This window comes from Henckelia pumila, chromosome 2 (genome assembly GCF_033568475.1).
Source record: "Henckelia pumila isolate YLH828 chromosome 2, ASM3356847v2, whole genome shotgun sequence".
Classification (NCBI taxonomy): Eukaryota; Viridiplantae; Streptophyta; class Magnoliopsida; order Lamiales; family Gesneriaceae; genus Henckelia; species Henckelia pumila.
In genome coordinates, this window is record NC_133121.1 from 94,765,302 (window position 1) to 94,837,390 (window position 72,089).

At 34.9% G+C, this 72,089-nt stretch overlaps 4 protein-coding genes across 6 annotated transcripts; all 4 read right to left on the reverse strand.

The window, feature by feature from the left end:
- Nucleotides 1–19,407: 19,407 nt before the first annotated feature.
- LOC140877954 (KH domain-containing protein At5g56140-like) lies at nucleotides 19,408–23,926 on the reverse strand. Its single transcript, XM_073281555.1, has 5 exons — nucleotides 23,704–23,926; nucleotides 23,269–23,354; nucleotides 20,465–20,589; nucleotides 20,179–20,322; nucleotides 19,408–19,902 (listed from the first exon to the last, which is right to left on the reverse strand). Exons 1-5 carry the CDS (start codon nucleotides 23,817–23,819, stop codon nucleotides 19,576–19,578), a joined length of 798 nt encoding a protein of 265 aa, XP_073137656.1. The 5' UTR covers nucleotides 23,820–23,926; the 3' UTR covers nucleotides 19,408–19,575.
- A 9,656-nt stretch (nucleotides 23,927–33,582) lies between these two features.
- LOC140883062 (phosphatidylinositol/phosphatidylcholine transfer protein SFH1-like) lies at nucleotides 33,583–37,985 on the reverse strand. Its single transcript, XM_073289368.1, has 11 exons — nucleotides 37,709–37,985; nucleotides 37,561–37,589; nucleotides 36,494–36,577; nucleotides 36,349–36,402; nucleotides 35,832–35,906; nucleotides 35,611–35,664; nucleotides 35,421–35,480; nucleotides 35,243–35,338; nucleotides 34,843–34,944; nucleotides 34,641–34,721; nucleotides 33,583–34,194 (listed from the first exon to the last, which is right to left on the reverse strand). Exons 1-11 carry the CDS (start codon nucleotides 37,761–37,763, stop codon nucleotides 33,874–33,876), a joined length of 1,011 nt encoding a protein of 336 aa, XP_073145469.1. The 5' UTR covers nucleotides 37,764–37,985; the 3' UTR covers nucleotides 33,583–33,873.
- A 5,645-nt stretch (nucleotides 37,986–43,630) lies between these two features.
- On the reverse strand, nucleotides 43,631–47,699 carry LOC140883669 (uncharacterized). Of its 3 annotated transcripts, XM_073290225.1 has the most exons (7): nucleotides 47,147–47,699; nucleotides 46,936–47,069; nucleotides 46,196–46,335; nucleotides 45,875–46,021; nucleotides 44,520–44,744; nucleotides 44,138–44,385; nucleotides 43,631–43,981 (listed from the first exon to the last, which is right to left on the reverse strand). In XM_073290225.1, the coding sequence occupies exons 2-6, from the start codon at nucleotides 46,981–46,983 to the stop codon at nucleotides 44,142–44,144; spliced, it is 804 nt and encodes a 267-aa protein (XP_073146326.1). In that variant the 5' UTR covers nucleotides 46,984–47,069; nucleotides 47,147–47,699; the 3' UTR covers nucleotides 43,631–43,981; nucleotides 44,138–44,141. The 3 variants fall into 3 exon arrangements, with proteins under 3 accessions (XP_073146326.1, XP_073146327.1, XP_073146328.1); XM_073290226.1 differs by lacking the exon at nucleotides 46,936–47,069 and having other exon boundaries at nucleotides 47,147–47,695; XM_073290227.1 differs by lacking the exons at nucleotides 46,936–47,069; nucleotides 47,147–47,699 and adding an exon at nucleotides 46,514–46,921.
- Nucleotides 47,700–48,136: 437 nt separating this feature from the next.
- On the reverse strand, nucleotides 48,137–49,033 carry LOC140877956 (uncharacterized). Its single transcript, XM_073281556.1, has one exon. The coding sequence runs from the start codon at nucleotides 49,031–49,033 to the stop codon at nucleotides 48,137–48,139; it is 897 nt and encodes a 298-aa protein (XP_073137657.1).
- Between the last annotated feature and the right edge of the window lie 23,056 nt (nucleotides 49,034–72,089).

Consider the following 72,089-nt stretch of genomic DNA (forward strand, 5'->3'; position numbering starts at 1 on the left):
ACTTTGCAAATCTAATGATGTTGTTGTTGTTTTCTCTTCTACTGCCTTTCAGGTGAAGGATCCTCAAACCGGGGCCATTCTCCATCACAGTCCACTTAAGGGCGGTTTTTACTCCTGGTCTGCATCCATGCCTTCTCCACCACTGGCATTATCGTCCTCTGTCGTGTCCTTGCCTGTCTGGCACAGTCGTCTTGATCACCCGTCTGATCGATTCTTACGTCAGTTAGTTGTGTCTAAGTCATTATCATCTTTTAGTTCTCTTTTGCGTCAATTTAATTGTAATTCCTGTCAGTGCAATAAAAGTCATAAATTACCCTTTCATGACTCATCTCTTTCTTCGCAATTTCCACTTGATTTAATTTTTTCTGATGTTTGGACTTCGCCAGTTCTTTCCTGCGATGGTTATAAATACTATGTTATATTTTTTGACCATTACAGTAAATATATATGGCTTTATCCCATAAAACAAAAATCGGATGTTCTTTCTGTATTTCGATGTTTTAAATCTCTCGTCGAAAAACGTTTTAATCATCCTATTATCACCTTATACACTGACAATGGTGGTGAATTCCTGGCCCTCAAAGAATTTCTTGGTTTGCACGGTATTTCTCACCTAACTACACCCCCTCACACTCCTGAGCATAATAGCTACTCCGAACGTCGTCACCGTCATATTGTCGAAAAAAGTCTTGCCCTCCTTCACCATGCGTCGGTACCTACTCGATTCTGGCCGTATGCCTTTGCCACTGCCGTTTATCTCATTAATAGGTTACCTAAACGCAACCTTTCTTACAAATCCTATTTTGAATGCTTTTCGCTGCTTCTCCTAATCTTTCCAAGCTCCGTATCTTTGGGTGTTTGTGCTATCCTTGGCTTCGCCCTTACGCCCCGCATAAGCTCTCCAACCGCTCTTCTCCCTGTGTCTTCCTTGGTTACTCTCTTACCCAGAGTGCCTATCTGTGTCTTGAACCTTTATCTGGCAGAATCTTTGTCTCGCGTCATGTTGTTTTTGTTGAGACTGAGTATCCTTTTGCTAGTGGTGGCGATGGTGCTGGTTCTGGTTCTCCTCCTGAAGTGCTGTCTGATAGTGTCCCTGTGGAGGATTCCCCGTCTAGAGATTCTTCACCTTCCTATCCTCCTGCGCCGTATCTAGTTCCACCCACCTGCTCCATCCAATCTCCACCCATCGCCAAACCCCGCCCCACTAACCCTCGGCCTCTTGAGCCACCTCTCGACCCAGCCACAGCCACCCCACCCATACCCTCAACCTCTCATCCTATGGTTACCCGCTCCCGAAATAATATATTCAAGCCCAACCCTTGCTTTGCCCTCACTGTTGTCACTGACACCACTCCATCTGAGCCATCCTCTAACACTACAGCTCTCAAGGATCCTCGTTGGCGTGTCGCCATGTCTGAGGAGTTTGATGCTCTTCTTCGCAATGACACCTGGAATCTTGTTCCATCTGTCTCTTCTCAGAATGTGGTCGGATGCAAATGGGTGTTTCGGATTAAGCGAAAACCTGATGGCTCTGTTGACCGTTATAAATCTCGCCTTGTTGCGAACGGATTTCATCAGCGTTCTGGACTTGACTACACTAATACTTTTAGTCTTGTGACCAAACCCACTACAGTTCGCATTCTCTTATCCCTTGTCGTTTCTTATGGGTGGCCTCTTCGTCAGATGGATGTCAATAATGCCTTTTTGCAGGGTCAACTCGATGATTGTGTGTATATGATGCATCCGCCTGGGTTTGTTGATTCTAATGTTACCTCCTATGTCTGCAAGTTGAACAAAGCCATTTATGGTCTTAAGCAGGCGCCCCGCGCCTGGTACACGGCACTTCGGCAATTTTTAGTCAGTCTTGGCTTTACTGCCTCCCGTGCTGACACATATCTTTTTATTTACTGTTCTCGGGGTGTTACTATGTATCTTCTTGTCTATGTTGATGACTTGATTCTAACAGGAAATAATTCTAGCGCCATCCAGGACTTCATTGATCAGTTAAGCCGTCGGTTCTCTGTCAAGGATCTTGGATCCTTGTCTTATTTCCTTGGTGTTGAAGTGAATTCCTACTCAGGGGGCCTCCGTCTATCTCAGAAAAAATATCTGCTTGATATTCTTACACGAGTTAACATGGCAGACTCAAAGCCGGCACAGTCTCCTATGGCTACGTCCCCTGCGCTTCACCAGTCTGATGGCTCGCCCCCTGCCGATGCCACTGTGTATCGTCAGACGGTTGGTAGTTTACAGTATCTCTCGTTTACTCGCCCGGATATTGCTTTTGTTGTGAAAAAGCTATCTCAATTTATGCACTCTCCATCCTCTGTGCTTTGGGGGGCGGTCAAGCGGCTCCTGCGCTACCTCAATGGTACACGTTCCTATGGTCTTCTTCTTCAGCGTCACAATTCTCTATCACTTCATGCTTATTGTGATGCAGACTGGGCTGGTGATGTGGATGATCGCACGTCCACTGGTGCTTATATTGTGTTTCTCGGTCCCAATCCTATTTCATGGAGTTCTAAAAAGCAGGGCTCTGTTGCTCGATCCTCTACGAAAGCTGAGTATCATGCCGTCGCCTCTGCTGCTGCGGAGGTGCAATGGGTTGACTCTCTTCTTGCTGAAATTCGTGTTGTTCATGCGTCCTCTCAGGTTCCTATCTATTGTGACAACATCGGTGCCACCTATTTATGTGCAAATCCTGTGTTTCATTCTCGCATGAAACATATTGCTTTGGATTATCATTTTGTACGTGAGCTGGTTCAGAGCCACAAAGTTCGTGTTTCTCATGTCTCGTCCTCTGACTAGCTGGCTGATGCTTTAACAAAGCCGCTCTCTGGTTTTCGTCTTCGTCTACTATGTTCCAAGATTGGTGTCTCTATGAGTCCACCATCTTGAGGGGGCCTATTGGAATATATTGTATATTTATTGTATATTTTGTTTCCTCTTATCTTGTAATCTTTTATTCTTTGTAATCTTTATCTTTCTTTAGTCTTTATTGTTGTATATAAAAATATCATATGTAATCATCTTTGAGATATATGAAAATATAATTCTCTCATTAGTTTCTACAAAATATACTTGAAGGCAATTTTTTGAAAACAATGTTTGATCAAGTCTATTTTTAGTTCAGTGTGGTTCATTTTTAATTTTCTATTATCTATCTATTACTACTATAAATATATGAGTTCAATTGTGAATTTACTCAAATTTTCTCTCATTAATATTTGTTATTTTCAATAATTTTTAATGTATTTTATGTCATTTTGTGAATTTAATCAAATGTCTTCTCATTTATATTTGTTATTTCCAATAATTTTTAATGTGTTTTATTTCATTTTATATAGCTCATTAATATTTGTCATTTTCAATAATTTTTAATGTGTTTTATGTCTTTTTATATACTCCCTCCGTCCCAATTATAATGTTCATGTTTTCTTTTTTATTTGTCCCAAATATATAGTCATATACCATAATTAGTAATATTTTTTTACACTCATTTCCTAACATACCCCTATTAACTACACCTTGAAAATTGTGCAATCATTTTTTAATACATTAAATAGAGATAAAATAAGAAGTTTATATAAAATTTGATTTCCCAATAAATTTTTCTTAATCTGTGTGAAAATCCAAAGAAGACATTATATATGGGACGGAGGGAGTATTAGTCAATAATTAATTAATTAATTCAGTCTATTCACGTGTTTTTACTATTATTATTTAGTTAATTAAGAAAATAATTCTTAATATAAATTATATAATTAATTTTATCCTTATTTATTTCATTTAATAATTAATATTGTTTTCATTTCCAATAATTTTTATTGTGTTTTATGTCATTTTATATATTAGTCAATGATAATTAATTAAGTTTATTAATTTATTTAAGATATATTAACAATTATATTATCTATGACTACTATAAATATATGAGTTGAATTGTGAATTCATTTATTTTTATTTAATTTAATCTATCTATTATTTATATTATAGTATACATATATATACATATATAATTATACAAGTTTGTTGAATCCGATATTTTGGTGATAACAAACAACAACTCATTGTATAGGAATGTGCTGCCAACCATTGTATTTCAGGAATCTACTACAACTTCTACCGGAAGCTTGTCAACCGCCTTTGCTCTCGACCGGCTGAAGTCACAAGCCTATCGACTGGCTATCAAAACCAGCAGAGGATAAATCTATCTACCGGAAGCTTGTCAACCGCCTTTGTCTCTCGACCGGTTGAAGTCACAAGCTTATCGACTGGTTATTCAAACCAGCAGAGGACAAATATCTCTACAGGTAGAATGCCAACTGCCTATCAGGATATCTCAAGACAAGTACCTGTGACAAGATGTTCTTTGCAAGATCTTTTATTAAAAGCAGAACCGGCGTGTCAGAAGATATGTTGACTCCTGCAATCGAGACAACAGGTTGCACCAAAATGGCAAAAACACAGAATGACTACAGATAAAGCATTCGACCGTTTATTCCAGTTTTGGACCCTGGAAGTTGTCTGCAGTGTACGATCTTCATGCAGAATCATCAATGCATTTATGAGCATTAAATGTGCATTCAATGCAGCATCAGAACGTTCAAAATAAAGACGTTGATGATTGACCTATATAAAGGGAAGATTGCTCAAGAAGTAAAACAACAAAAAAAAAGGGTAGACAACAAAGAGAGACAAGCAATTCAGAAAAATCTCAATCAACTCAATCACTTGAATAATATCAGAAGTCCTCATCTGATATACTTGAGCACACTTACAAGATCATTCATTTTCTGCTCAAATAAACCCTCGCCTACAGTTCACATATCTGATCGTCAAGGATCATCCTAGGGTTTTCAAGCCTCTCGACCGCTCTGCAGTTTGAGAAGCTCAACTCAACTATACTCATTGTTGAAGAGAATTGAAGCTACTCTGAAAGCTTCCACCAGTCTGATAAGAACTGAGAATCTTATCTGTGTAAATCTAGGAGTTTCGGATTAGGCATTGGATAAGTCCTAAGTCTGAAGTGGGTGTATTACAAGACGTTGTAATAACCAAAGTCTTCTAGTGAATTCCTTCCTAAGTGGAAGAAGGGGAGACGTAGAAGGATTAAGCCTTCGAACTTCCATAAATCGTGCCTTAGTCTTTACTGCTATTTATCTTACATTCTGCTCATACATTGCATTATAAACTTTGCATCACTAAAACCTCTGAACTATTTCCGCACTATTTAAGTTGTTCAAACCGTTTTAGAAGTTGAGAAAACAGATTAAGTGAACTAAACCTCACTTGATCATTTTGAAGAAGAAGAAGAAAAGTTTCAGAGTGTATTCACCCCCCCTCTACCCTCTGAACCGATCCCAACAAGTGGTATCAGAGCGGGTTCCTTTCTCAACTGCTGATCTGAAGTTTTAAAATCATGACTTCTTTCAACAGAATTCCTATGTTTTCTAAAGAAGAGTATGATGATTGGAAAATTCGCATGCAGGCACATCTTGCAGCACAGGATGATGACATGCTATATGTCATAACAGACGGTCCTATCAAAATTATGAAGGTCAACCCAGCTCTAGCCGATGGTGCAGGACAAATGATTGAGAAACCAAGAGCTGAGTGGACCACTGAGGACAAAAAGAAGGCCAATCTTGACAATGTGGCCCGGGACATCCTATACAAAACACTGGATAAGAATATGTTCAGCAAAATCAAGTCATGTTCCACAGCAAAGGAGATTTGGGAGAAGCTCACTCAGCTATGTGAAGGGAATGACCAGACAAAGGAAAACAAGCTCACTTTGGCCATTCAAAAATATGACAACGCCAAAATGAAGCCAGGGGAAACCATGGCTGAATTTGATGAACGGTTCAGTAGTATCATCTGTGATCTTATTGCTTTAGGTAAAACTTATACTAACCGTGAAATTGATGTGAAGGTTATGAGAGCTTTACCCAAAGAATGGGAGATCAAGACAGTGGCCATGAGAGAGTCAAAAGACTTAAGCAAGGTTGAACTGCATGATCTCTTTGCAGATCTCAAAGCCTACGAGTTCGAGCTCAACATGAGAACAGAAGATGAACCATCTACTTCTCAACCAACCAAGGCCTTAACCTCAACCGTGATATGTCCACCGGTCGAGGAAGCTCCAAAGAGATCAGCTGAGCAAATCAGCAATGAAGCCATGACACTCTTTGTCAAGAAATTTGGTAGATTTATGCGTAAAAACAATTCTAAATTTAAAAATTATCATAAATCGGACCATACAAAGGATGGTCCTACTTGTTTTAACTGTGGCAAGTCAGGCCACTTCATTGCAGACTGCACCAAGCCTAAGAACAATGATCAGAAGCAATTCTCCGAAAGAAGAAGGGGTAAGGAGGATAAAAGGACGTTTAGAAAAGGAAGAGACCAAAGGGTTCTAGTAGCAGACGAAAGCAAAAGCAAGTGGGCTGAGTCTGACTCTGACAACTCCAATACCGGAAGCTCTTCAGATGACAGCGATGATGAAAAAGTTGAATGCCTTATGGCCGACATCGAAGAAGAAGCTGAGGAGGTATTTGACTTTGGCTCACCTGAATTTACTCACAGTGATTTAGTTACTGCTTTACACGAAATAGCTAATGAATACAAAGCATTATCCAAGGAGTTCGAGGAAGTAAAGGCAGAAAGAGCTGACCTAAAAGATAAGTCAAGCAAATCAAGCTGCATGCAGCAAAAAGAGCTTGATGGTCTTAAGGTCAAGCTAAGTCTGCTGGCTACTGAGAACGACACCTTGAAAAGAGTATTCCAAGCTACCTTGATTGAGAATAAAAAACTACTTGAAACCATTAAGGCTTGGAATAAATCTTCTGTAACCATTGACAAGATTCAAGAAATCCAAAGACCGGTACATGATAAAACCGGTCTAGGGTTTGGAACAAATGAACAGTCTATGGAATCCTGTATTCAGTCAAGCCTGGACAAAGGCAATCTTAACAAAATAAGATTTGTCAGGTCCAGCACGATATATGAACACGATAAGTGCAGCTTTGACAAAAATCAGAAAGTATCTAACGAACGAAGCTCTAAGCATAGAGGGCTGGGATATGTGGATCCCCAGACCTCTAATCAAAGAGGAACTTGGATCAAACCAAAACCTAATGAAAGAAGAAAGGGAAACCAATCTAATTTCAAAAGGCCATGGAATGAGTCTAACTACTCTAAGAAAAGATGGTCAAAGGAGAAGCCTTACCAGTACTTTAATTGCAGGCCAGTTCAAAAGAGGTACAGGCTAACTGATGAAAATCAAAAAGGCAAGCAGCACACAGCAACCTCACAAGCACACACATTTACTGCCTATCGACCGCACAGATTTCTGGACACACACACGGGCAAACCTGTAAGGGTGTTCCAGGTGTGGGTCCCGAAAGGGCTAATCCGACCTGGACCCTACTAGATATGGGTACCAAAAGTTCTTCACTCTTTGCAGGTACTAAAAGTCCAAACGGGCGAGAAAACCACTTCTATCAAGGACACTACCTGGTATTTAGATAGCGGTTGCTCACGACACATGACAGGGAATCCAGAACTTCTAACAGAAGTGGTGTTGTGCAAAGGACCAAAGATCAGCTTTGGAGACAACTCCAAAGGTAAAACCGTGGGTAAGGGTAAGATTATCCATGGTAACATCATTATTAAAGATGTGTTACTTGTTGACAAACTATGCTATAATTTGATAAGTATTAGTCAACTATGTGACAATGATCATTCGGTCGAGTTTCACAAACACACTTGCCTCATAAAAAATGACAAAGGTGAGACTCTTATGACCGGTGTACGAGACCTAAACACCTACAAGGTAAACTGGTCTTGCTCACATATTTCTTCACCTACTTGTCTTACTGCTCATCATGATAAACATTGGTTGTGGCATAAGCGGTTAAATCATCTAAATTTTAAGTCCATTTTTAACTTGAGGAAGCATGATTTGGTTGCTGGTCTGCCCGAAGGAGATTTTATAAAAGACAAAGTTTGTCCTGCTTGTCAACTAGGAAAGCAGGTGAGAGCAACCTTTAAAAATAAAGGGTGTATGTCTTCTTCCAAATGTTTAGACTTACTTCACATGGACCTATTTGGTCCTATACCAGTAAGAAGCATAGGGGGAATGAGATATGCTCTTGTTGTTATTGATGACTTTTCTCGATTTACTTGGGTCATCTTTCTCTCTTCAAAAGATCAAACTGCACCTCACCTGATTAAGCTTTTTAAACGCTTGCAAAATGAACAATCTACTGTGATAGATAGAATCAGGAGTGATAGAGGGACTGAATTTTTAAACACCACTCTTATGACTTATCTAGATGATCAGGGAATCAAGCATGAGTTGTCAGCTGCTAGATCCCCACAGCAAAATGGGGTGGCTGAAAGAAGGAACCGTACTTTAAAAGAAGCAGCCAGAACTATGATTGCTGATTCAAATGTTTCTCAAAGGCTTTGGGCAGAAGCAGTTAACACAGCTTGCTATACTCAAAACAGATCTATGATTAATAAACGATTTAACAAAACTCCATATGAGATCTGGAATGGCACAAAACCTGATATTTCATACTTCAAAATTTTTGGGTGCAAATGCTTTATCCACAACAATGGCAAAAACCATTTGACAGCCTTCGATGCCAAAGCAGACGAAGGAACTTTTATTGGTTACTCAGCCGTTAGCAGAGCTTATCGAGTGTTCAATCAAAGATCACTAACGGTCGAGGAAACCATTCATGTTGTTTTTGATGAATCTACTCTTTGTACAGAACAAACTCAAGGGAGCATAAATGATCTGAGTCATAGACTGGAAAACACAAATCTACAGGAAGAGAGTGACAGTGATCTATATCCTCCAAAGAAGGATGATCCAGTTCCCTCTACCGGGTGTGATCAAACAAGGCCAGAAGTGGATCCACCGGTTGATAACAATCCTCCAGCCAATGATGATCCAGTAAACGAGGACGTTCATCAACCAATTGATGACAACCCTTTAGGGAATTATTTTAGGTGGAACAAAGATCATCCACCTGGGTTGGTCATAGGTGACCCTTCTGCTCCTCGAAAAACACGTGGTCAAATGATTAATGAATTCTTGCATGCAGCTTTCATATCTCAGGTAGAGCCCAAGAAAATAGATGAAGCTCTATCAGATGCCAGCTGGATTGAAGCTATGCAAGAAGAGTTGAATCAATTCACCCGCAACAATGTTTGGCATCTAGTTCCTCGACCAAAAAATCAAAATGTGATTGGAACTAGATGGGTGTTTCGTAACAAGCTCGATGAACATGGCATTGTTGTGCGTAACAAAGCTCGACTTGTTGCCCAAGGATTCAGACAAGAAGAAGGCATAGACTTTGAGGAATCCTTCGCGCCAGTTGCAAGACTAGAAGCAATCCGCATCTTTCTTGCCTATGCAGCTTTCAATGACTTTAAAGTTTATCAAATGGATGTCAAGTCTGCATTCCTCAATGGTCTACTTCAAGAAGAGGTGTACGTTGAACAACCACCAGGTTTTGTCAATCCTACTCATCCTCAATATATCTATAAACTTGACAAAGCCCTCTATGGATTAAAACAAGCACCGCGTGCTTGGTATGACACATTACTAAAATTTTTACTGGAACATGATTTCCAAATTGGAACGGTCGATAAGACCTTGTTTAAATTTGTAAAAGGTGATCATGTGTTACTAGTACAAATCTATGTTGATGACATTATATTTGGGTCAACTAACCCCAAGTTGTGCTCAAAGTTCTCTAAGATGATGCAGGAGAAATTTGAAATGAGCATGATGGGCGAGCTAAATTTCTTTCTTGGATTGCAAGTAAAGCAACTTGAAACTGGAATATTTATCAATCAATCCAAGTATGCCAAGGAATTGGTAAAGAAGTTTGGAATGGAACAGTGCTCAACTGTATCTACCCCCATGAGTACATCAATTAAGCTTGATAAAGATGAAGGGGGAATCCCGGTCGAGGTAACAATGTATCGAGGCCTTATTGGCTCATTGCTTTATTTGACTGCCAGTCGACCGGATATCATGTATTCAGTTTGTTTATGCGCTAGATTTCAAGCTGCACCTAAGCAATCTCATTTCATTGCTACCAAACGAATACTTAAATATATTAAAGGAACTACTAATGTGGGTCTTTGGTATCCCAAAGATTCAAATCTCAATCTTATTGGCTATTCAGATGCAGATTATGCAGGTTGTAGAATTGATCGCAAAAGTACAAGTGGCACATGTCAATTCCTTGGAGATAGACTAATTTCGTGGTCAAGTAAGAAGCAGACATCAATTGCTACCTCGACCGCCGAAGCAGAATACCTTGCTGCTGGCAGCTGTTGTGCTCAAATACTCTGGATTCAACAGCAGCTTAATGATTATGGGATTCGGTCGAGTGAAGCTCCAATCTACTGTGACAATACAAGTGCCATAGCCATCACTCACAATCCAGTGATGCACTCTAGGACAAAACACATTGATGTCAGGCATCACTTTATCCGAGATCATGTCTTAAAGAAGGAAATCAGGCTGGAATACATCTCTACCGATCAGCAAGCAGCAGACATATTCACCAAGCCTCTACCGGACGCTAAGTTTTCATATTTTCGAAATATTCTTGGCTTAGTAGATTTAAGTTAGTATGCATGTGTTTAGGGGGAATGATTGTCAATATGACATTAATAGATTAGCTGTTACGTTGCCATAAATATTGGCATATCATCCGCCTTTAACTAGTCTCTGACAGGCTTCGTACTAGCAGCTTGGTGCTTTGAACCAAATGACATTAATTGGGCGCCGTGATTATGCTCTTCAAAACTTTTTGAATTTCAAAAATACTTTTCATGACGTCACCCTATGGCCCATAGGTTCCTATATATACTTCTTTACACTCGTATATCAATCTTTCACCTTTGCTAAAAGCTTTCATATTGTATTAAACGCATCATCGAATTACTCTCTAGATTTTGCTTACTCTCTGCTCGAGTTCTTATCTACAGCTATCATGTCGATCCAGAAGACTTGCCTCGCAATCAACTTTGATTCCGTTGTTAAGGCAAACAACGCAGGAATATCTGAGGTCTTCACCATGCTTGAAGCCTCTGGATTGAAGAAATTTCTGGATTGCAGCGCCATCTGCGATTTGCCTGTTTTGAAGGAGTTCTTCGCAACCGCTCAAATCGAGCATGGGACTATCAAATGCTTGATCAAGACAGAGGTCTACTCCTTCAATCAGAAGTTCTTCGCCAGCACATTTGATCTGCCCTCCAGGGGTTTGACAAAATGCACGGATCTTCCAGATGGTAACTGCTCTTATTGGTTGAAGGAGTTCTCAACTACTGATGCTCCGATCAAACTGCCGGCCCAGAAGACATCTCTCAAAGCTCCATTCAGGCTACTGACTAATATCGTGGCCAAGAATCTTCTGGCCAAGGCTGGATCTTACGACAAGGTGACGCTGGAGAAATTTCAATACATGGCTTGTATTGCCTCCAAGATCAACATAAACTGGTCAGACATTCTGTTCAATATTCTATGTGAAATGATCAGGGGCAAAGGGCAATCCGAGGGATTTGCTTTGCAAATCTGCCACATCTTGGGCGTCCTTGGAGTGGACTTTTCCAAGACTGAGCCTCTGCATCCCACCAAATGGCTCAACAAGTCTACGATTCTCAAATTCCTGAACAAGAAAGAGACTGCGGTCGACACCTTGCCCTCAACCGCAAAGGTTATTGCTATCCCTCAACCGCTTTCAACGGTTCCGGTCGTGGCCAAACCAGTCCATACCAAAAAGTCTGCCAAGCGTCAACTGATCATCGAATCTGACTCTGAAGATGAATCACGTGAGAATGTTCCACTGATTCAAGCTTTCAGCAAGTCATCCCCTTCGGTCTCCAAAGCAGCTGTGTCATCCACGCCTGCAGGCGAGAAGAAGAGGCAGCACAAGAAGCTAAAGTCTCTTTCTGGACTTGCTCCTACCCTGCCAACGGTCGAGACTACTACCGTTGTTGCTTCTACTGCTCCTCGTCCTACAAAGGGTGTGATAATCCGGGAAGGTGCCTCATCAGCTCCTGAGGTCACTCTAGCTGATCCCAAAGACAAAGGGAAAGGTGTGATGATCTACACACCCAAGGCTCAACCAGCAGCTACGATAGAACTCAATGTGATCATCTCTCATGTGCTCCGTACTGTCAAGCGTCATCTACAACGTTTTGACAGATGGCATCACTCCCGCACTCACTTGACACTCGCTCAAATATTTCCTAAATGGAAATCTCTAAACGTCATTGAGCAGAAGATGCTTCTATTTGCTGATACTGAAGACATCGTGGAGGCTCTGGGAAGAAGACATCTCATAGACTTGAAGCTTCGAGGAAGCCTGCTATCTCTGCTAATTAATGAGCGTGTCAAGAATTTCAAATCCAAGAGTCCTACCGCTGCCGATGACTTTGTGATTTTTGACTGGACTACAGGATAGTCTACGTCAAATCACTCAACTACTTCAGCACTTCCAAGCTCTCAACAATGTCAAAACACCAGCTTCAGCAGCCTGTTTACAAGCTTATGTGCTGGAAGCACAAGTGATGATGAAAACCTTTCTCACTCAAGATCAGGGTGAAGAAGACGTCTATGCTCTCCCTTCTTCAGATGGGATTCTGACCGATCTCATCACTGCTGACCTCTTTCAATCATCTGCTCTAAGATCGAGTGTGGCAGCATCTTCATCGGTCGACCCCTCCTCAACCGCAGTCCAAGCAGTTACTCAACCGGAAGCAGTTGTGATTGCTCACTCCTCTCCAGTGACGACCGCTCACACTTCTCCCGGTCATTCACAAGATGTTTTAGAAGTGGTTGCACAAGAGATACCTGTCACCTCTGTGACAGAGGCTCCTTGCAGTAGTGAAGCAACAGTGCCCCCAACGGAGATATCAAGCACTATTGTATCACCTGCATCTCCAGAACAGCAAGTGACTGATGCTGATCCAGCACTTCAACCGTCTCCATCTACTGAAAAGTTTATGGAAGATCTCATTATGGATGAACCAAGTGCTGATCCTGGTACTCCACCAACCATATTGGCTGCAGTCGAAACTATTACATCTCCAACTGTACCATTATTGGAAGGTCCATCGGGTAGCTCTCCAGCCAGTTCACCCGCACCACATCATCGTGAGTCTAGCCCGGTTTCACCAAGAAATGACCCAGAAGGGCAAATGCTTCAGACTGATGATTCTTTAATTGAAGCCATGGCCGCAGCTCTAGATCATACCTTGATAAATCGGCTTCATGAGCTCATGCAAACGGTTAGGTCCTTCTCTCAAGACATAACAAACTCATCCTTATCGGTCGATAATTCACGCCAGACGATGATTCGGCATTTTGAGACCGTGTCTCGAGACCTTGCTCGTCTGTCCACAGAGATCACTAATCATCATCGCACTCAAATCAACACGCTCTCTACCGTCTCCGAACAAGTTATCCGATCCAAAAACCGCCTTCATAAGCAGTTGAATGATCGGATGGACACTATGCAAGCCACTCTACTTGCTCAAATCGATGCAAAAATAGACACTATGCAAGCCTGCCTTGGCACTCAACTCACTGAGGTCATCCTTCGACTCAACCAAGGTGATGCCAAAAAGGGGGAAGAAGAGCAACGTAGAGCAGCAGAGGCAAGAAGACGTGAAGAAGAGTCCAGAAGAAAAGAAGAAGCCGACAGAAGAAGAAGAGAAGGCGATAGGTCAGGAGGAGCCAGTTGGTTCAAAAGATGAACAACTTATCTCTTCTTTACTTATCGCAGCTGCATCTTATTTTTTTCTGTAGGTGTAATAAAAATGCTTATTGTACTTAATGAAATTCATTCTCTCAATGAAGTTCATTTTAATGCTTTCATATTGTTCTTGGAGCACTTAAGTTTTGTCATCACCAAAAAGGGGGAAATTGTTGAATCCGATATTTTGGTGATAACAAACAACAACTCATTGTATAGGAATGTGCTGTCAACCATTGTATTTCAGGAATCTACTACAACTTCTACCGGAAGCTTGTCAACCGCCTTTGCTCTCGACCGGCTGAAGTCACAAGCCTATCGACTGGCTATCAAAACCAGCAGAGGATAAATCTATCTACCGGAAGCTTGTCAACCGCCTTTGTCTCTCGACCGGTTGAAGTCACAAGCTTATTGACTGGTTATTCAAACCAGCAGAGGACAAATATCTCTACAGGTAGAATGCCAACTGCCTATCAGGATATCTCAAGACAAGTACCTGTGACAAGATGTTCTTTGCAAGATCTTTTATTAAAAGCAGAACCGGCGTGTCAGAAGATATGTTGACTCCTGCAATCGAGACAACAGGTTGCACCAAAATGGCAAAAACACAGAATGACTACAGATAAAGCATTCGACCGTTTATTCCAGTTTTGGACCCTGGAAGTTGTCTGCAGTGTACGATCTTCATGCAGAATCATCAATGCATTTATGAGCATTAAATGTGCATTCAATGCAGCATCAGAACGTTCAAAATAAAGACGTTGATGATTGACCTATATAAAGGGAAGATTGCTCAAGAAGTAAAACAACAAAAAAAAAGGGTAGACAACAAAGAGAGACAAGCAATTCAGAAAAATCTCAATCAACTCAATCACTTGAATAATATCAGAAGTCCTCATCTGATATACTTGAGCACACTTACAAGATCATTCATTTGCTGCTCAAATAAACCCTCGCCTACAGTTCACATATCTGATCGTCAAGGATCATCCTAGGGTTTTCAAGCCTCTCGACCGCTCTGCAGTTTGAGAAGCTCAACTCAACTATACTCATTGTTGAAGAGAATTGAAGCTACTCTGAAAGCTTCCACCAGTCTGATAAGAACTGAGAATCTTATCTGTGTAAATCTAGGAGTTTCGGATTAGGCATTGGATAAGTCCTAAGTCTGAAGTGGGTGTATTACAAGACGTTGTAATAACCAAAGTCTTCTAGTGAATTCCTTCCTAAGTGGAAGAAGGGGAGACGTAGAAGGATTAAGCCTTCGAACTTCCATAAATCGTGTCTTAGTCTTTACTGCTATTTATCTTACATTCTGCTCATACATTGCATTATAAACTTTGCATCACTAAAACCTCTGAACTATTTCCGCACTATTTAAGTTGTTCAAACCGTTTTAGAAGTTGAGAAAACAGATTAAGTGAACTAAACCTCACTTGATCATTTTGAAGAAGAAGAAGAAAAGTTTCAGAGTGTATTCACCCCCCCTCTACCCTCTGAACCGATCCCAACAAAGTTTGAATTGTAAATTTCATTCAATACCCTCATTATTTTCATTGATTGTTTGGTTTCAATTGTGAACTACATTAATTAATTTACCCCTCATTTACTCATTGTTGGATGACCCTCTTTAATTTTGCATGACTATTTTATTTATATATAATTTTTATCACTTTTTTGATAAATAATTTATATAAAAAAATTAAATTAAAAACACTTTAAAAAGTCCATAAGTGCCCTTTAAAATATGTATATACGTTGTTGTACTCCTTGTTTATTAATTCACTTACTAATTAGCTATTAACTAATTACATTAAATAATTATAAACATCAATTAACAATCACCGCTTAACTACTACTAATTATTATTAATTATCTTTATCTATGTCTATATCTATATATTATATACTTTTAAATTAATATACCAGTTTTATTATGTTTTCCTTAAAGCCCTCTTCATTTCCCATGTTGTGCACAGACTTGGCGACCTCGAATTTAGTTTATATTCGGTGCATTAATTGTTTCTTTGACTATTAATAACTACCTCAAAAAATTTTAGAGATAAATCTTCCAAAAAAACAAAATTTGTTCAAAGATAATGCCTTAGCTTTGTGTCGGTTGGCTCTCTTGGATTTTTATCGGTCATTGTTTAGATATAATGCAGTCGTTTCGGTTGAATTCCTTGCCTAATTAATTATGCATGTGATATTAATATGCCTTATTAAATGTCGATCTTCATACATACATTATTTTTTTTATCATTTCGTTTATTTTTTATCATTTATTTTATTCGACTTCTGCCATTTGTTTTTTTTAAAAAAAAATTATTGTTGTTTCCTTCCCTCGGCGCTTCCTCTCGGTTGTATTTTGTTTTGGATGCATGACTCATGGTCGAAGGATCACGGACCATAGCGCTTTTTGGATCCATCCAGTCGTCTTTTCCTATTGTTTTTTTTTTCATTTTTCCTTTTTGCCTTTCTGTTATCCATCTTTATATTTATTGGCATGTTTTTATGAGGTTTTATGTGTTTTTTTCTCGCATTTTGTTGATATTGTGTTGCTTTTCTTTGTTTGTTTTTTGCTTATTTATTTTCACCCGTATTTTAGCAGCAATTCGCCCGACGATCTGATAATACACTTTTCATTAATGGTTAGTTTATATAGTTTAAGTTTTACTTCTTTTCTTGATTGTTTCTCTTTTGTACTAAATGTGTGCTTCGTAGAGACTAACTTATTGGATTTTCTTTATTGTAACTTCATGTGATAAATAATATATATATATATATATATATATATATATATATATATATATATATATATTCTAGGATGACATGGTGACAAGAGGGTCCATTGTTAATTGAATGAGATTTTATAGGAAATATGATATTTTTTAAAAAGTACACCCAAAAAGTCATATAAAAAGTTCAAAATATTTTTTCACTAAAACCATATAATAATAATAATAATAATAATAATAATAATAATAATAATAATAATAATAATAATAATAATAATAATAATAATAATAATAATAATAATAATAACTACTTTATTGCACATGAAATTCATCTTTATTATAGTTTTTCCCTCCAATAAACCATCAGCAGCTTTTTAATCTTGGAATCACTTTGTTTAATTCAATGACAGATGATTAAAAATAATAATTAAGTTTTGAAATTAAGACTAATTTCTAAATTTAAAAAGTGCAAATTGCTCAAAAATCCTCAATGCAAACATGTTTTGCTCTGCACTCCCTAGCCACTTTTTTGTACCACAATTTTTGTTAATTTGTACCACATATTGTATAGTTTTGTACCACATCTTGTATTATTTTGTACCACATTTTATGACTAGGGACCCCAAAGCAAAATATGTTTGCATTTGGGGATTTTTGAGCAAATTGCCCATTTAAAAAACGCTACTTGTTCAACAATCTTAATATAATTCAAATGTTATTTTAATTTTTTTTGTCGCACAATGAACTCCAGTCCTTCGGTTGTGCATGTAGTTTTTACAAAAGTTATAAATTCAAGAGTAACCTAATTAATGAAATAAAGCAGCGCTAAAAATTACCTTTTTTAAAAGAAAAGCCGTCTGTTGTGGTAGGGTTAGGCAGACCTCTGCTCGTTTATTAAAAATCAAAATGAAATTAGAAAAAGAATGGGACTAAGCCAAAACCTCTCTTTAGAATTACAAGAGTCAGAAACCATAAACTTTTTATAGATTAGATCCAAAATTGCAATATTTTCGAACTACTCCTAAGAACTCGATTTTTTTAAAAAAAAAAATCTTTACTCACATATGGAGTGAAAACAAATTTATATAATATGCCATAAACCAATTAATTTATTATAACAAATATTTTAAGGGTGTAACTTCGGACTATAATGTTTAATTGTATTACAAGGATCATGAGTGCGAATAATCATTCTCGTGAATCTTAACATCATTATCATGTGATTATCAAATGAAATATTATACATACGTACATATTTCCAATTAAGTTTGAGTGGGCTACATGTTACCATATATGCATACACATATATACGAAATTAATTTGCAAAGAAAAAAATGTATACATGTTGAGATAAGTTCTAATTCCTCTACTCTAAACATGCATCTGGTTGTAAGTCTTTTCAGTTATCGTTTAATCCAATATATGATCTTTTTGGCTTTTGTATTTGTATATATAATATTCTAAAACTTAATATTACTTATACTTAGTTCATCATATATACAATTTTGAATTTATTATAGAGATTGTAATAATTATCGATCTCTTGCATTGGTTTTACTAAATTATAAATATTTAGCAAATCATGAAACTTAACGTTTGCTATCTCATTTGTCGTTGGATTCACATGATCACTTATAAATTATTATTATTTTTGCACAACTACAACTATAAGCTAGAAATAAAAGTTTTGAACCAGTGACAACTCAAACTTGACAACAAAGAAGTTGAGGTTTTTGTTTTTCGGCAAGGTTACAAAGTACGTATCCACCAATCAATGAACGAAGACAATTCTAGAAGTGAAACTTGTTTTTTCTTGATGTTTTATACTATTTTTTATAAATTTATTTTATACTCGTGATTTACGATGATTTTTCATCATCGTGGTATGATATTCTGAATATAAATTAATTACCTCGTTATACGCTAAATGTCATCATTGGTTGACTCTCCAATTATTGATCATTAATTTATTTTCCTGAAAATAATAAATCATATTTTCAAGAATTATTAGAAAAAATAAAAATTATATCGTATATAAATCCCTTGTCAAAGCCATCAACTCGAATTATGCAAATATTAACTCGAGTTTTGAGCTAACATTCCAACGAGGTAAGTCCGTTAAAGAACTACCATAGAAACTAACAATATCGTGACTAAATTTGGCTTCCAAAAGATGTAGTGAGATTACATTCACCTGAGTGAAAATAAAAATAAGTGTAATGTTATTATTAATTTAGACTACTTGAAAAAATATCAATTGGATAAAAAGAAATGAAGTGAATTAATACACAAATATTTTTTTTCAATAACCACAAACCAATCAATCGAATATTGATTAATTCGTAATAAATTGAATTGACACTATTAAAAACAGTTATTTTGCTCAGAAACTGAAATATTTCAAATCTTCTTGGAAATTCTTACCCCAATTGAACCATTTGTATCTATATGCATCAATTAAGATCCCTATTCATGGATCTCTTTGTTCGAGAAATCAAGATAAGATGACCAAACCACCTCTTAGCGTTTTCATTTATGTTTTCATTTATTTAAGATGTAATAAATGAGCTGAAAAAGATCGCGTCATTGTTTGTTTGACCAAGAAATAAAGTATAATTGGAAACAAAAAAATGTTTTATTGGATACAACGTGAGTGTAATTATATTATTTGTGTATTTAAGTAACTTATATGATCAAGATCCAATATTTGTCTATAAAATTTCTCGTTCATGATTTGTTATGGTTGTTAAGGATGTTATTATTTCATTACTCCCCACTACAATCCAAAGTCAAAAACAAGAACAAGAAAAAACATTGATAAACTGCAACGGCAAGAACAATATTACGACATCACAAGAGATAACATTGCAACATTTCAATTTGATTTTACGTTCCATTTCTGTTCAGTAACACATATATGAATCAGACTTCTTACAAACTCCACATGCACAAGCTTGCAATAAATGAAATAATCATATGAAAATGTAAGCAAAGACAATGCATTGACCAAAGCCCCAAAGCAAACATACAAACAAACACAAGCCGCCTTCAACCGAAGAACACATCATCATCGCATTGATGACAAAATTCAACAAAAGCACGCTTCATACGATATACACCTTCCAGTACCAGTGTCTTGATGGAAGCTAAAGAAATCGCTGGCACCGCGGAACATGGGGCTTGGAAACATCTGTTTTCTGGAATAATGAACTTTAAGGTTCGAGCTTTACCCCGAGTTTTTGCCCTTTTCATTCCAAGACTATTGTGGAAGGGGGATACAGAACCAGACATTTGAGAGCCTTCTTCTCGAAGTGTACCGTTGAGCATTGCAAGTTCGCGTAACTGCTGCTTTTTGAAGAAGTCTTCAGATTCTTCCTGTGTTATGTTTTTTTTTCTTTTTTTTTTTTTTTTTTGCAATTGCAATTGTACAGAGTTAGAAAAACAATCACATTAAACAACATAGGGCAATGTTTTTAGAAAACAATTTCATTTTCATGAAACAAAAACAATCACAATGCATTTTCACAAAATATACTATCAGTATCATTCTTATTTTTTCCAATGTTGTCTTTACTTAATTTCTCAGAAAATACTCTAATTTCTGCTGCTAGAGCAATGCAATTCAGTATTTGAATGGTGGACGAAAGTTACCATTGGCTTGAGCAAATCTTCAATTATCTCCCGCCCCTGCATTAGACGGGAATCTATTATCTCAACTGGCAACTCTGCCTCAAGTAGTATGTGGAGTGGTTCATTCAGATGCTCGTATCCTGGTTTCCCCCTCATCATCTCTTCCTACATACATATCACAGTGTCAAAACTCATTGTTTCAGCAGATTCTGATCAAGATAACGAATGGAGAAAAATGCAAGTGCCAGATAACAAGAATAATGAGCCAGAATCACGTCCACACACACACAAGCTAAACGAAGATTACCCTCACTGGATCCTTGATGCTGCCGCGCCTTCTAATCAGAACGCGACAATCAGTAGTTGCTTCAACTCGCTTCAAAGAGTTCCCTGGTGGCCATCGGTCGGTTTGGTTCGGTTTTACTATATTACGGTTCGATTTTTTCGGTTTCGGTTTTCAAAATCTTTGGTCCGAAATCGAACCATTTTATTACGGTTCGGTCCGGTTTTTTTCGTGATACGGTCCGGTTTTTTTGGTCGGTTTATACGGTTTATGTAATGAATTAAATTTATTTTGCACGACTGCAAATATTAGTTTAGGGACAAAGAAAATTATGAATTGTTTACAATAATTATGGATTTAAAACTAAAATGAAAACCAAAATATAAAAAGGTTAATACTAAAAAAATTTATGAATTAAAATGATATCTCACTTAATGCATGTAATACATAATAGATAACTAATAATAATAAAACATAAATTATTCCATTAGAATTTACAATATGAACTTCAATTAAAACAATAAAGCGACTATTAAGTTCCATAGAAACCATATTTAATTAAAATAGGCTTACATTTTGTAAGGAAAAAACATAGAAGTCATAAAAAAGGCCCATTTGTAAGGCTCAATGGTCAATATCCATAAAATTCATATTTTAATCAAAATTCGGCCGGTTCGATTTTTTCGGTTTTTTCAGGGCATAAAACCGAAAACCGAACCGAAAAACCGGTTTTCATACATTGTAAAACCAAAACCGGCCGAAAAACCGAAAAAACCGAACCAAAAAAACCGAAATTTTTCGGTTCGGTCGGTTTTTTCGGTTTTAACCAAATTATGCCCACCCCTACCCTCTAGGACCAAGAAGGCGACCAACAAAATTGAACTGCAATTCCCAATATAAGGGATCAAGAAACAAAAGAAGCCAACGACATGGTTTCTATATCGTGAGTTATGCAATGCAACGCGCATAGGAAAGTCTATAATATCCGGACCTTTATATATCCTGCAGGTATATATGATGTATTTTGATTATTTAATATATACATTGTGTGTTTTTTAACCTATTTATTAATATTGACAGATATGGGCATGGAGCAGGATTGCATGTGTTAACCCCGATCGACATGGTTTATCCCTTGTTGTGCCTCAAAGTCAACACGGTCAAATTGTTTCAGTTGCTCCCTATGGTACATGGTAATATTTAAAAATCGTGTCATAATATAAACTATAATAAATTTTTGAATATGAAACATTTTTTTCATTTTTAGGTGGAAAAATATGTTTAGTTACACTCATTCTCCAACACATGCAGTAAGAATTATAAGAGACTGTTTTGATCGTATGAACAATGATGAGGTACCTTTTGAATTATTAAAACTTTGTAACAATTCTATGGTTTTTAATTAATTTTTTAACTTTTCATTTTTGTATTTCTTTTGCAGTTTAACTGGATTGTTTACAACAAAAACGATATAGATGTAAAAACAATTATTGACTCATATGATAATAGTATCTGGCGGTGTGTTTGCCCCCTCATTTGCTTCGAAATTGTGGAGTTGCATCGTCCCAATCGGGTAATGCGACAATTCAGTATGCAACAATCTATTCCAATGCCTGCATTTGACAATGATGACCTTCACAATATCACGAGAATAGGTCATCGCAACATAGATTGGAAGACATATCATAAAAATGCAATTTTTATGTGGAATAGAAAGTTGAGGTGTCTTGTCCATGGTGAACCACATGGAAGATCTAGGCAAACCGACGATGATTATTTTCAATGGTATGAGCGCATTACTGTACACATTATATCGCCTACAGTGCATGGGGTTGGTTTTCGGACATATCCATACGATTTATTTGTTGTTGGACAAAATAATTTTCCACAAAATTTCAGTCTTCCTTCTCCTGATTCGCAACCGTCATCATCGTTAGGGTTTGTTTCTGGGTCAACAGGTTGGGCTGACATGGTTGGACCATCAGGTAGGTTTGGCACTACTAGTCCATCAAGTGTTTTTGATACTACAAGGTCACCTGGTGTGTTTGACAATGCAGAGTCATCTGATCCATCAGATGCTAATTTTGATATTGCACACACATCTGGTGGGGTTCATCCTACTTTTTTTCCATTTTCTTTAAATAAACCAACCACAATAAAGGGAGAGAAATGTTGTTTAATAGAATAGTTTTAATAATACACCAAATATATGGCACATTGATATGTACAACAATTATATCGTGAGATTTTACTGTTATATCATGAGATTGTATTGAACATATCATGAGATTTTGATAAATCAAATTTTTGTTTGAATTTCTTCGTGTTGTAAGAACTATTGCCCGTTGTACCATGACTCTGGTAGAAATTGTTTATTGACATAGAATTCAAATGTAATAGAGTATTGCCGATGACTTGTAGCTCATGTGGCATCAAAGTTCCAAATTTGAAATTTCAGGTTCAAAACTCAATTGTAACCATCCCAACCCCACCTAAAAAAAATGTAATAGACTACTAGCCCTTAAGCCCACCTAGCTAGCAGTCACCAAGACAAACAAATAAATACCAAAGTTATTTCAAGTTTCTGCCAATCATATTAATGTTTTGCACGAAGCACAACAATCCAAGAAAGTAGCCTTGCACGCTTAATATAACATTACTAGGCGCAAAGCCCTACTTCTGGATTATCTTATGTGTTTCCAAGGGAACATTGAAATTGCATGATTATTTGTTATCAGTTAACTTCACCAAACCAAAACACAGAAAAAAATTCAATACAAAAATTCAATTTATGAAATGATAGAGAACATGTAAAGCTATGTACATGCCTTGATTCAATAACCGGTAGCTGTGTGTAAGCACGGCCATAAATGGATACAGAGAGTTCCGTTCAGCTAGCAATTCTGACAAATACCTATCCAAGTGAAAACAGCATTTAGTTTTACCACAAAAAGTAGCAATGGACAAGAAATTAAGAACTGAAGAAAAAAAGGAGTTGTGGAACAGTCAAATCCAAGAAACTGAAGAATACAAAAGGGCATTAAAGAAATCAAATCCTTTATACAGACGGATTCTGATTATCAAACAATTGAAGAAAGCAAGCAATTCTCACCATACATATCACAAGATTTCTACTCATAAACAAATAAGAGAAAAACCAAAGATCCATGGGGAATCGAAATCAAGTCAAACCATGGATTCCTCTCATAAAACAAAATACTATAAACAAATTAAAGCTATACAAAAAAAACACAAGAAAGTACTTTTCTTGTTCTACAACAGCAGAAGCGGAGCGGATTGCGGCGGCGCCAGCGGTGAAGTGCGGAGAGTGAGGGGCGGATGGTGACGGTGAGTACGCCATGTACCTTCCCGACGACATCCTTGCGGCGGAGACGAGGACAAAATTTGACTACAGTGTGTATTATTCTGACAGCGCTGAATCCTAAAAAAAATCTACGGGAAAATTCTACGTTGGATCATGCGAGATTCCTATTATTTCGCCAGCGGTGTGTGTTAGGCCACATCAATGCATAATATCTCCTTTGGCTAACACAAAATTATATATACTAGTAATTAGGACGTGTCACGCACGTGAACGACGTATTAATTTATTAAATATAATATAAAATAAATTTAAATTTATTTATATTTATAATAAAAATTAAATTATCAATATTTAAATTTTAAAATAATCTATAATTGTTTGATTTTTTTAGATGTATTAAGTTTTTAATAGTTGTTAAATGTCTTATACTTGAGTCTTAAGTTTTTCTAATGTCAAATTAAAGTTTGAATTTAAGGTGATTAATGGCATAATTAATGGCACGATTACATCCAAATAATTTGACTTACAATATTGCTCTAATTTTTATCATCTAACTTCAAAAAATAATCAATTTCATTTTTCAATTGTTAATCAAATCAATGTAGTATATTAGCAAGTCATAAATGCATAAATTAAATCACATTTTTTTTCTTCCTTTTATGCCCCAAGTACCCAACTAATATCTCAATTTTACATTTATATCTCAAACTATTTTCAATCCAATAAAAAATAACAAAAATATAATCATGAAATTACTAATTTATTTAACTTCTAATTTTTATTATGTCAATTGTATTTTAACTCTCTTTCAATAATTTTTTCTATAATTAATTGTTAAAGTATAAAAATACATTTCTCAAAAAAATAATCCTAAAGAAATAACCAAATAAAATTCTAATTATAATTATTGAATTCAAAATAAAATCTTATAGCACTATTAAAATAAGTTTTTATCATTTATTTAATATTCCTTATAAGTAAATGAAATAATTTTTTTTATTTTTGAAAAAGTCTAAATTTTAAAATTGTGTCTCTTGGCTTCCCGTCACTATTTTAAATCCTAAAGAAATAACCAAATAAAATTCAAATTATAATTATTTAATACAAAATAAAATCATATAGCACTATTAAAATAAGTTTTTATAATTTATTTAATATGAAAATGTGCAAATATTTAGTTAATATGCAATTAACAGATCCATTAACTGCAATTCAATTAAAGCCATTAATTCATATATTATTATTATTATTATTATTATTATTATTATTATTATTATTATTATTATTATTATTATTATTATTATTATTATTATCGACATATATATTTACTTTTATAACCTAATTAAAATTTGACTTTTACTTTTATATCTCTACATATTTTTATATTCACAATTATAAAACTATACTCTTTTATTCACACTTTTAGATAAGTGATAGATAATAGATAATAGATAATGAGTAATAGATATTTATTTTTCAGGCTCTGAAATTCAGATTTGTTTTAAAGGATAAACCAAATTAAATGAATGTAAACAATATATATATTAGTTTTATTGATAATTGGTTTTAATATTAAAATATCATTTTTTTTATATTTATTGTTATTATCATTTAAAAATAGCATTTTTATTGTTTTTATAATTTAATAATTTTAAAACAACATTGTATATATAATTAATGATTGGCACGTCAGTTCTTGCCATGTAGGTGTTCAAGGTGGTTGCTCATTATATCAAAACTATATAATTCATATTTTAATTAATTACTCATATAATTGATCTAATATTTCATTCACACAATCAAAAAATATTTTTATATATAATTGATCTAATATTGCATGTACACGGTCAAAAATATTTTTAATAATTTCAATTTTATCCCAATTGCAACTTGTCAGTTATATATGTTGGCTTTCATTTAATTTTTAATTAATAAATAATCAATTTCATTTTTTAATTGTTAATAAAAAAGTATATGTACTTTTTGTAATCTAGAAATATTATATTAGCACTATAAATGAAATTGAAGTGCAAATACATATGTAACAATTTTTTTAATTTTATAAACTATTTAAAAGATGAAATTAGTGATATTTGTTTTTTAAGCTCTTAAAATTCAGATTTGTTTTAAGAGATAAACCAAATTAAATAAATGTAAACAATGTGCAAATATTTAGTTAATATGCAATTAACGAATCCATTAATTGCAATTCAATTAAAGCCATTAATTCATATTGATATATTATTTTTTTTTTTGAAATGTATATAATAATAATAATTATTATTATTATTATTATTATTATTATTATATTATTATTATATATATATAATCGAAATATATATTTACATTTATACCATAACAAAAATTTGATTTTTTTTTTTGGAACTAAAATTTGACTTTTATTTTTATATCTCTACATATTTTTATATGATCTTACATAAAGTGTAGAATAAAAATGCAAAATTGTTATTTCACAATTGTAAATCTTTACTCTTTTATTTACACTTTTAGATAGGTAATAGATAATAGATAATAGATATTTGTTTTATAGACTCTGAAATTCAGATTTGTTTTAAGGGATAAACCAAATTAAAAGAATGTAAACAATATAGATATTTGTTTTATTGATAATTGGTTTTAATATTAAAATATCATTTCTTCTTAATCAGTTTTATGTTTATTGTTATTATTATTATTATTATTATTATTATTATTATAAAATAACATTTTTTTATTGTTTTTAGAATTTAATAATCTAAAAATAACATTGTATATATAATTAATGATTGTCACGTCAGCTATTGTCATGTAGGTGTTCATGGTGGTTGCTCATTATATCAAAACTCTATAATTTATATTTTAATTAATTACTCATATAATTGATCTAATATTTCATTCACACAATCAAAAAATATTGTTATATATAATTGATCTAATTTGCATGCACACGATCAAAAATATTTTTACTAATTTCAATTTTATCCCAATTGCAACTTGTCAGTTACATATGTTGGCTTTCATTTAATTTTCAATTAATAAATATCAATTTTATTTTTTAATTGTTAATCAAATCAATGTAGTTTATAAGTAAGTTATAAAGGCATAAACCACATTTTTTTTTTCTTTTATGCCCCAACTAATATCTCACATTTACATTTATATCTCAAACTATCCTCAATCCAGTAAAAAATAACAAAAATATAATCATGAAATTACTAAATATTTAATTTCTAATTTTTATCATTTCATCCGTGTTTTAACTCTCTTTCAATAAATTCTTTTATAATGAATTGTTAAATAAAAATATGTTTCTCAAAAAATAAATCCTAAAGAAATAACCAAATAAAATTCTTATTCTAATTATTTAATTCAAAATAAAATCCTATTATAGTATTAAAATAAGTTTTATCATTTTCAAAAAAAAATAAGTTTTTATCATTTATTTAATAGTCCTCATAAGTAAATGAAATATTTTTTTTATTTTTTAAAAATTCTAAACTTTAAAATTGTGTCTGTTGGTATTAAAATAAGAATGATTCACTTAAAAAATTCAAAAATAATTTTTTTTTTCAAAAAATAAATCCTAAAGAAATAACCAAATAAAATTCTAATTATTTAATTCAAAATAAAATCCTATAGCAGTATTAAAATAAGTTTTTATCCTTGTAAAAAAATAAGTTTTTATCATTTATTTAATAGTCCTCATAAGTAAATGAAATATTTTTTTTTATTTTTGAAGAAATCTAAACTTTAAAATTGTGTCTCTTGATATTAAAATAAGAATGATTCACTTAGAAAATTTAAAAATAATTTTTTTCTCATGTTTTCTTTATAATAATTATCTTTAGGAATATGATGAAAATCAATTAAAATATAATGTTGTATTCAATGATTCAAAAAAATAAATGCACCACTTTAATGAATAAGCAAAACATTGATTTTCCACAATTTTAATATCTCAAATTTAACCCTAATTTTTACACCATTTTTCCACACAATGCCCATGCAATTAATACACATAATTCATATTTTAATTAATTACTCATATAATTGATCTAATATTTCATTCACACAATCAAAAAATATTGTTATATATAATTGATCTAATTTGCATGCACACGATCAAAAATATTTTTACTAATTTCAATTTTATCCCAATTGCAACTTGTCAGTTACATATGTTGGCTTTCATTTAATTTTCAATTAATAAATAATCAATTTTATTTTTTAATTGTTAATCAAATCAATGTAGTATATAAGTAAGTTATAAAGACATATTTCTTTTATGCCCCAACTAATATCTCACATTTACATTTATATCTCAAACTATCCTCAATCCAGTAAAAATAACAAAAATATAATCATGAAATTACTAAATATTTAATTTCTAATTTTTATCATTTCATCCGTGTTTTAACTCTCTTTCAATAAATTATTTTATAATGAATTGTTAAATAAAAATACGTTTCTCAAAAAATAAATCCTAAAGAAATAACCAAATAAAATTCTTATTCTAATTATTTAATTCAAAATAAAATCCTATTACAGTATTAAAATAAGTTTTATCCTTTTCAAAAAAAAAAGTTTTTATCATTTATTTAATAGTCCTCATAAATAAATGAAATATATTTTTATTTTTTAAAAATTCTAAACTTTAAAATTGTGTCTGTTGGTATTAAAATAAGAATGATTCACTTAGAAAATTCAAAAATAAATTTTTTTTTTCAAAAAATAAATCCTAAAGAAATAACCAAATAAAATTCTTATTCTAATTATTTAATTCAAAATAAAATCCTATAGCAGTATTAAAATAAGTTTTTATCCTTGTCAAAAAAAAATAAGTTTTTATCATTTATTTAATAGTCCTCATAAGTAAATGAAATATTTTTTTTATTTTTGAAGAAATCTAAACTTTAAAATTGCGTCTCTTGGTATTAAAATAAGAATGATTCACTTAGAAAATTTAAAAATAATTTTTTTCTCATGTTTTCTTTATAACAATTATCTTTAGGAATATGATGAAAATCAATTAAAATATAATGTTGTATTCAATGATTCAAAAAAATAAATGCACCACTTTAATGAATAAGCAAAACATTGATTTTCCACAATTTTAATATCTCAAATTTGACCCTAATTTTTACACCATTTTTTCACACAATGCCCATGCAATTAATACACATAATTCATAGTTTTTTTTTTGAAATATAGTAAATACACAATAAAAACTTTGCCCACCATTCATTTATTTTCAATTAATAAATAATAAATTTTATTTTTTAATTGTTAATCAAATCAATGTAGTATATAAGTAAGTTATAAAGGCATATTTCTTTTATGCCCCAACTAATATCTCACATTTATATTTATATCTCAAACTATCCTCAATCTAGTAAAAAATAACAAAAATATAATCATAAAATTACTAAATATTTAATTTCTAATTTTTATCATTTCATCCGTGTTTTAACTCTCTTTCAATAAATTCTTTTATAATGAATTGTTAAATAAAAATACGTTTCTCAAAAAATAAATCCTAAAGAAATAACCAAATAAAATTCTTATTCTAATTATTTAATTCAAAATAAAATCCTATTACAGTATTAAAATAAGTTTTATCCTTTTCAAAAAAAAAAGTTTTTATCATTTATTTAATAGTCCTCATAAATAAATGAAATATATTTTTATTTTTTAAAAATTCTAAACTTTAAAATTGTGTCTGTTGGTATTAAAATAAGAATGATTCACTTAGAAAATTCAAAAATAAATTTTTTTTTTCAAAAAATAAATCCTAAAGAAATAACCAAATAAAATTCTTATTCTAATTATTTAATTCAAAATAAAATCCTATAGCAGTATTAAAATAAGTTTTTATCCTTGTCAAAAAAAAATAAGTTTTTATCATTTATTTAATAGTTCTCATAAGTAAATGAAATATTTTTTTTATTTTTGAAGAAATCTAAACTTTAAAATTGCGTCTCTTGGTATTAAAATAAGAATGATTCACTTAGAAAATTTAAAAATAATTTTTTTCTCATGTTTTCTTTATAACAATTATCTTTAGGAATATGATGAAAATCAATTAAAATATAATGTTATATTCAATGATTCAAAAAAATAAATGCACCACTTTAATGAATAAGCAAAACATTGATTTTCCACAATTTTAATATCTCAAATTTGACCCTAATTTTTACACCATTTTTCCACACAATGCCCATGCAATTAATACACATAATTCATAGTTTTTTTTGAAATATAGTAAATACACAATAAAAACTTTGCCCACCATTCATTTATTTTCAATTAATAAATAATCAATTTTATTTTTTAATTGTTAATCAAATCAATGTAGTATATAAGTAAGTTATAAAGGCATATTTCTTTTATGCCCCAACTAATATCTCACATTTATATTTATATCTCAAACTATCCTCAATCTAGTAAAAAATAACAAAAATATAATCATAAAATTACTAAATATTTAATTTCTAATTTTTATCATTGCATCCGTGTTTTAATTCTCTTTCAATAAATTCTTTTATAATGAATTGTTAAATAAAAATACGTTTCTCAAAAAATAAATCCTAAAGAAATAACCAAATAAAATTCTTATTCTAATTATTTAATTCAAAATAAAATCCTATTACAGTATTAAAATAAGATTTATCCTTTTCAAAAAAAAATAAGTTTTTATCATTTATTTATTAGTCCTCATAAGTAAATGAAATATTTTTTTATTTTTTAAAAATTCTAAACTTTAAAATTGTGTCTGTTGGTATTAAAATAAGAATGATTCACTTAGAAAATTCAAAAATAATTTTTTTTTCAAAAAATAAATCCTAAAGAAATAACCAAATAAAATTCTTATTCTAATTATTTAATTCAAAATAAAATCCTTTAGCAGTATTAAAATAAGTTTTTATCCTTGTAAAAAAAAATAAGTTTTTATCATTTATTTAATAGTCCTCATAAGTAAATGAAATATTTTTTTTATTTTTGAAGAAATCTAAACTTTAAAATTGTGTCTCTTGGTATTAAAATAAGAATGATTCAATTAGAAAATTTAAAAATAATTTTTTTTCTCATGTTTTCTTTATAATAATTATCTTTAAGAATATGATGAAAATCAATTAAAATATAATGTTGTATTCAATGATTCAAAAAAATAAATGCACCACTTTAATAAATAAGCAAAACATTGATTTCACAATTTTAATATCCCAAATTTGACCCTAATTTTTACACCATTTTTCCACACAATGCCCATGCAATTAATACACATAATTCATAGTTTTTGGGCAATATAGTAAATACACAATAAAAACTTTGTCCATAATTCATACTTTTGAAAATCAATTAAAATATAATGTTGTATTCAATGATTCAAAAAAATAAATGCACCACTTTAATGAATAAGCAAAACAATGATTTTCCACAATTTTAATATCCCAAATTTGATCCTAATTTTTACACCATTTTTTCACACAATGCCCATGCAATTAATACACATAATTCATAGTTTTTGGGTAATATAGTAAATACACAATAAAAACTTTGTCCATCATTCATACTTTTATAGTAGAAGAAATAGATATATATATATATATTATCTATATTATTTATTATATAAAACTTAGGCACCATTTAATAACTACTTTTGGTGTGTCAAGATGACACCAATTTTCTTCTCTATTTTACACCTATTCATTGAGAGTTCTCTGCACAGCTTCTTTCTTTTTTTTAAGGCAAATGCAAAGTAACATTTTCACAACTTCCATAATTCTAATTTCATCACACGTCTCTCTTAAATGTCTCCCAAACGAACGTTCTTTCTCCCAACCCAGAAATAAAAAACAAATTTTATTAAAAAAAATAGTATAAAAGCATGCAACGCGTGCTTTGGATCACTAGTATATAATGAAAGTTTAAAATGTTTTATTGATAACATATTAGAAAACAAGAAGTGCTTGCTTTTTTAGGATGTGCTATTTTTAAATTAAAATGTTTAAAAAAAAAAGTCAATTATATATATATATATATATATATATATATATATATGTGTGTGTGTGTGTGTGTATGTATATATATATGTTGGTATGTCACATTTTAAATTTAAAAACTATCCATTTTTGTTTCTCTTTGTAGAGAATGTGGATAATATTATATCATGAATTTTACTGTTATGTTTATAAACATAACAAAATCGTATCATTTATTTTATCTACACGCATCGTGTGTGCCACCACGACTAATATATAATAACTGATGATGATGCAATTATCTACTACTAAACTCTGTAGAAATAAATTTATATATATTAAATTTTCTGGTAATATAATGTTTTTAGAGTAATTTTATAACTTAAAATTAATTTTTGAGTTTTCATTTTGTTGTGTTTACTTCTAAATTAATAGTATTACGAAGAAGGGGTATTTTGGAAATTAAAATTTGACAGAATATTATAGACAAAGGCAGTCATTATAAGGATTAGTAAATAATAAATTTAAAATATATGTGTGTGTGTATAAAGTGTAAGTTCAATCATAGTAGTAAAAATAATGCATAAAATGTCTGTAACTATATAATATTTGTAAATATTAGTAATATAAAAAATGAATGTGATTAAATTCAATAGGTAAAAGTTGATCGAGGTTTGAGAACAATTGCATATAGCATGTTTTTTTTTTTTGGAGTTGGATCATCTGCTGTCCAAAATAACAGCACTCCGTGATGTGCAGTGAAACGATGCTGTTTCATTGTAATCTTTATTTTTTTTGTTTTCAATTGAGATGTTCACGTGAACATCTCAATTGAAAACAATAAAAAAAAAAAAAAAAACAAGACAGCACGAGGTGCTGTTTTTCTTGGACAACAGAAGATCCAAATCCGTTTTTTTAACCAAAAAAATATGAAAAAAAATCGTGATGGGTCAGCCTCGAACTCGAGTCGTTCTATTTTTTAGAGTATTGATGTCATTCAGTCTATTTGGTATGGCAATAAATCTATACTATTAGGCACCGTTCTCTTCACCATATTACTAATATATGTATAACTCATCACATCCTATCCTACGTTCTTTTCATCATATTATTCATACATATATTAATTATTTATTTTACATCAATCAAATCATTAATTATTTATCTTACATCAATCAAATCATTGAATTCAAATTACTATATTACCCCTTATAAATAATATAATTTTTAGTTTATTTATTGTTCAAAGGACAAAATAGTTATTTAACATTTTTATATAAAATTTAATCAATCAAATCAAACAAACTATAATCTATCAATCAAATCCAATACTATTTTAACTATCATTTCTTATTTATTTTTTATTACATTATATTACTTATCTATATATTACTTATATCATACCTCAAACCAAACGGTGCATTATATTAAGAATGAGCTGAATAGTGACAAAATAGTATGTTGATGTGATATTTTCTTAATTGCACAATCACCTTTATGTATTTTGATATTTATCATTTTACCCATTCAATTTGAATTGCAGTTGACCCTTATTTATTTTTCATAATTATGGAATAACCCCTATTTTAATATAAACCAAATTAATTAAAAAAATACTGTAGAAGCACGCAACGCGTGCGTCGGAGTATTAGTGTTATTGAATACACTGAAAAAATCATGGCTCACATATAACAACATGTGGATTGTTGGATATACATTTAAGATAATAGCCTAAAACTAAGTTGAACTAAACCCATGATACAGAGCATGTCTTATGTGGTTTAAAACAAAACAATTGAAACGACATGTGTGTGGGCACGATATAGTTTAAAAGATTTGAAAGTATATCACTTATCACCATCTGTAACTTTTGATACATAATTATTTGTTTTGCTTGCTCCGTAGTGGCATTACAAAACTAGATTACATAGATTAAAACACATGTAAGAAGCCTCAATTTTTGCAAGAAACTCAGCATATGTCTCTTGTTCATTTCCAAAGTATTTTCTCTAAAATGATGCATTAATAGCCTGTGAAGAAACTTGCATCCACATAACGCAAGAATTCTATGTCACAGCCTTGGAATAAAGTACTGAGTCAAACTCCACCAACATCAGCATCCGACTTCAATCACCGTTTATGTTAAGCTTGTGTAATGAGTGGGAAACCCCGTTTTGGTTACCGATTCTTTGAAACTCCATTTCTATGGTCTCAGCGATTTTTACATCTTCCGGGCCAGGCTCGGGAAAATCCACGTGGAACGAGCCATGTTTGATTGGTACAGGCAAGGTGACTTGGGCAGATTGCTCCTTGATATAGTTGTAAAGCTGCTGGTGGAAGGGATGGTCAAATGAAAAACAGTCACTAACAGTTCCATTGCCAGAATGCCGAGATGAACCTGAGCCTTCTCTTCGACAAAAATGCGGGAGGGATTGATAATCCATAATCTGCAAGAATTTTAAAACAAGATTTATTGAGGATGAACCACACACTTAATTGCGATGGAGGCCAACCAAATATCTTTCTGTAGAGTAGAGGTATTGGTTTTCCAAGACGATGCAACTCGACTATCTTTGATGCATGGACAGGGCCATGTGATGTTGAGAAGGGAGGCAATTTTCGAGTCACCTCTAACATATGTAAAGTATTTGATCAAATTACAGTTTTAGTCCCTTTTATCTGTACCGTAAAGATATATTTGGTTCCTTGCGTTCACAATTTTCAAATTTGGTCCTTCAATTATCCATATGTGAAAATGATGTGGTTTCAACCATCAACTTCGGCAAAGTTCTAATGATCCTCCCAGAAATTTGGCAATATGGTTAGAACAATAATTTTTGGAGTATAAAAGTTTCCTCTTGAGGGGTTGAAACTAACTAAATAAAGGGCCTACCTTCAACAAGTCGTCCCTTCCAGAGCCGGAAAGAACCTGCACTCTCTTCCTTGTTCTCTCGCGCAAAAGAGGTTTAACAACCTGAAAGAAAGAAGTGAAACATAAATCTGGAATGTCGATGAGCGCTTTAACAAAATGAGGTCATCTTTTTTCAAAAACTCAAATTCGACGAGGGGCATTGACCAAATTCCTCGTGTCAAACCTTCCAACATGCAGCAAATATATATGGAGCATTGACTATGTAATAAGTCTCCGTCTTCTCAGGATAGTTCAGGTCATCTATTGTAGAGATCACAGTCAATATCTGCAACCACAATGATTGAATTGGTCATTTTGTCTCAAAAATTACAATGCCAAAAGTTCAAAACTAGAACTCAAACAAGGTATTCAATATATGTCTATATATATATGCACAACATAGGCGGTGGCGGAGCCACAAGTAATTGAGTTGGGTGAATTCCCAATTATACAATTTTACCATGTAAAATATTAAAACATAGATAGAAATGGGTAAAATACTATCCTCCTGAATGTTTCGAGTTTTAATTTTATCTCCTACACAAAATTTCTGGAGTTGCTATCAATGTAATATGAAGAAGTACCTTAATTTGACTTAAGGCTGAAAGCTTTAGGCCAGACATGTCCAAAATCTTTATGCAGGTGCCAATATACCGTCCATATTTTTTCGTAGCAGAAGGCTACAACAAGAATTAGTGTTAGTCTAGCTATGCGACAGTCTATTTTAAACATAATAATGGTCATGTAAATGCTGAAACTCACCAATATAACACGATCTCTGTATTCGTTAATTTGTATATGTGATTGGACATAATAGTGAATCTTAAAACGAAGAAAAGGAGTATTAGTGAGCATTATTACATAAACAAAAAAGTTCTGCGACAAGTAAAAGCAAAACATATATTATGGCACTTCATTTGCTCAAATTAAACATTGGAACATGATATCTTACAGAAGCTTTGTCATATGTGCTGAGCCCTACACCAACAGCAATTACAGGAAGACCCTGTAAAATTACAAAAGTAAACTTTTTTGTGTCATTCCTGGGTGACTGGTAGTTTTTTTTCCTTATTCTGTATGGTGGTTGTAAGCTGGAGTTAATAATTTGGTCTGTTTTGCCACCCTGGCAAAACAGCTCAGATATAATAAACACCAATTATATCCAATCAGTACCTCTTTCGTATATCCAGAAACTCCAAGAAGCTGTGATTCTCGTATTGCTGTATACACGTGAATATCAATTGGCTTCTGCAAAGATCACCCGTGAAAGTAAAGTGAACAATCAACTAAAGAATCAACATAAAGCTATTGGATGCACTTAGCGAGGATTCCAAAAACATAGAATAGGACACATTTTTTTATGATATATACCAAAAACTACGCATACTGACTGCAATGGTGCAACTCAAATCTTTTGAGAGGTTCTATAACCCAAGTATACCAAGTTTAGATCGCTATGGTAGAAAGAGGAAAATTATCATTCCCAAGGATATTATAATACAAGGAGATTGTATGATGAGTCGAATTGGATAGATCGATGAAACGATTTTTTGAGCTCGAGCTCTAATGAATCAATAGAGTGATACGGTTCATACTTTTGGGGCCAATAGCATGATGCGTTGATCCAAGATAAATCAGAAACATGTAAATCAATAGAAGAAACAAATGATCTTAGTAGCTAAAAACTCACCAGTAGTATGTTATCAATTTCATTTTGTATCCTCCATTTCAAACAGTCAATAAGCTGGAAAAAGTGGGTACTGGTAAGAACTCGAAAAAAAAAAGGCAAGAAAGAAAGAAACTCACTCAAACAAGTTGGATGAACGGCGACAAACCATTTGATGTGCATCCAAAACATTCCCATCCCTTGCTTTTAAAAACCTCACCAAGGTCTCCCTTTCGTGTCCGTTGTGCATATTCTGCAAATTGAGTCAAGATTATCGGGCTATTTTCAACCCTGAGTTTCACATGCCAAAGCTTAGTGGCACGGAAAGACAATGTCTCCAAATAACTTGAATTCAAAGCTAAGTCTTGTATGATTGCATAAAAAATAACCATAAATTCATTACCATTAACTTAGCAGAAGCAGCAAGGGAAATGAAAGGTTAACCAATCAAAATAACCAAATGAAGCTCTAAAACAAGGCCAACTTTTCTAATGCATTCTTCAAGCTCAACGTTATTACTAATTCCAAAGATTTGAACAACCTTATTCCGCAGAATAGAGTTTCCAAAAGACAAGACGTAGCATGTGAACAGCATTACTTCTGGAGAAATCAGTTTTAGTATGTTTTTCAAGAATAAAATTGCTAAATTCCAAATACTACCAATTCCCTTCACTGAATTAACTCTAGCCGTGGTAGGAGCCTAGTAGTTGGTAATGATCGAGTCGAGCATACCCAACTAGTTTATTTTGAGATCCCGTGAAGTCACGGCATCACAGCCAATGTTAAGCTACAAGCTCGAGAAGATAGTCTATACAAGGAAGAGATCTTCAAGATTATCAACACAATTGTTTGCAGAATCAATACGGGATCATGACAATGAATAATGTAGAAAAGTTTCAAATCCAGTAAACTCGAGAACCACCAATTTCTGTTGGTACTTTCACAAATAAAAACTAGATCAAATCATGTACTTGAGTAACACGCAAAACAGATGTCAATGAGATTCCCCACCACAAATTCATCTCAAATTTCCATGTAGTTGACTAGTGTAATCCTTACAAATCAAAGTTTCAAACCACATAATTGGCCAATCTATCATCACAATCACACTTGGAAGTGAGCAAACCAAGTACGCAGCCCACCATCCAAAACCCAGATCAAACTTAGCCTCATCAAGACTCAAACTTTTTCCAATGTCAACAAAAATTCTAAACAGATCAGTTAAAAATGGCAAACCTGGAAAGACTTCTTCAATGGTTCATCAACTGCATTAGAAAAAAAAAAAGGCAAAACACTGATCAAAATATCAAGAAAAATAAGGAAATTCAGACGGGAGAGGGGCTTGTATTAATGAGTAGTTAGTCAAGAACATGAAGAAGCTGACTTTTTTCCAAAAGGGATTGAAGCCGGTCGATCATTTCTTCAGTTATGAAAACCATTTTTTGCTTTCTTTTCAATCACACACTGAACAAATTCCACCGAAAGATTCAGACCCAGATTTCAAATTTCATCCCCCTTTCGCTTTAAATAGCTAATGGGGTCTCCACATGGCTTGGGATGCGGGTGGGGGCTGGTTTTCAGACAAGGGGGTGTGAAATTCTTTGGTCGCTTTTTCTCTCTCTTTCCCCCACCCACAACCAACCACCTTAACTTGAGACTTTAATATATTTGCTTTCTCCGATGTCTTACAAATTGCCACGTTCCGATTGAAGACAAAAGATGCCTTAAAAACTGATTATACCGTAGTATGGCATTTCCTTTATTTTCAAATAGCAAAATTTTATGAAAAATTTAAAAAAAAAATAGCAAAATATTATATATACTAGTATCGAAATGAACGCATTGCATCTTGTAATCAATTTTTGTATATACATTGCGTGCTAATACAATCCGTGTTTTATTAAATAATTGTAATTTAAAAAAATAAAAACAAAAACAAAGAGGTCACACCAACATAATAATTTAGTGTATACATTTCTAACATCTTATATTCTAATTATTTTGGAATAAAATATTAGATTTTGGTGAATTGATTTTTTTGGTATGAAAAAGGAGTGAAATGATTTTTAAATTAACACTCTTGATTTTACAAAAAAACCTTGTTTTATTGATTTTTTTTTTGACAGCATGTTTTATTGAATTTATTCAAGAAAAAATTCCACCAAAATATAATATTTTCCTTAATTACGTATGGACATTTAATATAGGATTTATGGTGCATTAAATTCGATATCAAATATTTGTTTCGATTATAAAAATATTTACTATATTGGATCTCCAATCTGTAATGTTTACTATTAACTTAGTGGGCATCTTTTTAATGAAATTCATAGTCTTGGTTTTTTTTGGTAATTATCTTGTAAAAAATTTAAGTGGGATTAGATTTTATTTTTCATGTTTTTATATACTACACTCTAGATTTTATTTTTCATGTTTCTAGAGTGTAGTATATAAATTTAACAGTACACTCAAGAAACATATATTCATATATATATATATATATATATATATATATATATATATTTATATATAATTTTTGATCAGATGTACTCTAAGGTAGGGTTGGAAATTTTTTTCAAAATTTCGATCTTTTTCGAATCTCATTTCATTTTCGTTTTGAAAAAATTTCAATCCTACATTTTCTCGACCTAAATTTTCAAGATTTTTCTCATCCCGATTAATATCGAGAGAGGCATCGAGAATAAAATTTATTCCCAACGGGATTCCCGACTCTTCACAAAATATATTATAATGTATTTTATTAATAGATTTGACTAAATGTTATTGGATTTCATCACATATAGTGATTAATTGTAGACTTAATTTAAATAATTATTTATTTTTAGAATGATCGAATAGTATAATCACGAAATAATATTTTATTCTTGTGTATTTTATAAAAAATTTAATTAAATTTATACTTATAATTATTTAATTAGAACACATATGTAAAATAATAGAGCCAATTTGTGCACCATTTAACATAACTTACAGTAAAATTTGTATTTCAAATATTTTATTAATAATTATCCGATACACAATATGATGTTCTCTTGACAAAATATTGAAGCATTATCCGTGATATTTTAATATTATATGTTTTAATTTGAAGGTTTCTTTTTCTTTAGAAATATAAGTTTCTAAATGTACAGTTTTATTAACAATAAAAAACTTATTTTTTGTAGTTTTTTGAACAAAATCCAAACATGAAAAAATTATCGGAATATCTTCTCTTTACCCGAAGGGATCCCGAACACGTTTGTAAATTGTATTATTTTTAAAAATAAAATAATTTTTTTTTGGTTTTTTGAACAAAATCATATACATGAAAAAATTATCGGGATATCTTCTCCCTACCCAGCATCCCGAATTTTTGGGTTCCAAAATATGTTGGGGACGAGATCGGGAGAAAAATAACATCTCAATTATTTTCGGGACGGAGATGTGGTAAGGGGTTCAGGAATCGATATACCTTCTCCCTACCCGAGATCCCGAATCTTCAGGTCCCAAAATGTGTCGTGTACGAGATCGGGAGAAAATATATATCTCAATTTTTTTTTCGGGACGAGGATGGGACAGGGGGTTACGAGAAGAGTCTCGATCTCAATTCTAAAACACACAACAATTTTTCGTAGTCGCTCACGAAAAATATACACCCTAGGATGCATGGATCAGATATATATGTATGTATGTGTGTGTGTGTGTATGGATAGTCAACCAAAGTCTCACATTAGAAGATCAAGAAAATATCATAGGTTAATATATGGAGTGATATCTCCATTGATATGAGGTCTTTTGGGTGGTTCCAAAAGCAAAACCATGATGGCTTGTGTCCATAGTGGACAAGATCATACCAATGTAAGATATTGGGTTCTGTTGTTCCAACAATATATATATATAGAGTAACACTCTTGTGAGACGGTCTCACAAATGAGACGGGTCAATCCTATCCATATTTATAATAATAAGTAATACTTTTGACATAAAATATAATACTTTTTAATGGATAACCCATATAAAAGACCCGTCTCAAGAAAATGATCCTTGAGACCGTCTCAAATGAATTTTTGCCATATATATATATATATATATGCAAAGAAACTTGGGGCGCCAGCTCAAGTCATTTTTTCTTTTTTTTTAAAAAAAAAATTGGACCCAAATAATTGAATCTCATCCCCGCTTCGCTTCTCTCTTCTGCGCACACCAAGCCCCAATTTCTTCTCCTCCAAAAGGCCGGCCCACTACGTCTCCCTACCGACCCCAATCTCTGTTGCATCTTCGCCGACCAACCAGTCACGGCCAGCCACCCCTTGCTCCACCACAGTGCCTCGCGCTTCTTCAGCCTTTTGGACATGGCGAGGTAGTCGCTGAAGTGCTTGGAGAGATTCTTCTCACCCTGCCTTCGATGAGTTTCCAGGTGGTGATGGTGGGCGGCCGTGGGGTGGTCGGCGAGGGGTGAAGCAAGACTGGGCGGCGAGTGGCTGTAACAGATCTTGGGTTTTCTCAAGATTGGTCTCTTGGTCTGGTCATAGGTCGGCAGCAGATTTAGGGAGTCTTGCTCATAATTGCAGACCTTGGAGGTGTTGGGCGTAAGGGTGAGCTGGCCCGAAAGCAAGGGTGGTCGGCGAGTGGCAGCCTTCGGTGGTAGAGAGTGATGGTTGCGGCAGCCTTGGATTAAGAATGGTGGAGAGTGATGATGGTTGACAACGTGTTTGGTAGATCCGTCAATTCGGGTTTGGCTCGTTAGGCCAACCAGCCTTGCCATTAAAAAATGGCAGGTTGGGTCATGATTTTGCCGGCCCGTTAGGAGGCGATCCGAAATGAGCAGGCCCGTTTGGGTCGCGGGCCAAGGCAACATTTTTTTCTTCTTACATTTTAAAATTTATATTATAATTAATATTTTAAATATTTTATGTATAATTGATAAGTGTTAAATCATTTATATTGTTTAAAATATTTTATAAATTATTATAATTTGTAAATGATTTATATGATTTATGTTTAACTGATATTTTTAAAATTTTATATTATTTATAATTATTTATTTATTGTTAATGAGTTTTTAAATATGTATATCATTTATAATTATTTATGTATGATTTTTTAATATTTTTTTTATTTTTTGAATTTTTTTATTTATGGCGGGTTAACCCGCCCAACTCGCAACCCACGGCGGATTGAGTTGGGGGTAATTCCAACCCGCCATCAATTTGGCTCGCCTCACCTCGCCCGATGGAGGGCCGAGCGGGACGGCCTGAATTGACAGGTCTAGTGTTTGGGCGTGAGGGAAATTGGGCTCAATTTTTTAAAAAAACAATTAAAAAAATACACATCGGGTATCAGGGAAACAAAATTGTATATATAAAATATATCATCAATACTTATTGTTGTTGTTGTTATATTTTTTTTTCTAGCATGTTTAAATTTAAAATTAAATTGAATGCATAGAAAATGGAAACAATCATAGATATAAGAAGTTTAAAATAGAGATTTAGATTTTTATTTAATTTTTTTTGTTTTATTTCTTATTTAATAATACAGTTATATATATGTTTCTGAGTGCGTAAATGTTTGAATTTTTTCTATCTCGAGTGGAGATAGATTCAATAGCCAATATTCGTCCAACACTATAGATTATCCCTACTGCAATATCTCATATGTGATTTCTATATTATTTTTATCTATAATTAAAGAATCGATATAATATAGACCCAAAAAAAACCTTTAATTTTTTTTGTCAAAATTCTCGATATAGATATTATTCTTTATTTTATTTTATTTTTATTTTATTTTATTTTTTCAACATTTCAAAGTGTAATTTAACTTCTCAATAATTTTAAAATTATTGTATGATTTTTATATAAATATAATCGATTCAAATGACAATGTAAATCTTCATTACTTTTTACAATTAGATATTATCATTATTTGAATGTAAATCAAATTAACTGAAAAAAAAGACGGTTCAAGTACGCCAATGCACTAATTTTCTAATAATGATTCAACTTATTGGAATAAGTACTTTGCCACTTTGGTCATGTAGTGGATAAACAAAAGTACTCATTTTTTGTTCCATAAAATTTTTGTAAGAATCTATTTTAACGAGGAAATTGCGTCAAATATCTTTGTAAAATTCATGATGAGCTAATATTCCTTTAATGCGTTTGAGCATTGAGTTCCTCTCTTATATTTTTTTGAGCATGTAGACCCTTATCCATACAATTGTGAAAGCGTATGCATAATGATTTAACTTCTTGATGTTTTTAGATGATAAATTCTCAATAAAACCCCTCGGCTTTTTATTTTTGGTACTAATTTTTTTAATCAATTGTTCATGCAATTAATTATGCAATACACAATTTAAGTACAAGATAAAAAATCCACAAATAAAAAACTTCATCTTTTTATTTACTTTTAGGGTAGAATTAATTAAACATATATTATCTTTTAATATTTTTAGTGAAAAATAATTTTTTAATAGAACGTCTATTCTGCTATCATTGTTTTTAAATTTTCTAAGGATTATGTTTTGACATAGTGTCATTTATAATGATTTTTTTCCCTCTTTCTATTAAAAATTTTTAGATAGCATATATTAAATGTACATTATCTATAATATTATTAGTTACACATTAACTAAAATTATTAATTAATGAATCGGCTATTGCATAATATTCATTTCATTATTGTACTTTTTTTATTAAAAAATATTCATATAATCGGTGATATTTATATTATTTTTAAGTGATAAAATAAAAATTAAAATATATCATTGTATTTTTAAAAAAATTAATGAGAATGATTGTTGTCAAATTGATGGTTTTTTTGTCATTTGATAAATTTATGAGACAAAAAATTAATTTTTGGGAGAATGAACTAAAAAATTTTTAACACAAAGATTGAAATACTTAAAACTGTTACAAAAAGATGTATTTTCTCTTATTTTAACTCAAAGATTGAACATCAATTACGTTAAAAATATATACACGCAAAAGATTACGTGTGTATGATAAATTTTTTCAAGTAAAAATGAAATAACATTATAAATTTTCTAATTTTTTTTTCGATGAAAATATTTCGAAGGAAAGCAAACCAAAAAAAGCCGCCCGGGATATGCTTAACGAATATAATATTCCTGGAATAGGAGCATTAGGTATATCTATTTACAAATAAATTCTTGCCGCTAACTTGGAGGCATTCCTATGAAAGTCCAAATGCACTTTAACTTGTATATGTTAAGAATGTAATAGAATATTTTGTTATATTTTTTAGTGCAAATAAAAATATTTTACTTTGTTTTTATTTCCTGAAATAAATATTTTAACGGTAAGTATCAAGTTATTTAAAATAAATTAGGTTATTGAATTCGATCAATCAAATTCTTATCAAGTTTTGATTACAAACTTGATTTATATAATATTAAATTTTTAAAAGAAAAGTTAAAATGCTAAAACTGAACTTTTCCGCCAGTATACGCAGCTGCATCTGTTAGACTCCATGCACGTCTACCCTGGGCTGCATGCATGGGCTTTGCAAAGATCATGCCAGATCCTCATAACATAAACAATTAAACAAAGTGAATGGACACGAAGAGAATCTTGATTACTGGCTTTCCATCGAATTAATGCACTCTTCAACCAGAAGCACGGTGCCCAATCTGAACATGAATAGAACACTCGTTTCACTTGCACTCTAGGAGTTGACACACACAGCCTTGGGTAAAGAGCATTTAAATATGTACAAGGGTGGGCAAACCAGCAGATACCCAGGCACATAAACCCACAATTGACAAGGAGTAGAGATGAGAACTTACAAATTCATGTATTTTGAAGTTGTTTCTCAAGGAGATCGTTTTCTTTTCTAAGAGCATCAAGATCTACTCTTAGTCTGTCCATGTTCAAACTTCTAGAATCATATGTTGCAAGCTTGCCCTCGTAATCAGCAATGTTTCTCCGGCTTCTGTCGGTGGCTAGAATCTTTTCAGTGATCTGCTCAAAGGTCTCGTGGATGCTTGTGAGAAGCGTGTGAGCTTTTTGAGCAACTGCATCTTTCTTAGCTTCCCTGTTTGTAAAAGGATTTCTTCTTAGTAAATGGGACAATACATAATCTTGCAAACTATTCTAAACAAATAATGCGGACGAATATTTTAAGCTTGGTAAAGGAGGGAAAAAGACCAGCATTTCAGAATATTAGACCTCAAAATTTTTTCTTCCAAAACAGCAAAAGTTCGATTAAGGCGTTCCTGTATTGTATTACTCTCCAACTGGAGCTCCCTAGTATCTTTCAGTATCAGCTGAATGTCAGTGTCCTGTTTCCTGCTATTCTTTGTGATCTCGTTTATCTGCTCTATGTAAGATCTTCTAGGAGCCAACTTGGGCTGTTTTCCAATATCGGATGAAAGCTTAACAATTTCATCCTCCCTGTCAGAAGACATATAACAAACAATTTCATCCTCCCTGTTAGAAGACATATAACAAGTAAAATTAAATGCATAATAAGACAACTCAAGAAGTTTTAAGTCTCCAAAAACATCATGAACTCCAAGGATCTATGTGATGATGCTCATCTAAAATGCAATGGCTCAAAGAAAAGATGATAAAACTTATAGAAGCATACAATTTTCAAGAATTTTTCAAATTGTTTCAAATGTGCTTAAGCAAGGAAGGCAGTTTTCCACACAAAGTAACAACTCAAAGGTATATAACTTAGCAAACAGAATTTCAACTTAACTCAACAAAGCTAATCTTGGCTTTATCTACACATCCGTGCTTAGGAAATGTCTATTGGGTTAATCACACTTGGCTCGAAACGCCAGGCAACAGTTGGCGTGTCACACTTTGGAATTGTTGTGTGTGGAAATTTCAAATGAAATATGTGAGAAAAATATATCAATAATTTGAGTCAATACTGTCATTCTCAGTTCCATACCTTGGTGGAAGGTCAAATTCCAACATACATATGGCGGAAATCTAATATTTCATGTAAAAAGATGGCGAGCACTCAGAAAATGCAGAAGAAAAATAGAAACACATTTGCCAGAAGATAGAAAGAAACATAAAATCGATCACAAATAAAAGGAAGCATGACATTATGTAATTTTATTTATCTGGTTCATAAGAGATCTATTTTTTATTCAACATCCATAGATTTTGCTACATAGATAAGGAATAAGTCTTATGTAACCTCAATTCACCAGATAAATCCATACTACATGGACCTTTCATAATAATTTCTCTTAGCTTTTTAATAGTGCACCAATTTCAACTTTAAAACCAGATACATTCATTAGCCTACACTGAATACTGCAAACATTTTTATTGGAGCCTCCAGCAATTCAAATTTAAATGATTGTACTTTCATAAGCAATTGAATGCGGTGTTATCATATTCATAACAATTATGTTCTAAATATCCCAACATTTGGTACCATACAGTATTGTTTATTATAGCAGAATTTATATCGTGCTCAACAGATAGCAAAATAAAGTACAAAGCTATTTTTTTCCGATCCATCCAAGTGGTCTACAAACAGTTGTTATATAATTGAGTACCTTCTTTTAATCTCAGCTTCAACTGCTTCAGTTTCTAATTTAATTTCTTTTATTCTTGTAAGTTTGCTATACACCTCAGGATACAGCGCATGGAGAGACTGTTCAATACTTCTTTTCTTTTCCTGCAGAACATTTTCAATTGCATCCCTGCATGAATATCCAGAGTCGTTTTCACAGTGAAAAAAACTATGACATGGTTAAGTTTAAATCTTCAGTCCTTAATGGGTTCAAACACTAAAATGAAAAACAAGGTTCGAATTGAACGAAAATGAAATGCAGAACATTCAGTTAGTTCTTTTCCATTGTTAGTTTCTGATATACCATTCAGACTCCAGTTCCTTGAGCTTGTATTTTTTCTCTTGTACTTGGTCGTTGAGCTGGACAATGTAAGATTCCACACACTGGTCACTATTGGATGCCATTATCCCTGTTCTTTTTATCAAGTCAGCGTTCTCGTTCCCCTGATGATGGAGTAAATGAGAAGATGTTTCAGTTAACTGCTTCTCAAATATAAATTTCTTTTAGTTTTTCTTATGATAGATCATTATGCTTTTCCATGCATAAAACATCAACAAGATCACAAGAGGGAAAAAAACTAGATGATAAAACCCTAGCAATGGGTGGCTGACACAGTGACACCTAAGATCAGCATGTGGGTAACTCTTGACACATCAAGTAGGACACATCCGCTTATGACTGGTTATTCAAACTTAACGAGAATATAATCGTCCAACAGTGGACTAACTCCTCAGGACAGAATTTAGTGTGCTCGATCAAATGCTCGGCTGGTAGGAACTCCCCAAGCTCCTGAATGCCTGGGCTAGTATTGAAACAAGCGTTAGACGAAGTTTAGTCCAACTAGCCAATCCGTGACAGGTTCAACATAATCACCCCTGACTTGCTCGCCTAATCAGTAAGATAAATATCCTGGGAATCCCAATATATGAATCTGTGCCATAGAATCCATGGAACTATATCACAAAATCCAAGGAAACGGGAAAATGCGTTTCTTATTTACAGACTATCTATGCAAATTTCAACCAAAAAAAAAAAACTCAAACCTGTGTTAAGATATCGTTCAATAAAGGCCTTTGTTCGCCGTTCAGCATGATTCTATGTCAACTGGGTTCTTTGGAATAAAAAAGAAACCTATCGGCTATTAGGGGATCACACAATTTCCAAGAACATGAATTCTCTGCACTTGGACATACTAATCAATGATTCAATTGAATTAAAAAGCCACCATTTTAAGCTAGGATTCATCAATTTTACCTGAGAACAACCACACTTCTTCCCCAGCTTTGAACAACTCTTGATGGGTATTGGCTGCAGTCCCAACTACCACATGACGAGATTCACAACTCACCGCTACGAAGATCTTGGTGAAAAATCTAGATTATTCGATGCTTTGAACTCCTCCCCTGTTTCGAAGAATACAACTAATTGCATTAAAACCCAAATCAGTGGACTTCCGCCGTAATTGGGGGGAAGAAAGGAATTCTGTGATCCCTTGAAATCATCCCACAACCCCAGTATTTAATTTAAAGGAAAAAAAAAATATGAGAAAAGAGTCTTCTTTGAGTTCTTCCGTTGGAGAAAACCAAGAACAAGGCGAACAATTATAATCGCACAAGGCTAATTTTGATATACGTTCTTTATTATAATTTATCTGATTTATTATCTACCAGTTACTAGATTTTATTCAAAAAATTATTTATATGATTTGTTGATCGATTTTAAGAAAAACATAAATTCTCCATGATATGGATTGAAGATAAATTTATGCACACGGCTTTAAATCAATAATTTTCTTTTGCTTCCCGATTATGCTTGCGACTTATGATTTGTATCACAAAGACCTATTTACATATAGTTTAGTGTATGTATGTCTTGATCTCCCGTCCACTTAATTTACATTAATTTATTGTTCACAAAAACCGATATATAGATATTATGCTAAAATTATTAAACCCGAATGAAAAAAATATTAATTGTTGTGTAAAAAATATTACTGTTTACAGCATACATGGATTGAGTCATCAATCTCTCTCACCTATATGGATTTGTGAGTCGATAACACAAGTAAGAACTTGAATCCAGTTTAATATTTGATGAACTAGCCAGTTTGATCAGATTTTGGGTGCAATAGAAATGAAAATCTAAAAAACATTAATAGAAAACTGGATAAGAGTGAATCAATATTACACATTAAAACCAACCAGCCCTCGATCGTGCACGACGTTGCAGCTTATAAGAGATAATTTACACTTGGAACTTGGAACCATCTAAATTAACCTCTTCATTTTCAAGCTTCCAAGCATAAAGAAAATGGCAGAATTCCAAGTATGAAGTCTCCTCTTCTTCTTCTTCTTCCTCTCCTCCTTGCCTGAAGATAAACATGCCCCCTCCCGAGCCCAGTCCGTTGTAAAGCCAATCATGAACATCCCATAGTATCTCCACATTCACATCATCCACCACAATTGTTTCGTTCCCCCTGAATCTCCAATGCAGATTTGTCACGCGAATGGACTCAATCCCATCTATACTTATCCACATTTCCGGGTCGTAAGGACCGGACAAGGCTGATTCGATGATGATATCATGCTCCCTTTTCCCTTGGCCTAATTTGGTTTTGGTGCAGAAGCATTTCTTGGCAAACACCATTTCTTTCTTGTTCACTAAAATCGCACCTTCTGAACAGAGCCTGCACTTAGTCCTTCTCAAGGCCTCTTTCATCTGATCACCAAGCAGTAAAATCACCTCCTTCTCGGACACCAGGGCGACATAGTAATCAGACTTGGGCTCTGGACTGTTGCTGAATTTTGCGGACTTCAAATCCCAGAAAACGTCCACCCGATGCTCGTCGACTTTGAACGATTTGAGGCCCTTTTTGCCCCAAAACTGCCATGTCTTGAGATCAATCTTGCAAGTGTATTGATTGTTTTCATCACAAGGATTCTCTATGGTAATGTGAAGGGAGTGGCTGATGAGATTCTTGGCCCATGTTATATCTATGTTCCGCAATTTCTCGGCAAGTTTGGCTCTGTGAATACAACTGACAAAATTCTGCCCGGATTTGTCATCTGCGATCGGATCTTCCGGACTCAATTTTTGTTCCAGTCCCTTTATGTTGCAAGATTGCGAAGGTATGCTAACCATTTTCAGATATTATAATACCGAACAATCAACATCATTTCTTCTGATCTATTCAGAATTCGGAACAAATCACTGCAATCAAAATGGCGTAACCTACAGCTCCCAATTGCAGATCATCAAGGATTTATTTCTCCCAACATCCTTAATTTCTGCCTAATTCGCTAGCATTGTCGTATTCCTTTTCATAGATTGATCATTCAACCCAAAAAATAACCTTGAAAAATTTACCGCATTTTACATGGGGTGTTACCCTGTAACTAAGCACGCGATTCTTGTATGCAGGCGCCTATGGAGGATTTGCATGAGAAGTACTGTGGAGGATTAAACACGGCATATTTTGTTGATCAATTGAAAAAAAAAATAAAGAAAAAATCGGAACCTTTTTGTTCAGGAGGCTATTGATTGTAGAATATCCTGGAATTGGATCGAATGTAGCATTCAATCCAGAACAAAATACATCAAAATGGGGATGGGGGTGCAAGATTAGGGCTTTTTGGCATCGAAATTTAGGGAAAACTATGTATGAAGGGGCATTTTTTCGTGGCAAAGCTCATTTTTTTTTTCTTCTAATTGTGGAAGTGTTTGCTATCGAGATGTACATCAAATTTAGTATTTGATGGAAGATGATCCATCATCATTATGGACTATGGGAAAACGAACATGTTTCGATTTTATAATTTGCATATTTTCGAATTTTGATTTTATTATCAATTAATTCATAGTTTTAGTTCAGTAATTTATAATTTATTTTTTCGATTTTTTTATTTCGTTATTTACACATTTCAGTATTTGTTTTAAAAAAAATTGTTGTTATCAATTTTCTTTATATAATTCAATAAAATAATGCATTTTCAACAATTTATTTTTATAATAATTATTATATAAAATGTATTCATTTATTTATTTTTGGGGTCGGTTTAGTTGGCTTGATGCCATTGTGAGGTGACAAATAATAGTGAATTGTAAAACATTTTCAATGTGAAATCATATTTGATAAATAATAATATGTTTGATTTGATGGATTAAATTTGATATACGATAATATATTAAAATTTTTTAATTCAAAATAATCATGAATATAAATTTAATTGTAATTTTTTCATTCTCTTATTTGATTGATACAAGATAAATTATTGGTGTTTTGCATCACATCCCTGTTGATGTTGCCAAAAATCACTTGTACTCGACACGTTGCTTCCGCAAAGTCCAGAGTATGAATAAGTCCTTGTACGTTCCCTTTGGAGATCTTCAGTGGGTTGTTCCTACGTCACAAAACAAAGTCAGAGGAGCCGGGAGGGTTTCCGGCGAAGGCGCTCCGACGCTCAAGTCAGCGATTACTCAAGGAATAATAATCGAGAGTAGAGCGATATAGTGCTTAAGAAAGTGTGTACCTTAATAATGAGGTGACTTGAGCTATTTATAAATATTCAGAGAGTTTTCACGGGCTTGAGCCTTTTATGGGCTTTTGTAGAATTCAGAGCCTGCTTGATTTAAATATATATAATATTTAAATAAGCTTGAGCCTCAAAAATATTTGGAGTGGACCTTCATGATTGGGCTCAGGCCCAGTTAAATTTTCAGGTGTAACCTATCATAGGCCCCCCACTCTCGGGCATGTCGCGTGTGTGGAGAGGTCCGAGAGTAGAATTTTTACCGGAGTATTGCCAGAAATTTAGTTGTCGAGAACGAATATTGTTTGCCACTGCGAAAATTACGAGCCACCTCTTCTGAGTTGTGATTGCAGTATTTGCGTGCCGATACTTAATAGCAAAGGTCAAATAATCTCATGACAGGTAAAGACCAATTCTCTCCCCATGTGCCTTTAATTTTATTAATACATACATACACATTGTTCTCTCTCCTCTATCCCTCTCTCAACGTAAAAAAGATGAATATACTGTGTATGTATATGTTGTGTGGATCCTTTCTATCCAATCCTCCACCATCTCCTTGGACCATCGGTCGGCCGATGGCGGCGACGGAGGCTAGGAGAGCAGCAGGCGGCGGCGTGCGACTCCAGAGAAGCAACAGGCGTCGGTGATGCAGATCCAGAGGGATGGAGGCGGCGGCCTGGCTAGACCTGGAGGAGAGGCGGCGGCCTGGCTAGACTTGGAACGAGGAGGAGAGGCGGCGATGCAGTGCAAAGAAGGCGGAGGTGCGGCGCTCTCAGACCTGTGATGGAGGCGCGGCGGCGCTCTCAGACCTGTGATGGATGCGCAGCGGCGGCGGCGACTGTGCGGCGATCCAGCGGCGGTGGCGGCAAGGGCGCGAAGAAGAACTCTTTGGGCAAAGAGAGGGATGGATAGATAAACATATACACACATATGCATATACAATATATTGTGTCTTTATTACTAATTTGCAATTATTATGTGTTTATACTTTTGATAATAATTATTCTATTATTGTTTAAAATTATGAGAATTTGATTTTTTTACACTGAACTCTCTTATCAAATATTAAAAATATTATCACTTGATTAATTATATCGCAATGTGTAAGAGAATGAAGTATATATATATATATTTTTAAAAAATATATATTTTTGCAGGACGTCCGTTTCGGGGCAAGGTATTATCCTTTTGAGGGCGAATCGGAGTAAAAATTTATCTGCTCGCACGGAGTATAGTGACAATAGTGACTTTGAAGAGCACGTTCCTCCTTTAAGTGGCTTATATGCCCTTTTGTCGCGCAATCCGGAGAGTTCGACTCCCTTAAAAATTGTTAGTGAACCTGATTATTGGGAAAGTAGTAGATCCGGAGGTTCGTCAGATGGGGTGGATGAATGTGTATTGGGTAATTCGGATATTCTAAACCCGTGTGAGAAACTTGATTTATTGTCAAGAAATATTATGAAGATTCCTACCAAAGAGGATTCTTGTCAGAACCCGCCCGCGGGTTATTTCACCGTTTACTTGAAATATTTTAATTATGGGTTTTCGCTCCCTCCCAATGTCATTCTGATAGAAATCGTGTGTAGCTTGGTATGAGTTTTAGTCGGTTGACCCCAGGGGCTATCCTTGTATTTTCATGTTTTCTTCGTAGAATGAGCGAAATTCAATTGATTCCGACTGCGGAGCTATTTTTCTCGCTCTTCGTGGTGCGTCGTTCCATGCCCGACTCTTATATTTATTTTCAACCTCGTGTGGACTGTAAATTTTTATCCCGTTTTTCGTCTCCAAAGAGTGCGTGGAGATCGGAAATTTTTTACGTTTGGGATTATAGTGGGGGGGTTCCCACGAGTTGGAGTTCGGGGCCTAGAAAAATCATACTTGGTAAAACTCACCGCACTTTGCAGCTTGACTGTCGATCCTTAGGTCTTTTTGACGAAATAGTCGATCCTAGGAGTTTGGTTCCTACTGGTAATGCTTTGTCCAAGTTGAATTTTGATAATTGTATTTTGCGTCTTCTTGGGATTTTTCTACCCGTGTTAATTAAAATTTATTAAATTTATTTATTAATCATTCTCTCTTTTCTCTTTGTGTTTGCTTGTAGGTGACAAGATAAGTTTGGCGGAGGTTCGCGCTTGCATAGAGAAAAACGAGAAGACTTCGTCAAAGATGGCGAGAAAAAAGTCACCAATGGATCGAGGTAATCATAATTCCCAAGGGATACCAAGGAGGAGGAATTCTCCCGGGCCATCCGACCGTGTCAATCGTTCTGGTCCTCCATCTGAAAATATTGATGCTCGTGACCGAAGGAATGGTTGTAGAAGAAATGATGCTGACCGTGATACCCGTATTAGGGCGAGTGATAATGGTAAAATAAATCCAAAAAGAAGACGTGATGATGAACGAACAGTTCCTCCCGACACTCGTGAAGGTCGCCACTTGTTCTTGGAGGGAGTGAACGAAAATAATAATGCTGGATCTTTTTGGGATTTGAAAGATCCGGAGATTGGTTGGAGAACGGGAGCGGACCTGATTGGAGATCATGATAGGTTGCATTTACTCCCTCAACCTACCGAGGTGTTAACTCGGTCTCTTGCTTCGTCCGCCTTCCAGGTATATTATTACTTTTTTTTTTTTTGTTATTTATTATGATTTTTACATAATAAATAATTTTTTTATTTATGGGTGTTTACAGATTTTATCGCTTGCTCACACTTTTCAATTTCGAGAAGAGGTCTCAAAATTTCGGGAAAAAATTTGATGACGAGCTGACGTCCTTAAGGGGTGAGTGCCAAAGACTTGGCGAGGAAAACACTAAGGCTCAAGATGATTTTCTCAAGTCGCAAAACGAACTTGAACAAAAATCCAAAAAGTACGATGCCTTGTGCAAGGAGATTGAGCAACTTAAGGGGAAATATTCCCATGAATCGGAGACCGGAGAGAACTTTCTCAACTCGACAGTAGGCAAGAGTTTTTTGCAAAGTACTGGAGAAAAAGCGATTGAAGGCTATCGAGCATGTTGGAGAACGGTGATCAGATCAATCAGGATTGATACCCGGTGCAGCGGAAGTTTAAAAATTTTATATATGGAACGATTTCATAATGGGTATCAAAACTTTACGATTAAATTGTGCGTGTAAAAATTAAATAACAATTATAAATTTTTACCTCCAATCTCGAATCGAGATTATGGACACCAACAGATTGCTCTGCTCTTGTTGTATCTCCCAGGAACTGATGGACGAACTGTTCTTCAATCAGGTCCACGAACAGAGATTTAATCCCTCTGATAGATTGCACTAGAAAATCTATCAGAAGTTTCTACGAAGAGAATTAACGAATTTGATCCATTAAACCAGACTGCAAATTCAAAATTCACAGGCTGGATTTTTCTCGAGCAGAGGGGAGAGGGGGCGGCCACTTTAGAGAAAACAAAGCTAGGGTTTTCGAAAAATATTTTGTGACCTCTGTTGTGTAATTTCTGTACTGCAATAACTTATTTATAATGTGGGCTGCTAACAGCTTAGGGCCCATTAGTCATAAGTTCAAGCCTGACAAGCAAAGCCTGCATGTTCAGAAATTAATATAAAATTCATCGTGACTCAGATTGATAAACCAATTTCACCAATATTCACAGAAACCATTTCTGCATCTTTTAGAGTCAAGATAAATTTTCTGAATCCGAATTCAGTGGTTTCCAAAAATGTCCATTCCTATGTCATTTTGGAAATCTTACTCCTCTACTCTTAAATAAGAAGTCCAACTTCTTTGTTCATTAAATTTAACTCTTTAAATTTAACTATCTCAACGGGGATTAAAAATCCATTACTATGTGTGACCCTCAATGGTTCAGGGATACAGCTAGCCGTGGGCTCACAACTCCTTGTGACTCGGAACAACCATTTCCGACTTGCCCATCGAATCATGGTAAGAGCGCCTAGCAACATCGCCCCATGATTCCCTAGGTATCACTGATAGTGCCTGCAAGAACCAATAGATTTTGGTTAGCGTACAGTACGGTCCCTTCATCCATATATCCCGATCGAATCAACAACCATTGGTAAATCGAGAGTCGTTCGAGATTCGATAACTATGCAATACATCTTGAAGATCAAATAGTGACATCGCATGTGCTACTAAGAAACCATTTCTTAAAACACATCATGTACTCTGGCCAGAGATTCGTCACACTAATATCTCCTCAGATTGCATAGGATATCCACACTCGCAAGTATGTGGTGAATCCTTGACAACAAAGCATCGACTCCTATATGTGTCGTAACTGTACCCAATCCCGACACCTGATGATCCCAATAGAGTCGGTAAACGAGTCAAAGTACAGTACTAGCATATAGAGTCTCAATGATGTTTCAAGTAGTAAGGACTAATGGTGTACAACCAAAACCACGGACTTTATCCACTCGATAAATGATAACCACTTGGAAAGTCCGGATAGGGTAGTTCGATCATTCATCGTATGAATATCCATTTGCATGCTTTGAACATCTCTATGTTCCATACCAATGAAACGTGGTACTCGGCATCGCAAATGCTAGTCTCAATCTCGAGCGATCCTTATCCTTATTAACGGACGGCTCAATCGACTAGGAACTGTTTAGAATATACAGTGACTATAAGATGTGTTTCATGATAGTCATCCCCATGTACTACCACATCTTACATACACTATAGTATATTCAAGGTCTTTATCAAAACAACAATAGTATATCACAATATAACAAAATGAAGAAAGATAAAGTCATTGCCATTAGTAAAAGGGTAAATTATATTAAACAAAAGATTGTTTATACAAAGAGTCATCAAAGCCCTTAGCCACAAGTTGGCTCACCGGGCACCCACTCTTTCAATCTCCCACTTGCCCTAAAGCCAACTAGTCATACTACGTAGACCCATTGCTTCACGATGTTTGTCAAATAATGGTCCTGGCAAGGGCTTAGTTAGTGGATCAGTGATATTGTCTGCAGAGGCCACTCTTTCGACAGTGATGTCTCCTCTTTCCACGATCTCCCGGATGATGTGGTATTTCCTCAGTACGTGTTTGGATCTTTGATGAGACCTTGGTTCCTTTGCCTGAGCAATGGCACCCGTGTTGTCACAGTACACCGGGACTGGACCAACAACTTCAGGAATAACGCCCAACTCTTGGACGAAATTCCTCATCCAAACGGCCTCTTTAGCAGCAGCTGATGCTGCAATGTATTCTGCCTCAGTGGTGGAATCCGCTGTGGTGTCCTGCTTGGAACTCTTCCAAGAGACAGCACCGCCATTGAGCATGAACACAAATCCAGAGGTTGACTTCGAGTCATCCACGTCACTTTGGAAGCTAGAGTCGGTATAGCCTTCCAATTTTAGTTCTCTTCCTCCATATACCATGAACATATTCTTAGTCCTTCGTAAGTACTTAAGAATATCCTTCACGGCTTTCCAATGCATTTGACCGGGATTAGCTTGATATCTGCTCGTGACACTCAGAGCAAATGCTACATCCGGTCTGGTAGATATCATCCCATACATGATACTACCTATGGCTGACGCATATGGTACATGTGTCATTTTCTCTATTTCTTCATCAGTCTTGGGACACATAGACCTGGATAGAGAAACTCCATGATACATAGGTAGATGTCCTCTCTTGGACCCATCCATTGAAAACCGTTTCAATATGGTGTCGATGTAGGTTGCTTGAGTGAGTCCTATCATTCTCTTAGATCTATCCCTATAGATCTGTATCCCTAGAATATAGGATGCCTCACCCAAATCCTTCATCGAGAATCTACCTGATAACCATATCTTTGTTGACTGCAACATCCCTACATCATTCCCAATGAGTAGGATGTCATCAACATAAAGTACTAAGAATGTCACAGCATCCTTAACTACTTTCTTGTATACGCATGGTTCCTCCGGGTTCTTGATGAAACCAAAATCCTTTATTGTTTCATCAAATTTCTGGTTCCAACTTCTTGATGTTTGTTTTAGACCATAGATTGATCTCTGAAGCTTGCATACCTTATGCTCGCTTCCCATGGATGTGTATCCCTCAGGCTGCGTCATATAGATCTCTTCCTTAATGTTTTCATTAAGAAATGCAGTCTTCACATCCATTTGTCATATCTCATAGTCATACCAAGCAGCTATGGCAATAAGGATTCTTATGGACTTGAACATTGCAACTGGTGAAAAGGTTTCATCATAGTCAACTCCTTGTCTTTGAGTATAACCTTTCGCCACCAATCGCGCCTTGTAGGTCAATACCTTACCATCAGGCCCAAGCTTTCTCTTGTAGATCCATTTATACCCTATTGGAACAATTCCATCGGGAGGATCTACTAAAGACCAAACTTGGTTTGTATGCATCGAATCTATTTCCGACTGCATAGCTTCAAGCCATAAATTTGAATCCGCATCAGAAATTGCTTCTTTGAAGTTTCTTGGATCACATCCAACATCGGGTTCATCTTGATCCCCTTCAAGAAGAAGACCATATCGAATAGGAGGTCTAGAAGTCCTCTCGGATCTTCTAGGTATAGGCGTGTCTATCAATGGTTCCTGAGGTGTAGGATCGTTATTTTGTATTTCGGGTTCTTCTCGAATTTTTTCGAGTTCCATCATCTCGCCTTTCTTATCCAATAAGAACTCCTTCTCCAAGAAGGTGGCATTCCTTGAAACAAACATCTTTGTTTCAGCAGGATGATAGAAATAATACCCGATTGAATTCTTCGGATACCCTACAAAATAACATAAGGTGGATCGACTATCCAACTTATCTCCCACTGTCTGCTTCACGTAAGCAGGACATCCCCAAATCCTCAAGTACGAATACTTAGGAGCTTTGCCATTCCATAACTCGTATGGTGTTTTATCCACTGCTTTAGTGTGGATGTTGTTCAACAACAATACCGCCGTTTCAAGTGCATAGCCCCAAAACGAAGGTGGAAGCTCAGTGAAGCTCATCATGGATCGAACCATGTCCAACAAAGTTTGATTACGACGCTCCGATACACCATTCAGCTGAGGTGTCATAGGAGGAGTCCACTGAGAGAGAATTCCATTCTCTTTCAGATAGTCCAAAAACTCGGTACTTAAGTATTCTCCACCTCGATCCGATAGAAGTGCTTTAATACTTTTACCTAGCTTGTTTTCTACTTCAGCCTTTAATTCTTTGAACTTTTCAAATGCTTCAGACTTATATTTCATTAAATATAAATACCCATACCTAGAATAATCATCAGTAAAGGTAATGAAGTAGGTGTGGCCGAATTGAGTACCAATTCTAAATGGACCACAAACATCTGTATGGATCAAATCCAACAGATTTTGACTACGCTCAAGTTTTCCCTTAAAAGGAGATTTAGTCATTTTTCCTTTCAGGCAGGATTCACAAGTAGGTAGAGAGTTAATATCAGACATATCAAACATGCCCTTTCCCACTAGCTTGTTCATCCTCCTTGAGGAAATATGACCTAGCCTAGCATGCCAAAGGTTTGCCGGGTTTTGACTATCGATTTTCCTTTTGTTTGTTGTTACCGGTTTATCAACATAATTTATTGGAACGTCTTTTAATTTTAAGTTATATAGATCGTTTTGAAGTTGTCCATTTCCAATCAAACATTCATTCTTGTAAATATTGCAAATCCCATTCACAAAATTGCAAGAATAACCATCTCTATCAAGCATAGAAATAGAAATAATGTTTTTAATCAAATCTGGAACAAATAAAACATCTCTCAAAAGTAACTTAAAATCGTTCTGCAAAATTAAATAAACATCTCCCACAGTTTTAGCTTCAACTCTGGAACCATTTCCGAGTCTCAGCTGGGTCTCACCCATTCTAAGGTTGCGACTTCTTGTCATCACCTGCAAATCATTGCAAATGTGAGATCCACATCCGGTATCCAATACCCAAGAAGTAGTATTAAGTGAAACATTTATTTCAATATAGAACATACCCTTCGCAGTTCGCAACTGCTCTAGATATTCCTTGCAGTTACGTTTCCAATGACCGGGTTTCTTGCAGTGATGACAAACATCCTAGGACTTTTCCATGTTTGAAGCCTTTGTCTTATACTTCTTCTCGGGTTCGGTTTTCTTTGGTGGGGCAGAACGTTTCTTACCCTTTGTACTTGGCCCCTTCTTAGCAGAAGAAGAGGAGCCCACCAAGAAAGCCGGTTTATCCTTATTTAAAGTGGATTCATATGTTACAAGCATATTGACAATCTCTTCAAGGGAGGCCTCTATCTTGTTCATATTGAAATTCACCACAAATACGTCAAACGAAGAAGGAAGAGATAGAAGTAATAAGTCCACGTTGAGTTCATGCTCCAACACCAAATCAAGCGTTACCAACTTCTGTATGAGCCAAATCACTCGTACCCCATGATCACGGACCAAAGTCCCTTCACGCATGAGACACGTCATTAGCTCTTTTACAGTAGCGAACCTTTCAGCTCTCGATTGAGCCCCAAAAAGTTCCTTGAGTTGTATGTGAATGTCAGCAGCATTCACGGTATCCTCAAATCGCCTCTGGAGTTCATCAGACATCGAGGCTTGCATATAGAATTTGGCCTTGATATCATGGTCCCACCATGTATCAAGTTTGGCCAACTCTTCCGGACTTACATCAGCTGGTGCTTCCTTCGGAGGAGATTTTTCTAACACGTAGAGCATCTTCTCCGAAGTTAAGACAATCTTCAACTTACGGAACCATTCCGTATAGTTTGCGCCAGTCAGTTTATTTTGTTCGAGGATAGAGAATAGTGGATTACGCGAATTCATCTTTATGAAATATTGAAAAGAAACAGACAATAATCAGTGATTGTTTAATTAATTTACTAAGACATAAAATAGGCAAAATTTATTTTATGAATCTCACTCCCACTATTTTAACGATTTCACTACCCTCTAGTGAAAACGGGAAACTGTTTTCCTTAGTGAGAACATGGAGTCCAATTGACAAACTATGATCCCGAATAATATCAGCCAACCATAATTTTCAAAAGGTAGAGCCCAATTGCTTCCAAAGCAACCTCCACGTTTTTACCTCATGTCCAATAAGGGCCCAATAATATGACGCCGTTTATTGTGACATGTCAAGATGACCCATCAATATTAAGTTGTGATGGACGGTTGCCATGTGGATCCCCCAATAATATGAGCCGATCCCATGGGAGTTCCACCCAACTTACAACATGTGTCGATCCAATGTACAGCTTTTCGACGAACGGGCCCCCCCCAATAATATGAGCCGGACCGTATCCGCGGGTAGCATCTCATACATTGATCGTTGATGGAAGGTAGGAACATTTAAACAATTTTAAATTTCCTTTATTTATCTTGATATCAATTTTAAATCATATTTAAAATGAGAGATTTTAATTTTGAAAATTTGTCTCATCATTTTTAAAAATTTGTATGCTTGCGGGATTCATACAATTTTGTCTAAAACATGCATACAACTATAATATCATATATTATATAGGATGATCGATTCCATTTCTAATCGACCCGTGGTTGCCAATCACGAGTCTAAGTCCAATTCTAGGTAATATGCAGGTATGCAATGCAATCCTATTACATTGTGCTTCCAATTTACATTTCTTCAGTCTTTATTGTCTGCTGGGCCCACCTCCGTCTTCAAATCTTCATCTCCCACTAAGTATAATGTATTTACAATAAATAACCATGACAAGTAGGGGATACATTTTAAGGGGTGGGAACGGGCCATAAACCAGGCCCACTTTTATTACATATGACAATTCATATTGGCCATAAACCAGGCCCATTAATAAATCCAACAACAATAAAAACAAATGTAAATTCCTAACATACACCTACAAAATTGGTCATGGCAATCGATCATCCTTATCCAATAATATTTAATTCAAAATTAATTTATTGGATAACATGCAATGGTAATTTAAATTAAAAGGATAAAATCATATTTCATATATAAAATCTTATTTTACATACAAAATCATATTTTATCTTTTTATCAAATAAAATTATATTTTACATATAAAATCCAATTTTATAAATAAAATCATATTTTACTCAATATTTCCATAAGATCATATCTTATCATCAATTGTACCAAAAATAATTAATTTCATAAAATCTGATTTAACGGATAAAATCTATGAAATTTCCAAAAATTCATATTTATCCAAAAATCAATTTTAAAATTTACGGACTCGAACAATTCGATCCGACGCCTCGTGGACCAATCAAAAACAATTTTCGATCGGACCAAAAATAGAATTTTAACATATTAAAATTAAAAATTAATTTTCGCGGGCCGCCCGGGACGTTCCCGGGCTGCCCGCGCCCCAAAGGGGCTCGGGCCGGGCAGCCCGTCGCTGCCCCTAGGGCAGCGACGATCGCTGCCCGTGTTTTGCCCGAAAAAAAAAAATTTTTTGTTTCAAAAACCGAGGCTTAAAGTTTTTTTGTACAATCGATTAATTTAATCACTTGATCTGAGAAACCTGGCTCTGATACCACTGTTGGAGAATGGTGATCAGATCAATCAGGATTGATACCCGGTGCAGCGGAAGTTTAAAAATTTTATATATGGAACGATTCCATAATGGGTATCAAAACTTTACGATTAAATTGTGCGTGTAAAAATTAAATAACAATTATAAATTTTTACCTCCAATCTCGAATCGAGATTATGGACACCAACAGATTGCTCTGCTCTTGTTGTATCTCCCAGGAACTGATGGACGAACTGTTCTTCAATCAGGTCCACGAACAGAGATTTAATCCCTCTGATAGATTGCACTAGAAAATCTATCAGAAGTTTCTACGAAGAAAATTAACGAATTTGATCCGTTAAACCAGACTGCAAATTCAAAATTCACAGGCTGGATTTTCCCGAGCAGAGGGGAGAGGGGGCGGCCACTTTAGAGAAAACAAAGCTAGGGTTTTCGAAAAATATTTTGTGACCTCTGTTGTGTAATTTCTGTACTGCAATAACTTATTTATAATGTGGGCTGCTAACAGCTTAGGTCCCATTAGTCATAAGTTCAAGCCTGACAAGCAAAGCCCGCATGTTCAGAAATTAATATAAAATTCATCGTGACTCAGATTGATAAACCAATTTCACCAATATTCACAGAAACCATTTCTGTATCTTTTAGAGTCAAGATAAATTTTCTGAATCCGAATTCAGTGGTTTCCAAAAATGCCCATCCCTATGTCATTTTAGGAAATCTTACTCCTCTACTCTTAAATAAGAAGTCCAAATTCTTTGTTCATTAAATTTAACTCTTTAAATTTAACTATCTCAACGAGGATTAAAAATCCATTACTCTTTGTGACCCTCAATGGTTCAGGGATACAGCTAGCCGTGGGCTCACAACTCCTTGTGACTCGGAACAACCATTTCCGACTTGCCCATCGAATCATGGTAAGAGCGCCTAGCAACATCGCCCCATGATTCCCTAGGTATCACTGATAGTTCCTGCAAGAACCAATAGATTTTGGTTAGCGTACAGTACGGTCCCTTCATCCATATATCCCGTTCGAATCAACAACCATTGGTAAATCGAGAGTCGTTCGAGATTCGATAACTATGCAATACATCTTGAAGATCAAATAGTGACATCGCATGTGCTACTAAGAAACCATTTCTTAAAACACATCATGTACTCTGGCCAGAGATTCGTCACACTAATATCTCCTCAGATTGCATAGGATATCCACACTCGCAAGTATGTGGTGAATCCTTGACAACAAAGCATCGACTCCTATATGTGTCGTAACTGTACCCAATCCCGACACCTGATGACCCCAATAGAGTCGGTAAACGAGTCAAAGTACAGTACTAGCATATAGAGTCTCAATGATGTTTCAAGTAGTAAGGACTAATGGTGTACAACCAAAACCACGGACTTTATCCACTCGATAAATGATAACCACTTGGAAAGTCCGGATAGGGTAGTTCGATCATTCATCGTATGAATATCCATTTGCATGCTTTGAACATCTCTATGTTCCATACCAATAAAACGTGGTACTCGGCATCGCAAATGCTAGTCTCAATCTCGAGCGATCCTTATCCTTATTAACGGACGGCTCAATCGACTAGGAACTGTTTAGAATATACAGTGACTATAAGATGTGTTTCATGATAGTCATCCCCATGTACTACCACATCTTACATACACTATAGTATATTCAAGGTCTTTATCAAAACAACAATAGTATATCACAATATAACAATATGAAGAAAGATAAAGTCATTGCCATTAATAAAAGTGTAAATTATATTAAACAAAAGATTGTTTATACAAAGAGTCATCAAAGCCCTTAGCCACAAGTTGGCTCACCGGGCACCCACTCTTTCAGAGCATCCACAACTTTTAGAGATGAAGTGATTCAGCGGGCGATTGTTATTCATGATGAAGTTGTAGTGGATTTTCGCAATGAACTGCGGAAAACACAATTAGTTCCGGAGGAAATTATTATGAAGATTTACCCGAAAATTCCGGAGCCTAGGACTGCATCTGAAAGAGTTGAAGATGACTTAGACCCAGCCTTAGGAAATTTATTGGGAGGTCTGGGTGATGAGGAGATGATCGAAGCTTTGTGTTCGAATTTTTAGCTTATACAATCAATAATGACGGTGTGTGTCGAAGCTACATGGAGACTACTCTTTTGCATTTTGAATTTGCTATTGCATACTTGTTTGATGAATAAAATACTATCACTTTAATATTGGAGTACTTGGGAGGGGATCAGTCTCCCAAGATTTTGTCTCATGGGGAAGTCCTAAACCCACTTAGTATGTGGTGAGGTATCCCGGGACTTGTAATATTATTATTTCGTCTTGACCTCTTACAGCGTCATAATTTCAAATGTCTCATGGGGCTGGCCAAGCCTCTTATTGTTGGGAATTTTTTTTTATGATTGCTAGGGTCTATGACATTTACATCGTAAGTAAGCGTTAGTATAGGAGAGGAGATATGATAAGCTTTTGACAAAGTGATCTGCTTGTATAACAAAATAATCATATTAGTTGAAAACTACATAACAAAATTGTAGTATCAAAACATAAAGAAAATATGCTAGTAACAAAAAAGATAGATTTAGCCTATTATTGGCGAGAGTTGCAGTTTATGCATAAAACTTCTTCAGGTTGGCCACGTTCCAAGGTCTGGGAAGTATTCTTCCATCTGAATGTTGGAGGCGATATGTTCCCATCTTCACAATCTCAATTACTTTGTACGGGCCTTCCCATTTTGGGTCTAATTTACCCACAGACTTCAAGATGTCGGCTTTTCTCAAGACCAGGTCTCCTACTTGGAAAGATCTTGATTTGACTCTGTCATTGTATGCTTTATTCATACAAGCTCGACATCTCTCGGCTCGTGTCGAAGCTTCATCTCTCAGTTCATCCACCAAGTCCAATGAAATTCGGAGGGCTTGGTCATTCCCAGATGAAGTGTACTGTTTCACTCGCCATGATTGCTCTCCAATTTCGGCAGGAGCCACAGCTTCCGCTCCGTAGGCCAGGTTGAAAGGAGATTCTCCAGTTGAAGAGCGTGGAGTGGTTCGATATTCCCATAGAACACTTTGCAACTCATCCACCCATTTTCCTTTGGCATTTCCTAGGCGTGTTTTGAGGTGCTGTAGAATGGTCCGGTTGGTGACCTCGGTTTGCCCATTTGCTTGAGGATTTCCTATAGAAGTGAAGAACTTCTTGATAAAGAGTCCTTTGCACCAGTCTTTTATTTTCGCTCCAGAGAATTGAGTTCCATTGTCTGAAACCAAGGTTTGAGGAATGCCAAATATGCATATTATATTCTTCCATAAGAAATTGACTACATCTCTCTCGGATATTTTGGCCAATGGTTCAGCTTCGACCCATTTGGTGAAATAATCCACAGCTACTATCAGAAATTTTCTTTGTCCGGTAGCAGGAGGAAAAGGACCTACCAAATCCATTCCCCATTGAGCAAAAGGTAGAGGACTTTCTAGGGGCTGTAAGATTGTAGCCGGCTGGTGATGGAAGTTAGCATGCTCTTGACATGCGTGACAATGTTTTGCTAACTCAATAGCGTCTTGCTTCATCGTTGGCCAAAAGTAACCTTGGCGTAATGCTTTCCCCGTGAGAGCTCTGCCAGCTAAGTGATTTGCACATATTCCTTCATGAATTTCACGGAGCACATAGTTTTCCTTAGCTGGCGTTAGACACTTTAGGTAAGGTGAAGAGAAACCTCTTTTGTACAGTTCTCCGTCAATGATCGTGAACCGAGCAGCTCTCACTCTAAGTTTTCGAGCTTCGACTTGGTTAGCAGGTAGTTTCTCCTGCTTCAAATAGTCGATTATTTCATCTTTCCAACTAGTTTCTTCGCTGTCAGCACAGAAGATTGTAACATCACTTCCATCAGTTTTTTCCTTGCCATAAGTTAGGAATGTAATTTTCCTATTATCAATGTTGGCCAAGGAGCTTGCTAACTTGGCAAGGCAGTCTGCTGACTCATTTTTCCCTCTAGGTATCTGCTTTATATCATAGCTGTCTAAACGCGAGAGAAGCTCATTCACTTGAGTGAGGTATTCAAGCATTTTATCTTCCTTCGCTTCATAATTTCCATTAACCTGACTGACGATAAGTTGGGAGTCACTGTGTATCGTCAGTCTTTTTGCTCCGACCGACAGGGCCAATTTAATTCCCATGATGAAAGCTTCATATTCTGCCTCATTATTCGTTGCAGGGAATAAAAATTTGACGGCATATTGAAATTTATCTCCCTGTGGGCTCTCCACAACTATATCTGCACCGCTTCCTGTAGAGGTTGATGACCCGTCGACATAAACCATCCATGTCTGGGTGGAGCTTTCTTCTTGAGTTACTGTCATCTCTACTAGAAAATCAGCCAGAATTTGTGCTTTAATCGCTGGACGCGGGCGATATTCAATTCCATATTGGCTCAGTTCAACAGCCCACTTAACCATTCTTCCTGATGCTTCAGGACTCGAGATAATTTGTTTGAGAGGATGATTGGTGAGTACAATTATTGGATGAGATTGAAAGTAAGGACGTAGTTTTCTTGCTGCAGTTACCAAAGCCAGTGCCAGTTTCTCGATCTTTGTATATCTTAATTCTGCTCCGTGTAAAGTTCGACTGATATAATAAACTGGTTTGTGCTCAAGTCCTACTTCAGAGACCAATACTGCACTTACCGCCTCCGCAGATATTGCCAGATAAATCAACAGGGTGTCACCTTTGTTTGGTTTTACCAACAACGGCGGAGAGGTCAGATGCACTTTCAACTCGTCAAATGCTTGGTGACACTCTTCTGTCCATTGAAAACCTTTTCCACTCCTCAATATTTTGAAAAATGGTAAACCCTTGTCTGCAGATCTTGAGATAAATCGGTTGAGGGCGGCCAAACGTCCTGTCAACTCTTGGATGCCTTTTACACTCTTCGGAGGATTCATGTTTAAAATTGCTTTGATTTTTTCAGGGTTGGCCTCTATTCCTCGTTCTGACACCATATAACCAAGAAATTTGCCTCCTCGTACACCAAAAGTGCATTTATCCGGATTAAGTTTCATCCTGTATTTTCTGAGTATACTGAAGCATTCCTCAAGATCTTCCAAGTGATTAGATGCTTGAATACTTTTGACGAGCATGTCATCTATATAAACTTCCATGTTACGCCCGATCAAGTGTTCGAACATGGTATTTAACAGACGTTGATAGGTAGCTCCAGCATTTTTCAACCCAAACGGCATTACATCATAACAATAAATTCCTCGATCAGTGACGAAACTTGCTTTTTCTTGGTCTTCTGGTGCTAGGCCGATCTGATTGTATCCTTGATATGCATCAAGAAAAGTGAGTAACTCGCATCCTGCTATCGAATCGACTAACAAGTCAATTCGAGGGAGTGGAAACGGATCTTTGGGGCATGCTTTGTTGAGATCAGTGAAGTCTATACACAAACGCCACTTTCCTCCCGGCTTCGGTACTAAAACCACATTTGCAAGCCAATCTGGGTATGAAACTGGCCTGATGTACTTTTCCGCTAAGAGTTTCTCCACTTCAGCTGCTATATACCGATTTTTCTCTGGACCAAATGCTCTTTTCTTTTGCTTCACCGGTCTCATTTTCGGATCAACACGGAGGTGATGAAGCGCATATTCATGAGGTATTCCTGGCAGATGCTCATCACCCCAAGCAAACATGTCCAAATTGCGACCAATAAAATTTTTCAACTTCTCTTCCAATTCAGGAGGTAATTTGGTCCCGATTTTCAGTGTCTTCTTGGGATTACTCGGTACGATTTCTACATGCTTTAGATTTTTGGTTGCTGTTATTCTTTCTTTGCTCTCGGCTTCCTCATCCACCAAGTGTATTCCGTTTTCATGTAAAATTTTACCAGGTTTCGGTGCTCTTTCCTCACTAGAAACTTGTCTTTTACGATTTCTTGATGAACCTCGTAGTGTCACCTCATGACACTCTCTAGCTAGACGATGGTCACCAATGGCTTCTCCTACTCCTCCTGGAGTCGGAAACTTCAGCTTTATATGATATGTCGATCCGATGGCTTGGAATATATTGAGATTTGGTCGTCCCAATATCACATTGTATGCAGATGAAGCCTTTACTACAAGGAATTTCACCATCTTAGTAGACCTTTTGGGGTAAGAACCCAAGGAAAGAGGAAGCGTTACTTCTCCCAAAGCTTCAACTATTTCTCCGAAAAATCCAACTAGTGGAGTGTTGACTGGAGCTAACTGTGCATTACTAATACCCAACTTCACGAATGCATCATGAAAAATTATGTCGGCTAAACTTCCTGAATCCACTAGAATTTTCTTTACCCAAAAATTGGATATTGTGGCTGAGATAATTAAATCATCATTATGGGTGCCCCAAGGGTTCTCCAGATCTTTGTAACTGAATGATAATCCCTCTTGGATGGTTCCAATTTCATATATCGACAAGGATATGGGGCTAGATAAATTGTTGGTTCCTTTTGCTGCCCACAGAAGAGCTTTTCTTGCATTGTTCGAGTCGCCACAAGCAAACCCCCCAGTGATTACGGCGATTACCCCTCCCGAGGGCAAATTTTCTTCAGCTCGTTCATGTTTCCCAGTTTCATCATGTCGCTTTTGATAGTCACGTTTTGGTTGTTCATCCCGACGCCTGTCATCTCGCTTCTCACCGCGGGACTTGTCCACAAAATTTTCCAAATGCCCGCGTTTTATGAGTTTTTCAATTTCTGCTCGCAAACTGAAATAATATTCTGTAGTATGACATTTATCTTTATGAAAATGGCAGTACTTGTCCGAACGCTGGCGCTTTGGGTTATTTTGCATTGGGTGAGGGGGACGCAATAACCCTTGTTTTTCAGCCACTACCAGTATATCGGTCAGACATGCATTGAGGGGTGTATTTTGGAGGCGGGGGCTCTGTGCTGTTCGCTTCTCGTCCCGCTTTCTAATATCTGATTTATCTTCTTCTCTCTTTCTTTTATTCAAGTAGTGTGGCTCTACAGATTCTTCAACCCGTATGTATTTCTCAGCTCTTTCCAATAATTCCTCTAAGTTTTTGGGCGGCCTTCCCGCTATTGATTCTTTGAACTTCCGATGGCGCAAGTTTTGTTGCATTATTCTAGATAACAAATCATGGTTCACGTGTAAGACTTCGTGCACCGCATGAGTAAATCGCCGAACATAGTCCCTCAAACATTCTCCTGCTTTTTGAATGACTGTGAACAAATATGCTGTTGTTTTTGGGTATTTTTTGTTAATTGAGAATTGCTGGATGAAGCAGTCAGTAAGTTGCTCCAAATTGGCAATAGATCCAGAGGGTAACTTATTGAACCATGTGAGTGCCCTTCCTGATAATGTTGTTCGGAAAATTTTACAGTATGCAGCATCTGTGATATCATACAAATCCGCTTTCGCGTAGAATTTGTCAATATGGTCTTAGGGGTCACTCATTCCATCGAACTCAGGTAAGCTGGGGATTTTGACTCCCTTTGGTAATGCTTCAGATAATATGTCATCAGTGAAGGGGCTTCGACGTGAAGGAAAAATTGCGGACATATTCTCTCCAGTTACATGTGTGCGAGATCCATCCTTCCGAGCTGGATTAGTGATCTTGTTTTCGCCAGAAATGTCATGAACTGTGTGAACACTTGCTTCACCGTCTTTCTGAGTAGTATTTTTCTTGGTCCCCACTTGATATTTATCATTCACTTTAGACTTATCTTTATTTGGGTCTCCGTTATTAGGGTCAAGAGATGACGAGCCTTCAGTCTAAGCCTTTTTCTTGCTGCTTTTGCGCTTGCGGGTTTTTAGGTACTGAGCAACTGCATCTTTTGCTGCGAGTACTGCTGTGTTTTCCATTAGCGCAGTCAAGTCTTCACGGGTGAGAGTAATACTCGGTGGTGCGTTTCCATTGTTAATATTTTCTTGAGACATTTTTGAAGTAATATGTGTTCTCAATGACGTAGTGAACGGTTTCCCACAGACGGCGCCAAGCTGATGTAGCCAAAAATCACTTGTACTCGACACGTTGCTTCCGCAAAGTCCGGAGTATGAATAAGTCCTTGTACGTTCCCTTGGGAGATCTTTAGTGGGTTGTTCCTACGTCACAAAACAAAGTCAGAGGAGCCGGGAGGGTTCCCGGCGAAGGCGCTCCGTCGCTCAAGTCAGCGATTACTCAAGGAATAATAATCGAGAGTAGAGCGATATAGTGCTTAAGAAAGTGTGTACCTTAATAATGAGGTGACTTGAGCTATTTATAGATATTCGAAGAGTTTTCACGAGCTTGAGCCTTTTATGGGCTTTTGTAGAATTCAGAGCCTGCTTGATTTAAAGATATATAATATTTAAATAAGCTTGAGCCTCAAAAATATTTGAAGTGGACCTTCATGATTTTAATACATTTGGTGTTTATCTTCTTTATCAAACGTAAAAATTATTTGACCTATTAATGAAAAATATTACTTTTTATATTAAAAACTTTTTCATTTATTGTAATTTGAAAATATGAGATGGATCGACATATCTCATTAATATATATTTGTGGAACTCTTTGACAAAAAACCTACTTATTGTTGTGAAAAGTAAAATTTATAAAACTCAAAAACTCAAAATATTCTCAAACTCCACACTTTAAATTTATTCTCTCAAATTGTGTTTTTCTACACAAATGGAGAAACCTATTTATAGATCTCAATGGGAGATTAGTCCAAAAATTAAATCATCATCATCTACATCATCACACACTAATTTTCAAAATAATACAACTCAATTTTCAACAATTCTAATATAATATAATATATTTTCAACATTCCCCCTTGTGATGATGATCGTCATATGATGATTGTCTTTATTACATGTTTTATGCTGCCTCGTTAAAAACCTTACTAGGAAAAACCCAGTGGGATAAAAACCATAGCAAGGAAAAAAGAGTGCAGCCACGTAAACTCCCCCTCATGTTAATATGAGTGATTCTTCACATATTCCGTAGATTGCGCATCCCAATGTTGTATATATGCTTTCTGAATATCGTCTGGGAAGTACCTTTGTGAAGAGATCTGATGAGTTCTCACTTGATTGAATGTAACAGATATCAATATCTTTATTCTTCTCAAGCTCTTGAGTGTAGGCAAAGAACTTTGGGGGGGGATATGTTTGGTTCTATCACTTTTGATGTATCCTTCTTTCATTTGAGAAATACATACAGCATTGTCTTCATACAACGTCACAGGCTTCTTGTCTACTGATAATCCACAAGAAGTTTGGATATGTTGTGTCATTGATTTTAACCACACACATTCACGACTTGCTTCATGTAATGCAATAATCTCGGCGTGATTTGATGAAGTTGTTACGAGTGTTTGTTTCTGTGAACGCCAAGAAATTGCGGTGCCTCCATGAGTAAATACATATCCGGTTTGGGAACGTGCCTTATGTGGATCAGATAAATATTCAGCATCAGCATAACCAATGATACTTTGATTGGTGTCTTTTGAGTACAAAAGTTCCAAATCTCTCGTTCCTCGTAGATAACGGAATATATGTTTAATTCCGTTCCAGTGCCTCTTTGTTGGATATGAACTGAATCTTGCCAATAAATTTACAGCAAAAGATATATCAGGTCTAGTGCAATTTGCAAGATACATAAGGGCACCAATGGCACTTAGATATGGTACTTCTGGACCAAGAATAACTTCATCATCCTCACATGGACGGAATGGATCCTTTTCTATGTTTAATGATCTTACAACCATTGGAGTACTTAATGGATTTGATTTATCCATATTAAAACGTTTAAGGATCTTTTTTGTATAATTTGTCTGGTGAACAAAAATTCCACATTCTTTTTGTTCGATTTGCAAACCCAGACAATACTTGGTTTTTCCAAGATCCTTCATTTCAAATTCTTCTTATAAGTACATCATAACTTCTTGAATTTCTTTATTCATTCCAATGATGTTTAAATCATCAACATATACAACAATAATTACACATCCGGATGTTGTTTTCTTGATGAAAACACAAGGGCATATTGGATCATTTACATATCCCTTTTTCATCAAGTGATCACTTAGCCGATTATACCACATTCGGCCTGATTGCTTCAACCCATATAATGATCTTTGCAATTTTACAGAATAAAATTCTCTGGGTTTTGAAATTTGTACTTCAGGCATCTTAAATCCTTCAGGGATTTTCATGTATATATCACTGCCAAACTAATCAAATATCGAAACGTAATTGCATCCATAACAAGAGAATACGTTTCTTCATAATCAATTCCAGGCCTTTGAGAAAAACCTTGTGCAATAAGTCTAGCTTTATATCTGACTATTTCATTTTTCTCATTTCGCTTTCGAATAAAAACCCATTTGTATCCAACAGGTTTTACACCTTCAGGTGTGAGGACTATAGGTCCAAAAACATTACATTTATTCAGCGAATCCAATTCAACCTGAATGGCATCTTTCCATTTGGCCCAATCATGACGAGTTTTACATTCACCAAAAGATTTTGGTTCATGATCCTCATTTTCATTTATGATGTCACAAGCCATATTATAAGAAAATATCTCATCAATATCTTTCATGTCTTTTCGGTTCCATATTTTTCCAGTATTAATATAATTGATAGAGATTTTACGATTCTCGTCAGTTTGTGATTCTGACAGAACATTTTCATCATCGGGTGTTTCTTTTGGAACACCATTTTCTATTTTATGATCATCGTGCTTCTCTATGCCTTTTCTTTTCCGAGGATTTTTATCCTTGGAACCGACTGGCCTTCCACGCTTCAGGCGTTTAATGACATCATGAGTGTCTTCAATCTGTTTCTTTGGAATTTCAATTCGAGCTGGGGCATTTACAGCATGTATATATGATTTTGTCACCCCTTTTGTGTCTGCAAATGCATCTGGCATTTGATTTGCTATTCTTTGCAAATGTACAATTTGTTGTACATCTTTTTCACATTGTTTGGTCCTTGGATCCAAATGTAACAATGATGGTACATATCATGTGATTTCTTTTTCGATGTGTTTCTTTTCTCCCCCTAACACTGGGAATATTTCTTCATTAAAATGACAATCAGCAAAGCGTGCTGTAAACACACCGCCTGTCTGAGGCTCAAGATATCGAATGATT

What these genes read in the sequence shown, in the direction of transcription:
- LOC140877954 (XM_073281555.1), bottom strand. Translation starts at nt 23,819, where the DNA reads ATGTCGTCGGGAAGGTACATGGCGTACTCACCGTCACCATCCGCCCCT. An exon ending in CTACCGGTTATTGAATCAAG is followed by an intron (nt 20,590 to 23,268) that starts GCATGTACATAG and finishes AAAAATCGAACC; the next exon opens with GTAATATAGTAAAACCGAAC. An exon ending in GCATCAAGGATCCAGTGAGG is followed by an intron (nt 20,323 to 20,464) that starts GTAATCTTCGTT and finishes ATATGTATGTAG; the next exon opens with GAAGAGATGATGAGGGGGAA.
- LOC140883062 (XM_073289368.1), bottom strand. Translation starts at nt 37,763, where the DNA reads ATGGTTTTCATAACTGAAGAAATGATCGACCGGCTTCAATCCCTTTTG. An exon ending in TTTTGGATGCACATCAAATG is followed by an intron (nt 36,403 to 36,493) that starts GTTTGTCGCCGT and finishes CACTTTTTCCAG; the next exon opens with CTTATTGACTGTTTGAAATG. An exon ending in AAATTGATAACATACTACTG is followed by an intron (nt 35,907 to 36,348) that starts GTGAGTTTTTAG and finishes TGATCTTTGCAG; the next exon opens with AAGCCAATTGATATTCACGT.
- LOC140883669 (XM_073290225.1), bottom strand. Translation starts at nt 46,983, where the DNA reads ATGCTGAACGGCGAACAAAGGCCTTTATTGAACGATATCTTAACACAG. An exon ending in TGAACGATATCTTAACACAG is followed by an intron (nt 46,336 to 46,935) that starts GTTTGAGTTTTT and finishes CTCCATCATCAG; the next exon opens with GGGAACGAGAACGCTGACTT. An exon ending in TTGGAAGAAAAAATTTTGAG is followed by an intron (nt 44,386 to 44,519) that starts GTCTAATATTCT and finishes TTTTACAAACAG; the next exon opens with GGAAGCTAAGAAAGATGCAG.
- LOC140877956 (XM_073281556.1), bottom strand. Translation starts at nt 49,033, where the DNA reads ATGGTTAGCATACCTTCGCAATCTTGCAACATAAAGGGACTGGAACAA.